Here is a 53,015-nt window from a genome sequence, read left to right as displayed (position 1 = left end):
ATAATCACTGATTTATTTCTATTAGGGAATTATTTATGTCCATTTTTGGAGCATCTGCCCTGCAGAATAAGAGACACATCCTAAGTTTTAAATAGATGTGAGTCATGTCTGAATTTCTCTAATCTATAGTATATCTAATCTATAATCTAACGAGCCCACAGCAGAAATTCTAAAATACTCTAATTACATAAAGCAATCATAAGGTTTCTAGAGATAAATGTTTAAATTTGAAATATTAGACAGTCCTTATGGAGATAAATGTAAATTATGGGCTTTGATTATATATTTTAACCAAATATTTTTCCAGAGTGAAATGATTATACAAAATGAAACTTTATTTTAATAGTATTAACTTATTTTGAAATGTTTTTCCTCTATAAAAAGTTAAAATTGATTTTAACTCAAATAAAATTATGATGCTGATGATAATGAGTTATTCCTTGATAACCTGAGGAAACTAACAATAAAGCTCTATATTTAACCTTTATTATCGTAATTTTTTGGGGTAAATTGTGAATTTAATAAAAGCATCAAGGTAAAAAAAAACCTCAAGTCACAGGTCATTAGAGTTCAAATCAAAGTTAAATCTCAGGTCTTTTCAAATATAAACATCTGTAATTAGGATCAAGTCATCAAGCCAAAGTCCAATTACTTCTAAGGTACAGCTGTAAATCTATAGATATATTTTTAAAAGATCCTTGAGGATTTGCTCTATAAAGTCATTATTCTGGAAAAAAAAAAAAAGTTTCATATGAATCAGTTCATGCTCTGAACCAATCAGAGCTTCACACCAATGATCAGTTCTTACATGTTTGACTCTAAATCATGTTTTAACATCGACTTTCATGTCAGAAGGGGAGGATTTAGGCAGCTGCAAACAAACACTGTAATCATACTTTCCAATTCTCCATAAAGTAAAGTTTGCAGCGCAGCTTTTCCTTTTAACGTTTTTATAATGACTGAACATCAATGGCTGCAAACATAACAGCCTCCCTTAAATTCTGACCTATTTTTCTTTTTAAGTATTTCAGTCTGATTCCTTGATTACAAAGACCAACTGTCCTCAAATGTAAAATGACATTTTTCTGTGCTTCACCCTCAATTAGCTCTCTGCAGGAGGAGCTCTCAGTCATCTAAATGTACCTTGGCTCTGATTTAGTCTGTGTTTGCCTAAAAACACTGAGCGTATGATTACAGCTGAGAGAACATGGGGAAAGCGGCTGACCAGTCATTCGGTTTGGCTGAAATCCGTCAGTCATTCAGAGGATCTGTCCTCCCTTCACCGACTGCATCTTCAAGATTAAAGGAGATTTAAAATCATTCAAGAAATTGATTCTGACATTATTGAAATATAAATCTGTTTATAAAAACTTTTATTCTTTTTTCATCACTTCGATTCTGTCATCAAATCAGGTTTTATAAGATGTAAAAAGCTGAACCAGTTGAGTATTTGAAGGTTTGTGCAAATATAAAATTATTTGGTTAATTATAAATAATAAATCATGTTTAAAACTGCTACAGATCAGCAAATCTCTGAGTTCAAACAGTGTTTATGCTGTTTATTTCCTTACTTTACATGACTGAACACCAGATAACACCAAGCTTCAAAGCCAGCTTAGAAACCACCTCGTCTGCAGAAAACAGCATCAACTGAGCTCTGTTCTCTACAGGTGTGTGTTTCAGTGTGGGGTACCTCCACCACTCAGTACCCCGGCGGTTCGCTGGTGCCAAGTGACTTCAAACACCGCTCAGTTATTCGGTGCACAGCAATAACATTCAGCTGGTGAAAAGTGACATTTTTGAAGAAATTAAGAGGAATTTGACCCCAGGCATAAAGGTGTCTTTCTACAGAGCTCAGCCTCACATACCACAGCTGGGGGGGTGGAGGGAGGAGCAGGGAGGAACACCGAGCCAGGAGGGCTGAGCAGATACCCAGGAAGGACTGTCAGGTTGGCAGGAGGAAGAGGAGGATGCAATATGGATTCAAAAAAATAAGATTGTAACGACAAACAGGAAAACTAACAATCTAAAACTGTGAACTATAAATGTTTTGATTTTAAGCTCCTAACTTTAAAGCTGAAAATCTAGTAAATCTGTGCTTAATACATTTTACTTAATATAGAAACATTAGGTGGAAATTATCTTCAAAAATGTCTTATGTTTATCTTTCGTCTTAACCTGTAGGTCTCTAGGTTAGAGGCTGATGCTGCTTTTCTAAATCTGCTGCTGCTGACTTGGCTGAAATAGTCTGCTGGTCCTGAACAGAGAGGTCATTGTGCTTCCTCCATCTGCTGGCAGGAGTTGGTACTGCAGGAGAAAAAAAACCCACTGAGGCAGTTTGGAGCAAAAACCTGCTACCTGGATAAATAATAAATATATAGTTCTCCTCGTCTACTTATTTTAACCAGAAAATTGATGATTAGCTCATGATTTATAGTGCACATACTCTGACTGCAAAAAAAAACTTAAATGTAATTTAAACTAAGCATCGTTTAATGGTGCAACAATAATGTGTAGTTGTGGTTAATAGTATGTTAAGTGTGTCTGGTTTTACTGTTGGTAATGATAAGGTGGACATGGAAATGAATAGTTGCTGAACATAATAGAGAACAGATTCATCCTCATAACTCTGTTGTGTTTTATCAGGGTTTCAGCAGAGGGAACAGAGGCAGCATTGTTGGGGGAAGTTTTCTCTGCTCTAATCTCAGCTGTGCTGCATCCTTTTAGGTGGAGTTCAGCCAAACAGGTGTGGAAGGAACATGGAAAAAAGTTGCTGCTAAGGAGAAATTACAGAGGAGGAGATAAGAGGAGGTGGAGAGAAGTTGGCAGCTCATTGATGCTGGAAGCTTATTAGGATGAAAGCTCAGCACTCCCTCTAGAGGCTAATAGGTGGAAGTGCAGGGGCAGTGGTCAGCTGGGGCCCTGGGGTCCTGCTGGACTGAGGAGGGGATCAGGTTTCCAGGAAACTGTAGAAGAAAACTTCAAATCTGATCACTGCTTGTGTTTAAAGTGGATCCTGAAACAATTCAAGCCTATTATTAGTTATTTTCTAATAATAGAAGGACTGGTCTCTAATGTGGCTGCAAACATCAGATTATTTTTTCCTTTTAATAACAAATGAGAAACTCTTCAAATACAGTATTAAAACTTTTACTCAGACATGATACAACAAACAGAAACAAGATTCAGAATTAATGACTGAAAAAAAACCAAACGATATTATTCTTTTTTTTTCTTCTTTCAATCCCCAAAAAAAGTCAATTAGCTCCACCAGTAAAACGGAGTAAAATACAAACGGGACCAGAAAAACAGACACAAGAGAAACAGACGAATCAAACAGAAGAGTGATAGAGTCAGGTCGGGTTTTTTTTTCTTTTCAGTTCTTGCATTTGTTTTAATACTCGTAGTAAAGAAACGGTGGATAGCATAGGTTGAATTTATGGAGACGAGAAACAACACAAAGAAACACTGTGAAAGTTTTTTTAAGATGAAGAGTAAACCATTAAGGAAGATCCTAGATCTACTGGAAAATATTTTTTTTTCAGTTTTTCCTCTTGATCAATAACTGAACACCTGATCCATCTTGTTTAACTTCTTACCTCCCTCTGTGTCTCAGCAGACCTTTACGTAGCCAAAAACCATAAACACCGCCGTCCCTCAAGAGGGCGGCCATTTTGAATCAGTCCTTTCTATCGGGTTCCTTCACTGTAGCCACGTCTTGGTCTGGGTTTCTTCTCTGCTCTTCCTCTAAAGCTACAACCACAGTTTCTACAGCTCCCAACTACGCTCACACTCCAACCAGAGAAGATCAGGTCCAGGGTTAGTCTGGCTCTATCTAATCACTCCTTATTTGCATTTCTCTCATATATTTGTTATCAGGTCGTGGGACCCTATAAAGCACCAAATGATCAGCTTGAGCACCCAGAGGGGTCCTCGCCCAGGACAGGCCCTCTCCACACAAGCTGCCATTTCCATTCCTATTAGGGCCCCTGTTCAGAAACTACTGATGCTAGCGTTAGAGCACTGTCTTCACCGTGCTGCACAAGAATCACGATTTACACAAACGAAGAGGGCAGAGTGGCCCAAGAATAAAGATGGCTGCAGACAGCTTGGCAGTGATTGAGAACTGTGAGGGTGACGGTCTGAAGGCTGCATAGCTCACTCTGAATCTCTACGGTTGAACCAGCCTCGGCTCTGAGGGGGTACAACGGCGCCGCCCTGTCTGATCGGGTCACCCAGTCTATTAAAAAATAAGATAAAAATCCTTTCGATTAAATCTCTACTCATAAAACACAAGAAAATGTAACAAAGATGGCGACGGCAATACTGCTACGCAGTCAACAGGTGGCAGCATGCGCCTGCCTTGAGTGCACACTCGCAATGACGAAAATTTGTGGGAGGGGCGGTGCGATGCGGCGGTGATCGCGAATCATCGCAGCTCTGCCGTCAAGTAAAGTAAGCAAACAGGAAACTGCTAGCTTTCAGCTACGGCAACTGAGATGGGTCAGAACAATGCCAGGAGGCGATTTTATTTTTAATAAAGCTTCGGCTCAACATCCCGGCTGATTTTCTCTTGACGACCCCCAGCGTGTCACAGCCAGAGTTACAGTTTCTGCCAGTTAAAACATGAAGCTGCAGATTAATGAAAACATGCATAAAAACATGGCCACACAGCGAGTAAACGCCTGCTAAACGCCTGCCTGCTCAGTGGCCTAGCTTAAAAACCTGCACCGCTCCATAGCTTTTATCACTGTGTTTATAATCATCCGAAGCTAAGCTGTCAGCTAAATAATGAAAACAATATAGAAACTTAAAGCAAAAACAAACATGACTGCTGAATGGAGGGATGTAGAACACTTTACTGCTAATTAACACCAAATAACAGATCAATAAACACGATGCGCGTGTTACAAGATAACTGTTCTCATCCTCATCCCTGGTTATGAACACGTTAAATTATTCACGACAGGAAGCTCCAACAGAAGAGAGGAAAAACTTTATGCTAGCAGGTTTCCAACAGTTGGCTTCAGGACTCAAAGCTGCATCGGCTCGTTTTCCCGCATCCTAAAGCACTGAGACCCTCATGAGGGTGGAGGTTATGAACACGCCTCCATCTTTCTTTACTGTCGTCAGAAGCCGACTTTTCTGCAAACAAAGGAAACAGCAAAAATTAAACCAAACATCTAACAGATGGAAGCAAAACTAAAGCCAGGCAGCGCTCTAAGGTCAACTTTCCTAAATTATTAAGAGTAAATCTTACAGGTCAGCTGCAATCCTCACATCACAGCAATAAGTCGGCCGAACGTTCAAAGAATCAGAATCTGATCCTCTCATCATCTTCAGATTGTGAACCTGATAGCTTCCAAACCTTAGGATCTCCCTAAAGATGAGTCTGAGCGTAAGAAAAAACGTCATTCTCTACCAGAATGAGGCCGGTGAACATTTTATACTTAAAGACAACAAAGCTGATGGAGAACAGGCTAGATCTACGTCTGATTTGTCTGAGTTCTTGCATACTGTATTTGCATTGATGTGAATGTGCAGGTCATTAAAGACCAGGTTAATGATTTAGCACCTGGAAGAGGACAGCTGGACCTCTTCACGAGAAGGAAAACTGCAAAAAATGTTCTGGTTTCTATCAAATCTGTTGGCGAAGGAGGCAGCTGAATACTTTAGATTATCGACACTCTGCCGGAGGGGGAGCGGAGGCCTGTGCTCCCCGGTGCTGCTCACATTTTGAGGGCGTGTGGAGGGTTTTCTTCTCAACGCTTCGTAGCTGCATTTGACTTTTTTTTTTCTTCACAATTTTTTTTTCTTTAAATCACAGTAAACATCAAGTGCTATAATGTCGAGAAGAATCCAGCCAATCGGGTTACTGGGAAGGACAGGAAACGTTGGCAGACGCTGGTGCAAAAAGCAGCAATGAGGTGTGGTTTTGGCCCTGGTCAGTTTCAGGTTTTTTGTGATTTCAAGAGATAAAAACGTCACGTTTTAATTGAAAAAAAAAAAAAAAAAAAAGCAGAAAATAGAAGTTTAAATTTTTCGAAGCCACATGTTTTACTCCAAGTGTGAGCAGGCCTTTGTTTCTGCACAACATCTTTTTTTTGGTATTATTTACAGCTATTGTACAAAAGATTCAAGCCAACACACAGAAAAGTCCAAATCCACAGGTAGTAGGTGTAGGATTTTCATCACACGGTGGAGCAGATTACAGCTCAAGATGTAATCCAAACATCGGTTCATAGTTTATCCATCTACAGCCGACCGGTTCTGTGAAACATCTGCAGTTTCACCGAGGTCCATACCGTCAACGGGGGGGATTAAAATATACTTTTCCTGACTTTCTCATTAATTCTGTTTCCATTTCCAGCTCTGCTCCCGATTCTTTACGAAAAACAAGCGCTCAGCTCCTGGTTAAGCAAACGGAGCAGAGCGGAGTCACGTCAGTTAAACATCCAAAGCATTCGGTCCAAGGACACTTTAAAGGTCAAAGGTCAGGCGATCTGACCACACACTCTGTCTGATTATATACATGATTACTTAGACGGATCAGAAAAAAATTTCCTCTCTCGCTGGATCAGAGCTGGTTTGGTCGTTAGGGCAGATTCTCATCAACAACCAGGAAAGTTGCTAGTTCCAATTCCCAGGCGTGGCTTAAATCTGCCCAGGAAAAAACAATCATTCATGGGACGTAATGAGGAAGCCCTACACTTAGTACCTTCAAGTTCATCTCAGGTGTTCAGGGGGGGGCAGGTGGTCATTTTTAGGGGAGAGGTACATTTACACAGTTACAACTCACAAAAGTGCATCAATGACCACCAGGCGGGGGAGGTGGGGGATAAAACAGGAACAAATACTTTTTTTTTTCAACTTTCCATGAAGCTTTACTTCCTGTAAGCTTCAAGCGTCTTAAAATGCCAAACATCCTCAAAGTTGGAGATAAAATCTAAACTTAGAAATAAAATAAAAACAAAATAATTCAAGTCATTCTTCCTTTCTAACGAAGCCCGCTGTGCGCATCAGGGTTGGAGGGACTCTGTTCCGTAAACAGAGCGCTCCCAGCCCTCTTTTCCTGGATTTCAATGCCTTAAAAAGCGCTCATTTTATGAGTACAGTACTTCAAAAATAGAAACTCGAGCAAGTGTCAGCATATCAAGAAAAAAACAAAAACAATACTATGTTTACCTGATTGAATAAATTCGCTCTGATGATGTGTTTGCATGTTCTTTAAAGAAGATTTAGTTTGGATGGTGGATTCAAATGCTACGCATCTGATCTCCAGCTAAAATCATCAACTAATAACTAACCAGCTCGTTCTGACAGACAGAGCAGCTAGAAGAGGCTGTAAGGAACCAAAGGAAGAAGAAAAACACCAGTTATACAGAAGCAAAAATCCCACTGTGAGATGAAAGGTGTGAAAACTGAAGTCTAACTTAGATTAAGACATTTCCTGGATGTGTGGGATCCTTCCCGGAGTCGACGCCATCGGAGAAGAAAGCCGATTATGGAAAACAAGTGAAAATCCATGCGTGTGTGTTAGCATTAGCAAATATTAACTTCAAGCCTTTTCTGTGGGGGTTGTTAGATCGTTCAGTTCGTGTGTCCAGTTTCATGAATGTCTGAACGGATAATTAAGCGTGGTGACAGGAAATGTGTGCGTGTGTGTGTCTGTGTGTAAAAGCTGGTACATTAAAACCAGCAGGTGCTGCAGTTAAGCAAGGCCCAACAGGAGGAGCCGGCGAGCAGACGCTGGAGGTCATGGGGGGGTCATCCTGGTGTGCGTCGGATCCTGACCGGTCTGTACGCGGCTCCCTTAAGTCAGCTGGTGAGGCGCCTCCAGCATCTCCATCAGGAAGGTGTCGATGGGCGTGTCGCCGATCAGTTTAAAGAAGAACAGATGCTCCAGGCACTTCAGACCGATGGAGCGCAGTGCTGGGAGTCGGAGGAGGAGCTTAGCAAACCTGGATGGAGCAGAAACGGGTCAGACGGGTAAACAGCAGCAGAAACGTTAAGAAAAATCATAAATCCAGACATTGAAGGAGATAATAAACATCTTCTAAAAGTTCCTTCCATGTTCTACTGTACCTGCCCTGCTGATCCGGGTACTTCTGTTTGCAATAAGCTTCAAGAGACGCATACACTCTCTCTCTGAGGAGCTCCACCTCACTGGGGTTGGATAAACCCTTGGCATCTGTCAGAGGAAAATAAAGCATCAGTATAGAAATCCAAACCCAATTCACTGGTTTCCCATCAGAACATGACCAGAACCTCTGCATTCGATGCAGCAGCAGCGTGTACCTGGGTTAAAGAGAATGATAGCGCGGAGGCAGCCCAGCTCTGTCTTGTCCATCTGCATGTCTCTCATTTTGCTAACAAGCTCTGTCAGAACCCTGAAGAGAGAAGAGATACGCAGTAGGATGGTGCATCAGAGAGGGGGGGTGGAGGTCATTAAAAGTTAAGAACCAGGAGAGAGAAAAAGAGCAAAGCATTAAGAAAAGAGAGAAGATGAGTCCATGGGCCCACATGGTCGAACAGAAAACTGCTTCTCAATGCTTTTTCACAGGAAGTATGGTTTGGCTGAACTGCTGGTTCTGAACTGCTGGTTCTGAATTAGGAGGAAAAATAAAAACTGTTTAAACCCAAAGTGGTTTAAACAAGATGGCTGGTCTGTTTTCCAACAGATTTACTATGAGGTGCATAAATATCTTAAGTAAAAACGTCAGAAGTTCAAACTGACAACCGATGAGGAAACCGTAACAAAAAACATGTTAAATAATATTTAGATTTTCTAACCCTAAAGCGAAATATTTTTAACTCAGCCAGTTTTAAATAAACTATAGCTAATATTTGAATTGTAATAAACCTAAGACTTTATTAGAGCTGGACCAGTATAGCTTTAGTTTTTTATGTCTGCAGTTTTAGGAATTACAGCTTTTACATAACTCTTCATCTAACTGTAGTTTGCTATCAACATCAACCCCATCATCTCCACTAGTCTGACATTTTAAACCAGATCCCTGTGGTTTACTGTTAAAATATTAACATAAGAACACATATTTGCAGTCATTTTATTATGCAAGCCTTAAAAAAGGAAATAAACCAAACTGTTGCATGTTGAGTATTAGAGAATATTCATCAAGTGGAGATCCTTATTAAGAATGACTTTTTAACGAAGTTATCATCTTATTAAAGCTACAGTGTGTAATTTTCATTGACCTCTAATGGTCAGGTAACATCACTTCTCCCTCTCTGACAATACGGAGATCATCGTGGTATAAAATGGCTTCTGCATCGTCCGCATCACCTATCCTGTCAAGTGATGACGAGGTTCGTTAACATAGATAACTTTATAAGTAGTATTTCTTTGGTCTGTGGAGGATAAACAAACATATAAACAAACATGATGACGATCTCAACAGTCACTAGTTTATCAGCTCCTAGATGCCATAGAGGAAAGATGTCTGCCTCCATGTCGGATACTATTCAATTATAAATAACAATTTCTAAGGCAACATAAAGATGAAGAGATTTTCAGTTTGTAGATGATATAAATAACATAGTTATGCATAATACGTTACATTTCTGTCAGAAAATTGTTGCAATTATTACACACTGTAGCTTTAAGACACAAGTCATGAATGCTGTAATCTATAATAAATAGGCTCAGCAATGTTTCTGCAGCTCATATAAGGTCAGATTTATAAACTTAAACTGTAAATCCCCAGATGGCGTTACGTAAAAGAGAAAGAACACCATTATATCTCTGTTTTTGAACCAGATTCTCCCAAAGCTATCATCAGTAATATGCTAATATGATTTTATTCTTTTGGTCTTTTAAAAAAACGGCTTGTTTTTAGTTTAGAATATCTCAGTATCCAATTTAATTTGCTCTTTTTTAGGTGTAGGGCTGCAAATATTGGTCATTTTGCTAAATAATAAATGTGTCAATTATTTTTTTAAATAATCGATTAATAACAGAATAGCAAAAGAAGATGCATAGATTTTTTTTGTTTTACAGTATCTAAACCCACTGAATCTAAAAATGTGCCACATAAAAAGTTGTGGATAGGATCTACTGACTCACAGAAAGGTTGTTAAAGTCTCTCTATTCCAGTTAACCATTAATCTCCAATTTAAAGTGGTTAAAAATTATTTCAATACCTTCATGATCAATGTGATTAATTGGTTCATCCCTACTTAAGTTTATATTCATATAAGGCTAAATAAAATTAATTTTAGGGATTTGGGTATTTTTACTTTAAGCTGTCATTTGTTGATTCTGAAAACAGAATCAGCCATTAAAAACTAAAATGTTTATTTAGATTATTTAAATTCAGAATGAAAGCACCAAAAAAAGAAACCCTGAATGGTCTTCAAAACATTTCACTCTCGATTATCACATGTTCAAATAAAAAGGTTAGCATGCTTCGTGAGAAGATGTGTAGGAATTTTATTAACAGCGCCTCACAGAAATGTCACCTGGATTAAAAACAGGAAACCGCCGGGACAACCAAGTGATGCAAATTAGCGTCGCTTTATCTCCCGATGAATCGTCTACGATCAAATGAATATCTGTTTATGAAGTTTTGTAAACAGGCACCAACTCTATTAATAAACCACAGTGCCAAAGGAAGGTTGTTTTTTCCCCTAAAGGTGTGGATTTGTTTTGAAAGTTAGTGGATATAAAAGAATAAAACAGAAATGATGTAAACACTTCATCAACACAAGCCACTGATGTTATGAAACGGACGCTTCCGATGGAAGGTGGCGTTTAATGGTGCAGGTCAGGTCAGAACCGCTGTTATTTAATAATGATCCAAACAAACAGGTCTGCTAGAATCACTAATGCTTTGGAAACCGCAAAACTCCAATTCACACTTTATTTTTTGGTTCTTTGTCCTTAAAAGCTTTGGTTGCAGAAGATACTTCTGGTGATTAAAAAAAAGCAATAAAAGCCACAAACAAAATGGTGTCAAACAAATGTTATGACAAGGCTGAGGTTTTTTTCTGTTTACATTTTTAATTTTATACCAAAAAAATCAGAAAAATGGTGCTACAATCCAATAAAAGCTGTGAAGCTTCCCTGTTGATTTTCACACCTAGTCAAAGAGGAGGGGTTCAGGAAAGGTGTTTGTGTAGTGGCGTAATTACCTGTCAAATAGGGCCCCAACCTCAGCATTGTTCGCCCTGTGTATTCAATCACAATGTGTTATTACAATGTCATTACACAGATGGACAGTACAGCATCCTGTCTGTGAGCTGATCTCTACATGTAGGCCATGCTTAGATATGATCCTCAGATCAACACTGCGCTCAGCTCCATCTGAAATGAGTCCTTTTGTTGCTTCCTTTACATTTCATCCGAACCAGAACACTGTTAGGGGTTAAAAGCTTAAATTGGAGCTCTGCTAAACATTACAGGGAGCTTTATAAAATCTTTAAAACACCATCATTTTACTGTTCTTCAGCAAGCAGAAGATGTCAGAATTTAAATGTATATTTGAAAACAATAACCTATGGATCCACTGATTAGTGAAAAATCCCTCCATGTCTGATGGGGTCTCAGTGCTGCTGCCTTAGAGAGGAAAACCTTTAAATAGTTATTAAGCTGTGGCTCCTTTGCTGTGCTAAAATAAAGGGTCTAAGCAGTGATACAGGATTAACTTTAGAATCCTGGAGTTCATCTAAAGCTAACTGATCTTATCCGTCTACTAATAACTAATTAATAAGCAGCCATTTTGTTCAAACTGGAGTTTTCACTTGAGGGTCTTTCATGGAGGGCTAACTTTAGCAAAACCTGTTGATTGTTTTTGTTTTTAAAGTAGCAGATTGATTAATTGATATGTGAAAATTTTCTTACAAATCAGATTTTCTCTTGTATCAAAAGGATCCTTTCATAATGTGAAAGGCTAATTTTTTATTTACAATATGAGGAATTTAAAAAAAGGGTGCATAATTACATTTGACCTATTTATTGTGCAATCTATATTAAATACTGACCGAATAAACAAACAATATAATTTCTTACATATTATTCAGTCAGTTTGATTTTTAAAATAAAACAAAATGGGGACCTTATAGGTTACTAAATTAAAAAGTGATAAACTATGTTAAACTTTTACATTTCCACTAAACTAACATGAAAAACTATATTTAAGATACAGGGTGTTTCGCTCTGACACGATGTCAGACTATCTACCTCTTTGTTTTAATGGAGGGGACGGACGCTCTTTATTTTCAGTTCAATGCAGCAATCTGGATTGGTTCAATCCGCTGCTGGGAGAGACATTTTTCTGTAACTGTCGGTTTTAACATCTGGTTCCATTAGCTTTCAGGGGAATGCTTAAAACTTGGCTCCATGGAAGCCATTAAAACAAAAAAGCCTTTTTTTCCCTCTACCATGTCTTCTTCATGTTACGAATATTTTGCAGATCTGTCTATTCTCAAATCCTCACCTTCCAAGCAGAACAGAGGAAACGGTGCTGCTTCACCATGCAGCACAGCTAAAAGCACTTATTTAGGGGATAACGCCTAGAGTTTATGGAGTGTTTATATTTACTAACAGAACCAAATTAAGCAAATTCCACATCTTTGGTGCAATTAAAAAGGGTAAATAATCCTTACTGGACTCTGGATTGATTCATGTTTCTGCTCTAGCATGCCTCTGCTCCGTCATTACTTTTTTTTTTTCAAATATCAGTGATGCGCCTCTTAATAAAGAACTGTGGCGCCCTCTGCTGGATGGTGATAACACTAAACCACTGAAGGAAATTGCTTCTACCCAAATGTTACCTGTTGATGTAACCTTTAACCTTATAAACCATCATTTGATATTTAAACATGTTGATTATTTGTTCACTCCCCTAACTTGAACACCTGAATCAAAAGCGGACCTTAACCACCAGGTGTTGTTGAGCAGAAAACATCTTAACAGTTTAGTCTGCACTAATTAAAGTAAAGAAAACAAATCCAATTGTTATATTTTTAATTAGTTCTTTGATCTAACAGAGGTTGAATTTAAAGGGACAATAAACTTGAGCTTCAATGAAATTATCAAGAGAAAAAAAGGATTATGAAGTGATCCCAACTAGAGTTGCAACTAACGATTATTTTGCAAATCGATTAATCCGTCAATAATTTTTTCGATGAATCAATTAATAATCATATGGCCAAAGGTTTTTTTCTTTTCTTACAAAAGTAAACCAGGTGAAACTAAAACTTTTCCACTTTAGGAATTCTGCATAGAGCATGTGTATCTTAAATGCAAAATGTTTATACATTTCCTTTACAATTTTTATATAATTTCTGCTCTAACTGGGCCTCTCTGTCAGCTAAAGGCATATTTTACAGCCTTTATACTCCAGTTAACGATTAATCGATTACTAAATTATTTGACGATTATTTCAACAATAGATTCATCTGATTAATTTTTTCAGCCCTAATCCCAACCAACTTTCCTTTAAACCAAATTAAATCTAAAATTGGCTACTTATAATAACATAATTACGGTGTAAGTGACAGTGAATTAACACGTTGTGATGAGACTTTGATTTTAAATCCTAATCAAGGCAGATAGGAATGTAATACATGGATGAATTAATATTTGCGGAAGCAGATAAATTATATAAAAGACAGTCAGACTTTGCCTAAACCCTTTTTCAGAGCAATCATCTTAATCTTATGTAAACCATAAAATCCCATAGTTTATACATTAATGTTTAACCAAAATAGCAAAAATCTATCATTTAAGAAAAAACAAAAAAGAAATAAAAAACATGGACATGCTCTATAACATTCACAATAACCAGATGCACATTTATAACTGAAATTAAAAATATCTTAAGGAAACTGATCTGATGTAGTCATTTGTTAGTATATTTTCCTCCTCCAGCCATTGTCATTGCATTCTTAAACACTACGCTGGATGCTAAGCCAGGTCGCTAAGTCAGGGTGGGCGTGCATGCATGTTCATGGGTAAGCATTAATCACCAGCCTCCCTCGCCTTTCATGCACTAACGTCTGACAGCCAGAACATAAAAAGCAGCATCTTTCAGCCAATAACAGCCAATGCAGAACGCAGCAGTTGCAGCCAACCAAATATGAGAAGATACTACCCTAAACATTTAGCCCCGGTCATTAATTAATCAGCTTGATAAGTATTTATTACTAAATAAAAGCATAAAACCATTGAGACAAATGATTATATGGTACAATTAGACTTTATCTCATAGTATAAGAAATCAATACAGTAGCCCGCAGAGGTTGATTTTTTTTCAAGTTCCGATCTCTAATGAAGTTCTGTAAATACAGCAAAATGTTTTTATGATCACGTAATAAACTATTAAATGTCGTATAACTTTCTCATCTGTACATCAACATGTGAATCACCTGTCAAAGATGGCTCCGACCCCGGCGCTGTGGGCACTGTTCCTGTGGACATGAAGGCCGGTGGCCAGTAAAATGCCGTCCTTCACAGAGATGGAGCGATGGGAGAACGATGCAATCAGGAGCTCATTCCAGCCTGTTGGACGGTTACAGTCTCAGTGTTTAACAAAAAACTTTCTCCAGCAATTTAACCATATTAGGATCTACTAATATCACAGGGATCCAAATTTAGAGATCAGACCTATGGATCATTTTAATATTATAAAAAACAAAATCCAACATATTCATTTCAGGTTATAATAAGAAAAAAAGTTGTTCTACCATAATCTAAATTAAACTGAAAATGCTAAAAACCTTCTTTCCAGGAAAGCAGAGAACTGCCTAGTCTTCCCAACCAAGGATACAGAACCGGGCTTTAATATGGACCTCAGGCAGGAGAATAAGATAAAATTGATCAATGAAAGTCAGACTTTTTCCAACCTTTTTGCTGTTTAACCTCTTGAAAATCTCATGATTAACCCAGATAAACTGGAGGAGGTTTATTCTATACTTTCAAGTGACTCTCTGTGTTTGAAAGGGTTTATAGTTTAACCACCTCTAAAGCTTAACTTGTTAAACTAATTTTAAAATGGTTATGAGCTCTAATTCCAGACTGAATTTGTTCTTTTATGATACCAGAACAAGTAAAGATCTCTGAGTGACTGTCAGGATGGTACAATAAAAACATCTAGGTAACAAATAAAGATGGAAGTTTAAGCTATAAATGATAAAATGCACATGATACAAAGTTATAGGACTGTAGTGTCAGAAACGCAGATAGAAGCAGCGACAAACCTGCACGGAGCAGGATGACCTGATCATCCAGAGGAAGCTCAGAGAAGTGAGGGATCCTCTTGGCCCATTCCACCAGTGTGAAGAGCTGCTTGTCTGCTGCCTGACAGATGTTGGTAACTGGATCATTGGGCTGCAATGTGTAGAAACAGAGCATTAGGAGGGGTTCATGTTTTTACCATAGAATCAGCTTATCAATATATAGATAAAAAGAAAAAATTCATAATACTTTAATATCTGAATAATTAAAAAATCATTCCGATAAACTGCTAGAGACTCACAGAGCTGCCGCCTGAACTTCCATCTGCATGAAGCTCCGTTTTCTGCTCCACAGCCATCTCTGCCTCCAGAATCTTCTCCACCGGCATCTCCTCGTTCACCGCGCTGGTGGACTCCACCTCGCCTTCGCGCTCCTTGTTCCGTTGCCGCTCCTCCTGGACAGCTGCAGAACCAGGAAACGGAGCAGGAAAGGAGTATGGAGAGATATTTGTGCCATCGGTTTGAGCGCGCAGGAACCAATCCGAGCGCGCAGTGAGACAACGCGCGCGCACGCAAAACCGGTCTGGCGCGCGCTCAACTCTGAAAAACCCTATCAAACACACTGTTCTCGCGCTCAGTTTCATCTCTGCGCGTGCTCGAATCCGTCTCTTCTCGCGCTCGCTCGACCTACTCTCTCTCCGCGCTCAACACCAGCTGTGCGCTCGGCTGTTTCTCCGCTCGCTCGACTCTCTGCGCTCGCAACTTCAGCAATGTATGTAAATGAACCATACCATCAGCCAATCACACCCAGCTTCTTTTCATCCAATGAAAGCATTCCTTCCTTCTTCTTCTTCTTTTCTATCATGGTGGATCGCAAGCAACTTTAAGGTGCATACCGCCACCTACTGTTCATGAGTGTGTAGCAACATTGTTTTACATCTATTAAATTCTATTTTTTAATTTTGCATTCTGAAGATAACTAAATAATGCTTTCCTTAATCTATAAATATCCTTTATATTTCCTTTATTTCCCAATAATCCTTTAAGACTCCATTCTTGGCCTGTCATTTCAACTACTCTTCTCAATTTTTCCCTTTCAGGTTCATATGTTTTACAGTTCATTAATATGTAAGCATTCGTTCCAAATACTACATCCGGTTAAATGAAAAAAAAAAATAAATAAATAAATAAAAACACAATCAGGAAAATCAAAAACTCTTACAGTTATTTTGTCAACAGTCCTAAGATAGTACTATAAAATATCTTGAATTATCTCAAATAAACTTCAGTAAAACAGTTATTAGATCATTGCCTCATCCATCTCTTTTACCTGCTATTGACATGGATTTAAATTTGCTGTTTTAAAAGAAAAATAAGGAGGATATTTCAGGTTCAAGTATGGTTCAACAGTATATAGATAATGTTTTGGATCATATTGGCCTTACTCTTAGCTTTTGTGGCGGGTGTTTCTTCTTTTTGTTGTTTTTGTATGGAGGTTGGCAAACAACAATTACCGCCACCAACTGAAAAATCCTGTTTATCAAATTATTCTTTTTAATATATATAATAAAGAATAACCCTCTTATTTAGAGTCCATCTGTAAAAGGTCTTCTAAATAATAATTGTTAAATTTCAGATCAGGTCTGCTGTCTGAATAATTGCGTTTAAATTAATATAACGGTCACTGATCTAAAATCAGAGCAAACTAAACTTCTTAATGGAACGATTTCTTCAATCCATTGTAAGGCCAATATGATCCAAAACATTTCTCCTTTGTAGGCTGAATTCCATCACTGATTCTTTTACCCGATTTAAAAATAAATTCTGAAACTAAAACAAAACACCATTCCTAATATTGGAATATTTTTGAAGCATCCATAAAAAATTTAACATACCCATAATATTTTTTATCTATATATTGTTGAACCATACTGGAACCTGAAATATCCTCCTTATTTTTCTTTTAAAACATCAAATTTAAATCCATGTCAATAGCAGGTAAAAGAGATGGATGAGGCAATGATCTAATAACTGTTTTACTGAAGTTTATTTGAGATAATTCAAGATATTTTATAGTAATATCTTCTGTCCATCAAATGGTTAGGAAACTGTAAGAGTTGTTTGATTTTCCTGATTGTGTTTTTATTTATTTTATTTTATTTTTTTCATTTAACCGGATGTAGTATTTGGAACGAATGCTTACATATTAATGAACTGTAAAACATATGAACCTGAAAGGGAAAAATTGAGAAGAGTAGTTGAAATGACAGGCCAAGAATGGAGTCTTAAAGGATTATTGGGAAATAAAGGAAATATAAAGGATGTTTATAGATTAAGGAAAGCATTATTTAGTTATCTTCAGAATGCAAAATTAAAAAATAGAATTTAATAGATGTAAAACAATGTTGCTACACACTCATGAACAGTAGGTGGCGGTATGCACCTTAAAGTTGCTTGCGAACCGCCATGATAGAAAAGAAGAAGAAGAAGGAAGGAATGCTTTCATTGGATGAAAAGAAGCTGGGTGTGATTGGCTGATGGTATGGTTCATTTACATACATTGCTGAAGTTGCGAGCGCAGAGAGTCGAGCGAGCGGAGAAACAGCCGAGCGCACAGCTGGTGTTGAGCGCGGAGAGAGAGCAGGTCGAGCGAGCGCGAGCAGAGACGGATTCGAGCACGCGCAGAGATGAAACTGAGCGCGAGAACAGTGTGTTGAGAGGGTTTTTCAGAGTTGAGCGCGCGCCAGACCGGTTTTGCGCGCGCGCGTGTTGTCTCACTGCGCGCTCGGATTGGTTCCTGCGCGCTCAAACCGATGGCACAAATATCTCTCCATAAAGGAGAAGCACAGGATAAACATTGGTGGAGAAAAAGGGGAGAAAGAGTGATGAAGCAAGAATCCGGTATGATAATAAATGATGCGAAAGGAAAAAATATTTGAACGCATTGAAAAAAAGAGGTGCGTTCAAAGCAACAGATGAAGATAAAATAAACATTAAAGGTGGAAAATGTGAAAAACATAAGGGGAAGAAAGGAGTGTCGATCAGCAATAGAAAATATTTGAGCACAGAGAGAAAAGCAGATAAATAATGCAGAAGAAAACAACATGAAATATGGAAAAGTCATGAGTTTATATTTCCAATCAACAATAATGAGCTGGATTCTAGATCTGAATAAGAAAGTGACCTGAAATCTGAGCTCTTCAGACTAAAATAAAAAAAACGGTCATTCTTTAAATGTTCTCATAGCGAGATTTCGTTCACAAATTCACCAAATCATGACGAATCTGAAGCGACCTGATGACGGAGTTTCCCAAGCACAACTTATTTGGCTGTAATAAAACACTTGGAAATGAATCTTCCTGCTCTCCACCCAAACTGAAACTCAGGCTTTGAAACCCTCGCTGTTGCTACACAGAAGATATTTTCAGTTTTCCCTGCCATGTATTTTAACCTTTAGATTTCTTTTTACTTTTTTTAACCAGGTAGGTTAGTTTAAAAGGAATTTTTATTCACAATGATAACCTCAACCAAAGGCAGAACACAGTGTAGACCTTATCTGCATGTTTTTGTCCCAAAGCAAGAGCAGCTTTAACCAAATATGGAAGCAGTTATTAAAGCTCAGTGGGCTGGGCAATATGGCCAAAAAGTTATGATAAGCTTTTCATATTATTTAGTATCGTTAATTATTGATTTGATTTTTAACTTTTTAAAATAAGGACAAGCAGAAAAAAAAATCCTGATTTAAATTGTGATCATTTAAAGGTGACTTAAATCCTTAAACACCTCAGCCTTTCCACCATCTTTGCTTATTTTGTCCATGAGACGTTGAAGAGCAAAATATTTTCCTCTGTCTACAGCCCCCACAATGCTGTGCTGTTCTGAATCAAGAGTTCTCTAATATTACAAATGGTTCTATTAGATGCGTTTTCTTTTGAAATAATCAGGTGTCTACTGAAATACATTTTAGCATAGTTTGATTTTCACACTCTAGATGTATGCATTTTTCTGTCATAATTTTTAAACTCTATGGACACACAAGTGTTTAGATTTCTTGCAAATCAAAGTTTCACCTGGACTTCTGATAATTTAATGCTTTTATTTTAACTTAAAAACAGTTTGTTAGGCATTAAAGCCCTTTGCCCAGTAGAGCTCTCTAGCACTGCCACACCAGAAATCACGGGTTTAACCACCACCATCAGATTAGATAACTTTTTATTTGTTGTTGCTTTAATGTAAATAAACTCTTTTTACTCAGGCAAGTGCTTTAATAACAGTTTAATTCATTAATGTGCAGTGACCCGCTAATGAGCAGTAGATGCTAAAATGTGGAACTAAGCCACAAAGATAATTAATAAGAATTTAATAAAAATGTGTGCATGAAATTAAGCATCCATAATTCTAGATCCGTGAATAATAAAGACTCGGATCCGTGAATAATAAAGACTCTGAGGTTGATGGCTACAAATCTCCTATTTCAGGGATGTACGGTTGGCTTTTTCACCAGGAGCACTAGTGCTCCCAAATGAACAAATATAAGAGCACAGAAAAAAATTAGGGGCACTATGAACTTTCCTACATTGGACCTTTTTTTTTTTGTAAATAGACCCAGGTAATAATTACTATTTTATGAAGCTCTCCTTTTTCAAATGGGGGTTTTCGGTAACAAACGCAGGGAAATCTGCCTGCTTCTACCCTATATAATATAGGTTGTCCTCAAACTCAAGTCAAACGACGAGTTTGATCCAATCTGTTTTAAACTTATAAACATGGTTAGCAGTGTTGCTAAAAATCATCAAAATACTAAATTCTGTTTGCTGACATTTCCAATTAGAAATGAAAATAAAGAGCCCTTAAATCTGTGTAAATAATAATGTATGAAGGTTTTAACTAATGCCATATGGCATTTATTGCACTTTTTTCTGTAAGAGCAGTCACTACAATGATGCCTTATTAATCGGTGTTCTAAGATTATTAATGGGTGTTCTAACATTTGTGATTTCCTCTGACAAAAAATATGCATATCAGAATAAATTATGTTAAAAAAGATAATGTTTAGACTTCATAGGTCCATGCCTCGTGCTGACAGTGTTACACCTCAGTCAGCCAGAGGTGAACTGCTGCTCAAGGATAGACCGTCACAAATCAGTTTGTCACTTCCAGCCTTAATTAATTCTGAGGTCTTCGAAGGACCCAGCCTTTGTGGCAGAGTTTTCACCAGGATGTTTTATGAGCGCAGCAGAGCGGGTAATGAAGTAATCACATAGACTGTGATTACAAATTCTCCAAATAAATGTTAAGCTCAAGATTAACTTTATTTTACAAATTCTAGTGTTCCTGAACTGAAACTAAATCAATTTTATGTTATCAAATTGAGACAGTAGTTACATAGTGGCTGAGGTATGAATTAATTGCAGGGAGGATCTATTTAGTGCAACAGGTTCAAAGGAAGAGGGAGAAACGGGTTGCAGCTGCAGTTTGTTGGAGGAGGGATGGGCTCGCTCACTCATTACATGCTGAGGACACCAAACTCAGAGCTATTGGTCACTAAGGTCTTCAAGAAGAGAGGAAGTAGTCGCTAGATGATGTTGCTAGTCATAAAAAAAAAAAAAAGAAAAAGTCTGAAATCCGCTAAATATAGCAAGGGGTTCACCTTTTCACAGCACTTCTCTTATATTTGCCATTAAGGAGGAAAAAGTGTTTTAAGACACTGTTATAAAGTGTTGGCGCTCATCAAAAGTCAGAGTGTCCACAGATTTCCATTGTAGTTCCAAAGGTTTACATATAACCAACATCAAGGAGGGATCTTGTTTTATTTTCCCCCAAAGCTTGCTCTCTGCTGTCGGGGCTGCAGCGTGTTCACCTGCCGGTCAGCTGATTGGAGTCTTAACGGCACTGGGTTCACGTTTTCACCACGCTTCTCTAATGTTTAAGTGTGAATAAGGAGGTAAATGTGTGCACACTGTTTTGCCGCATTAGTGGTCGCTGCCGGATATCTGTGAGGCAGCAGTGACGTCTCATAACCTCTATATATAAATATATACATTTAGCATTTAACTTTTCAGAAATGTATTCTTTCTTGTTTTTTATGTTTGTTTTATTTTATAAAAGACAAACAGATATCTTACCTAATCTAGCCTGAATTATTTTAGAAGTACAATGTGAATAAACGGTGAGAAATCTGTTCTCGCAAGTCTGGGCCTATTTGTGTTTCCAACTTGCACACATCTATTTTTAGGCTCAAATGCGGGTGAAACTTTCACAACATAATTAAGATAAAATAGCTTATCAAAGACTAGGGATTTTTTCCTAACTGCCCGTTCTTACAGGATAGAAACAGCTGAGGAAGTGAGTGAGGGTTTCCTCTGCTCTGCCTCAGGATTTAAAATGAGGAAATCGTTTTAAATGAGCTCCTCCTAAGTGACAGCAAATGTAACATGTCTCTATGCAGCGATGGCTCATACAGACAGCCACACCCCCCTCCCTCTCTTCTCCTTACATCTGTTGTTCATCTTGGCCACTACAGGAGGGAGGGGGGGAGAGAACGAGAGGAAACAAAAAGAGGAAGAGAGAGGGCAAGGGGTTAGTGTTTACAAGACTCATCCACCCCACATCCCTCTCTACAACTCTTCTCTCGTTCTTTCCATCCTCACTCCCCCGATTATCAACTACTTTTGTACGTAACACCGCCTCAGCAGAGTCAACGTTCAGTTTAGCTCCGACCGAAGAGCACATCAACTTCCAGATTATGCAAGAGGTCTCCTTCTACACTACCAGATTATTCTGTAATCTGTGAGAACTCAGAGGAGCTCTGTACTCACAGACCAATCAGTGTTTATCACAAGGCGACATCAGATTACACCAGGCTGGTCAATAATTACTCAGATGATGTGACAGGGAGGATAATTGAAGCAAAAACCAGCTGATCCCCTAAACACGGTCTGTAGGCTTTAAAAAGCGCAGAACAAATTTTGATTTTGAAACATTTAATGAAATGAAAACTAATTTTTCTTGTTTGATTTCATGATAGTAGGTGTGGTTATGGAGTTCAATCTTAGATTAGATTATTGAGGTTTTAACAAATGTATAAATTAACTACATTTTATAAACAAAAACTGCAAAAAATAGAGGATGAAACTGAACTTATGAAGTGTTTGATGCTTTATAACCAGAAAAACAGCTTCTGATTCTCTAAGGAAAAAAAATATTTCTTTCTTTATCTTAAAATCTTCGCTTACAGGAGATATGAAAACTTTTCAGTTTTATTTAACATCAAAATAGGATAGAATATATTTTTGTTATGAAAGGCTTTTGGGTGGAGGTTTTGTTCTACTACTGCTCTGTAAGTCACAGCAAACAAACCAAAAAGGATCTGACAGAACGCCCCAGCCCCACTGTGTTTAACCCCCCCTCCCCCATTCCTTTTTAAATCTTAAATCTTTCTGTGAATTGAATAAAATATTCTGCCTCTTTCTGATGCCTCCTCACCTTCTCTCTTCATGCCCATGGCGAGGCATTTCTGGTAGCGGCAGTACTGGCAGCGGTTCCTCTGCCTCTTATCCACCGTGCAGTCTTTATTGTCCCGGCAGGTGTAGGTCAGGTCTTTTCGCACCGTTCTTTTGAAGAAGCCTTTGCAGCCCTCACAGCTGTGGACGCCGTAGTGCTTCCCTAAAAAGCAAAACATTGTAAAGACAGCAGAAGTCAGTAGAAACAATGCACATGTCTTCAGACGTTTTAGACAGGCTGCATTTAAAAATGCTGTTCTGAGGTGGTTTACCGACCAGAGGATCTATCTCCGCAGATGGAACAAAGGCGTTTCTGGGAAAGCATGGGGCCTGGGCTGTGGGAAGAGAGCTGCTTCAAGCCAAGAGGAGGTTTCACATCATCGGAGCTGCTCACTGCATGGAGCCCTGACATGGTCACTGTTGAGTTGATCTAAAACAACAACCACAAAAAAATGAAAATTGTAAATCCAGAATCAACAGCTTAAACAAAGAAACATCAGACCCTTCAACCAAAATAACAATGGTAGCTAAAGGTCAAGCAGTTAAATGACCAGATACTGAGTAAATTTTAGTTCATCATTTACTGATAAAGGTTCACCTCTAACAAAATGGACAATAAACAAAAAGAAAATGTTTAAAATTAAAATCTACATTTTGTTTAACAGCAGATTTAGGGGAAAATAGTGCAGTTAGAATAATCTACTGGATGTAAATTCAACACTCAAAGATACAGAAATATTATTTTCATATTTCTAGGGCAAAGTATTCTGAGGAGTCTTCAACCAAACATTTTAATTTTCTAATGTATTTCCAAGATGTTAGGATCTGATGCTCACCTGGGGGCTGCTAATCGGGCCGTATCCCACAGACGGTGTGCCGGGGAGGCAGGGCGAGTCCAGTGATGAGCTAATAACAGAAAAAGGTGAGCCAATGCTGCTGATGGGGCTGTTTACCCCGGTGGTGGTGATGGGTGGCAGTGAAGTCATGGAAGCTGCTGAGGGAACCAGCGGTGGGGAGCGCTGGCCCGACGGAGGGGAAGACATGGACGAGCTGTCCGGACTGCGAGAATCTGACAGGAAGCCAGCAGAGAGAAAGAGAGGATGTCGGAAAAAGACTAACATGTCTGCAGCAGTAACTTTAGGTTTTCTTTAAATATGAGAATGTGGGGAGTTTCCCCTCTACGTTAAGAGTTTGACATTTTTATAATGTGAAAATTACTTTCTTACCAAAACAATAACTGAAGCTATGTGGATATTTTGTTTTGTTCCTTGAATTTGGATTTATTAAGCTGTTCCATAAAACATTGACCAACAATTTCAGGTTTTACTGTTTTAGAAAAAAAAAAGTTTTGATGACAAATAAAACCCAAAAGTGTTCTGCTATGAAACAAATATGCATTTATTAAAGATAAACTACATAGCAGTTAATGGAAAGCTTTGGTGACCAGGCGGATTGGAGTGGACAAAAAAATCTACATAAAACCATGTATTTTATTTCAATAATCCGGATTTACTTTGGTTTATTTCATTGTGCAAAGGTCAGGTGGACTTTGAAGGGTCAGCTCTTTTACTGCCAGTCCATTTTTATCTGTATAGCACAGTTGATTAAAGTGCAACACAACAAGTAACAAACAAGATAAAGATAACAAGAATTCAAAAAATTATAAAACATTACAAATGCACAGTAAAATTAGTCTAAATTGTATTTTTATTGTCAAACTCAAAATGTGCTAAAAGTTAAAGAATAATAGTGTTTGTAAAGATTTAAAAACCTTATCTGTGTTAAAGTAAGCAGAGATGGGATGTAATTAACAAGAATATTTTGAAATCCATGCTTTGATCTTTAATTTCCATGTTTTAGGTCAGTTTTATGGAAACAAACCCTGAAAGACTTGACTGTGATAAATGAGCCGTGTTGTTATGATCACTCTGAAAAGTTGGCACCCTCATCTACTGCTGTCTGGGCTTTCTCAGCTTTATGTTGCTTTTTGCCTGATCTCTTCATTTTCTTTTGAAAATAGAGATCAGCTGAAAACTCATATGATACTGAAGGAACTGATATACAAGCAAAACTATGTGATGTTTTAAGAAAGATAAATAAATCCCAAAAATTCAGTACTGTACTGTACTGTAACATTCTGTCATTTTATTCTCAGAATACAAACAAACATTCGCAGCGATGTGTGCCGATGTAAGTTTAAAAAAGCACCAATTTTAAACTTTCCATAACTTTAGTTAAAAAGAAGTGTTCAAAAATAGAGTAAGGTGTTGAAAAAAAAATCAGTAAACTTCATCAAAAACTGGGGAGTGTTGGCCTAGTAGATAGAGCAGTGTGTTTGTGCTCTAAAAAGGTTGCAAGTAGCCGGTTTGATCCCCGCAGCCTGCACTCTGGGTCCCTGAGCAAGACCCTTAACCCCTGATTGCTCCCCTGGCGCCGCACAATGGCAGCCCACCGCTCCCCAAAAGGATAGATTTAATGCAGAGAGTGAATTTCTCCAATGTGAGATCAACAGAGTTAAAATATTATTAATTATAAATTATTTAAAAAGATTTTAGAATGCTTTGTGACATTAAAATATGATGTCTAGGTTACTAAAATAACCTGATGAATCAGAGACAATTTTCACAACTAAAATTAAAACATGTTAAAACCCTCTTTTGCTATTTATGGGGTGATAATTGGCAGATCTACAACAACAGGTGTTAGCAGTGTTTCAATGTTTTACTTAATGCTGTTTTTTTAGGTGTAAAAGTTTAGCTAGAATTAACATAAAACCATCAAACCATTTAACTTCCAGTATAAATATAGCGTCATGTAAACAGACCATTAGAGGTAAATAGATGTGTGCCGCTTTAAGGCTCACCTCTGCTGTCTCCCATGATGATGGCTGGTTGGCAGCGATCAGCCGCGGTGCCTTCCTCTTTAACAGCCCGCTATCAAACTCGAGACCGCGGACTGAGGCCCGGGCCGGAGTTGGTTTGGGAAACCAAAAACGGGTCTGAGATTCCAACACAAGGGAGAGCCCACAAAAAAAAAGAAAAGGGAAAAAAAAAGGAAAGAAAAATTACCGTGTGTTGAACTTTTATTAAAACAAACAAGAACCAAACATCAGTTTCAAACATTTATCTCCCTTTAACCGCTAATATTAAAACGCATACGTGTAAATTCTTTTTTTTTTTTTTTTGGCATTTAGTGTAACGTTAGTTAGATTTGAAAGCCAGCCAGCAGCCCAGCTGATGCCAAGAACGTCTTGTCCAGATATATTACAAAGCTATAACGAATTAATATTAAGCTAACAACGTGTTAGTGATCTAACTCGATGCGTTTATCGCATCGATTATAACATCAAACAACAGCATAAACACAGACGGAGACCTGACAGATGGCAACAAACCACCGCTGCTATGAGGCAGCCATGCTAGTAGCATTAAAGGCTCGTGAACTAGCCAAGCTAACGTTACTGGAAAACTTAAAATGCCCGACTCTCCACAATATGTAAGTTTATTTAGTTATGTTTTAATATTAAATCATACTCACGACACTCAATGCACGATATAAATAACGTTGATATTCATTGTCACGTTTATAAAACATAAATGAGTGTCTGGTTGAAGTTGGCAAGGTAAGCTAGCTATATTTAGCCACCTAGCCCAGCAAGCTAACTGGAGCTAAAGTGGAGCAGAGGAGAACTGGACGGACCAGAAGAAAACAGATTATCACAGCCCGTTCCGCCTGTCTTAATCCCTCCCCTATTCTAGCTGAAATGAACAAGTTTATATCTAAAAAAATATATATAAAAAAAGATATGACGGTTTAACGGCGCAGCTTCTTCTCATGAAAAGATGTGGCGACTAGGCCCGGTGCCTCTCTATCTCTCCCCCCACTTCGCCTCGCAGTCAGGCCTCCCTCCCTTCCTACCCTTCCTCCCCCTGCGCCGATGAAAACATGATGATGATGGTGGAGGATTTGGCTTAGAGCTCCTGTACAGTTGAACATTGGCCCCGAAAAGTCACTGCAACAACAACAGAGCAGCGTGGCTCCTGAGGGGCTGTGTGGCCATGATGCGCCTCACATGTCTGACAGGGAGACGCATCCAGAGCAGGTCAGGAGGTCAAGACAAGTTCAGCTTTGCATTTCAGTCGCTCCAAAGGTTATTGTCGGACAAGGCTTGAGGTAATGGGTGTATTAGGTGTGTGTACTCTTATGCAACATTTTCAGTTTTACAGCACCATTAAACTCAGAATCACTGCTGAGATGAACACATACTCCACCTGAATTACTCCCTCCTTACTGCTTTTGTTTTGAGTCTTATACATTTAAATATTTTATATGTCAGATTTAGTTGTTTTTTTTAATCAAATATTGATTCGACCAAAGCTGATCAAAAAGCATACTTTGAAAGGCTCTTAGATTATTGTTTTGAGTTACCTGTTTTAGCACCAATAACCACCCTCATACCTGCATTCTTCTTTTAAGTGACATGTTTTTGTTTTTATAAGGGTTGCAGTTATACTGTTTTGACCGCTTTCTAACACTTGATATTTTTAAGCGTAATGCCGAAAAAATACCTTGACTTTCTTTAAAAAAATGTTTTCCAAAAGCTGCAACATGATTCGACAATTTGTTACTAAGACTTAGACAGATTTATTTTGTCATTTTGTATACACAAGTGTAAACAAAAATAAATTTTTCGAACTCTCTAGACAATTTCCTTTTTTTAAAGTGCAGCCTTGAAAACAGTAAAAAAAAAGACATAAAGACAGTAATATAAACATATGACTGTATATTTACAGTTCTAACATTTCAGCTTTTTTTTTCTTTCAATTTAATAAATATAAATATACATAATTCAGCTTTAGTCATTGTAATTTTGATTATTTAGAAAATGGAATTCAATATTAAGAGACTTTATGTAAGTTATTTTATTTTTAAATTAATATTTTTTTTTTAAATATACAAAACATTGGTTAAGACTAAGATTGTGAATTCATTAAAGTTGGGTTAGGTTACAAAAATACATATTTTGATCAGAATGAATAGTATGATTTAATCATGTCACTGTCAGATTTGTTCTTTTATTTCAAGAATTGCTTGAACTCACTAAATGACTTAATATTTTAAACAGTTATTGCTGTAGCATTATTATCAATTATATGAGCTATATTTTAATTTTAGTTTTCCCCCCTTATAACACATTGTTCTTTGGCAGGATCTCTCCACTTCTTGTTGATATCAATTGATAGTTCAAGGATTTAAAGACACAAGCGCACCCAAGGGGACTATTGTTGTATTGCAGTTACATACATTAGATTGATTCTTGGTACCAAAGAAAACTAATAGAAAGTTTAAGAAAAGTCAAACTTTCAAAAATCTTTTTTTTTTTTAAGTTGCATTTTATTCATTAAAATTGCCTGTGTTCTGACTATGAAAATAGTAGAATTACTATTTACTACATTTCTAGAATAAATATGGAAGAGCATTATTAGAATATAAAGTTTTACATAAACTATTTCAAGACCACAAAACAAATTCTGTAATAATACTAAATTAAATTAATTAAATGTCTTCCCTAGAAATAACAGCATATTATCAGATAAGCAAAATAAGTCCTTAAAAGGTTAAATTACATTTATATTTAATATTGTTCTCAGCTGCTTTATAAGGAATAAACAGAGTGTGAATAAAAAAGGAGACTGTGGTTATTACTCATTATTATCTCTTATTTTTCCCCATGAATTCAATTAAGACTTGAGATATTTGTGTTTTGTTTTCAGTCCACAGAGAAAGAAAGACAATAAAAAAGCAGAACAGATTTAATGATTTCACTTTTTTTTTATTGCTTACATTTAGAAAACATGTTAACAAAACTACAAAGGCATCAGAATTAAACACATCATATGAAATAAGTTGTCACAGGAAATAAAAGGAACTGAAGTTTAAATATAAGGAATAAAGAAAGTTTTATCTTAATCTTTTACAGCATTGATATATGTTGTAGACATTATACCACTTTACACCCCTGTTATCTTGATTTTAACAGATGATGGTGTTTCAGCATCTTTGCCAGTTTAAAAGAATTACTTTTGTTTTGTTTTGTTAGAAACAGTTTTTTGCTGTCTAAAGTTTGCAAACCTCTTGATGCTCCTCTGGATTGTTTTTGTCTCTCTGTGGTTTAATTTGCATTACATTCTTCCTGCAACAAATAAACCCTTAATATTTGTGATTAGTAATCAGACAGAAGCAATCAGTTGTTCCTCTACCTTCTGACCTGAAATCCTCCTGCTGTCACTAAGTTTCTACTTAATTTAAAAAACCTAAACCCAAACCTGATCGTTTCAGGGATATCCAACAGGGACACTAATTAATGCTGAAGATGTCACTATCTAAATATGTGCTCCTCTCCCGTGTGTGTCAGTGCCGCTTTAGGGATTAGCCTCAGTGTGTGTCCACCAGTGATTAGCCTGGTCAGTGGGCCTGTTGTGCATTCACTCAAGACATTAGCATATTAATGCAGCCTCGCTCTTGATCCCCCCCTCTGCCCTCCAACTAGGCCGCTCTGTCCCTCTCTTGCATTTTCTCTTTCTCTATACATATTTCCCAGCCTGCAAAGATGCTTCCTGCAGGTTCAATCTATAAATCTGACCAATTTACGCTCCTCTTGCTGTGAAGCTGCACACAGTCTGGCCACACAAACTTCAAGCTTCCCGGTCCTCCATTTCCCTCCAAAAATCCCCCCTCCTTCTACACCACATTCAAATCCTCCACTTGCTCTCATTTTCCCTTTTCTTTCCTCAGATACCCCCCATCGCCCCCTCCTCCCGAACTTTGTCAAACACAGGAAAACACACAGAAGCAAATTCACAGAGGGTGAGCATACCCACCCACCCACTCACACCCACAATCCCCCAATCCCCATTCACTCTCCTTTTCTGTTACTTCACCCTTTCCAGTGCAAATTCAGCCAGACCTGCTGTAGACTTCAGTGTTGAAGTGTAGACCGGAAACCTTCAACCATTCAGCTTTTTAATTGCACCTTAGACAGACTTTAACCTTCTTTCCAAAATGGGGACGCTCTTCATCTGCAGAGTAAAATGTGTAGAAATAATTAGACCTTGCTCCTATATGAAGGAAACAATTGAAATGAGCAGAAATTTAATTAAAATGAACTAATTTCCACTCTTTACTTGTGCAAGCTGGAGAATTTCTACATTAAAAATGGAAAAACAAATATCATTTTGTGGAACCATAATTCGGAAATAGATCAGAAGGTGTTATTTAAGTTGCCTTGAGATTTAGCAAATGAGGTGACTTCCTATTTATTTCCTGCTGCTGTTGCCAGGAAGGAAATATTAACTTTTCTCTACACTTTCACCCAAATATGCCGGAATCTATCAAGGCTGAATAAAATGTACCTAAAAAAAGCATTCTAAAAAACAGCAAATCCTAAAACTGCTTTAGTCTTATCAATAAGACTGTTGGACTGTCTTGCAAAAATTGAGGTGAGTTTCTTGGAGGCTTCAGATTTGCATAAACTCAAACTCTGCCTGGTTCAATAGCCTTCTGTTTGTCTTTCTGTGTCTCAGTCTTCCACCCACAGAGACACAGACTGATCCCATCCATGGTGGTCTGTCCCTCGCAGATGTTTAGAGGTCAGGGGCGTGATGTCCATCCACAACTCCTGGTTTCACAAAGGCAGACGCAAGAATTGCGTTTGGACAATCAACTCCAGACCTCCGTGTCTCTTTCTAGTCATTAGTGGCTCACATTCTTGGAGAGGCAGGTGCATCCTCTGGTTGTGCGGCAGTTGATGTGGAGCTGATTTACTGATTCAAGTTTCAAGCCACGCAAGCCTGTGAAGGGATCCAAACTATCAGTTTCTCCACTCGCTGAGAGAAAGGTTCAAGGCAGTGTTTGTCGGCAGACTTCAGGTCAGTGCGTGAGGATGAAAGGAAAGAAAGACCCAAGGAAAAAGAATGAGGAATAAGCCTATGAAAGAGAAAGGAGAAAAGCGCTAACTCATGGTTGTATTCTGCGCCGGTGACACCATGATAAACGAAGGGGTCACCACCCGAGGGTGGGCCCATCTTAAAGGAGCCTCTGACCTTGTACAAAAGAAGGAGCGGGTCCCCCAACGGTCACATGGATCAAAGAAGACAAAAGCCTGAGATGATAACTCAGCACACCACCTGATTATCAAGCACGTAACCAAGAGCAGTGAAACATTTCCCCAAGTTAGAGTGGGAGAAATAAAAGTTGAGGCTGTGACTCGCTCTAATCTGATTCGCCGAACCCTACATTTGCTCTCCATCTGATTCGCTCTGTTAGGCGTTCTCTCTTTCTGTGGGACTCTGTCTTTATCCAAATGATGCAGTCTTTGGTGAGGCCTGGCCTATTCATCTGAACCCCATGTGCCGGTTGCCCACCATTGAGGTGCAGAGTAGCATGGTCACAAAGGATGCCAGCGATTCATGGAGCCTGCTCCTTAAAGTCTTAAGCCTGCGTTCAGAATGAAGTCAGCAGTTAAACAATAATGGTAAAAAATCTTTCATTTAGTTCAAGAATTTAAATCCTGCAGTAAGCGGATAGAATATTTTTGTCATATAAAAAAAAAAAAAGAGTTTTCTTTTGCTTATTGGGTAAATGAGTCCATAAGGCCCAATGGCCCAAAGTTTTTACCAGTAGCAGAAGCCTTTCAGTAAATCCCATCCTTAACCTATGCACCAGCAGAAAAGATTAGTTTTCTTTTCTAAACATTTCATATATTAAAAAACCCTACAAAACTCTTTGCTCCATTTTCCTGACAAGTTCTAATCATGCCTGAATTAAAAATCCTAAACTTTTCTGCCTCACATTGTCTCCAGGTATGAATCCTCCTCGGCGCCCTGTTTAAAAGTGACCAGAAAGATGGATTACCTAAAGGAAAGGAGGCCTATAGTGCCAGGTATTGAGACCCTTTGGGACCTGAAATCTGGATCAAGAATTTCTGCAAAAAGCCCGCCATAAAGTCCCTCTCAACCAGCGCTCATTCATCCTTACATATGCGACCGTCATCCTCTCCTCGGTTCCATCCTCCCTCCATTCTGGGTCGAGTATTAGCCGCATCGCTGTCGACGTCTGAACGCACTTGTCCTACTTCTCCATCTTTCACTCAGTCTGCTGTTGCCTCTTCTGATCCTGCATCCTTCTCTCTCTCCTTCTTCAACCCTTTCTGTCCGGCCCACCCTCCGCCTTTACATTTCCTCCTGGTTTCCCCGCCCTCTTTCTCCTCTCTCTCCCTCTCCTTTCACTTATTCCTTGTCTCTCGCTCTCTCTCTACCCTCATTTCATGCAGCGCTGGGGTTACCTAAGAGACTGGGCCTCAATGGAGAAAATCTCCTTTGGTACAATGAGTTGGGCGAGAGGCAGAGGGGAGGGAGAGGAATGGGGGTGCAGGGTAAAATCGGGGGGTGCTGGACACAGGAAGGGAGGTGGGGAAAGTAGAGGGAAAAGATAGTGGGATGCAGATGCTTTCACTGATGGAAGGGGGATAGGAAAAATTGAATAATTGGCTTTGCTTGTGATTTGCCTCAGTGGTCAGTCTTTTGATGGTTACTTATAGTCCCCCCCTCACAATGGGGAGTCAGTGGCTCCCACTAATTAAGAATGAACCCATTTGATGAATTCAGTAAAACTTTGAAGGAAATATAATCATTAAGAAACCAAAATGTCATCTTGATACATTTCTGGGATGTTGTCAGATTGGGTCATAGTTCTGTTCGCATGAGAGAAGCGACATCTGTGCTGTTTAGTTTGTTTAACGTTTGTTTGTTCTATTGGCTGGAAGTCCAAGATGGCACCCAAAGGAGTATAGTTCTTTTTTTACGATGAGCAAAAGTAATTTAACTGCATGAACCTCCGTCATTTAGGACAAGTAATTACACAACACCTCTTTAATCTTTTCCCCGACTTGGCTTGGAAGATTGGAAGATGTTGTCCTAAAAAAGAATAAAAAAAGAAAGAAATGGAGGGCTGACAAACTCAGTCTTGTTTGGAGGTTAGTTACAGATTAGCGCAGAAGTGTTGCAGTTCATTTTCTTGCTGCACCTTATTGAGCTCCTCAGCTATTCTATTAACTTCCTCATTTGTCTCTGAGTTGGCAAACAGATCCCCTGCTGCTCAGTTTTGTCTCTTTACAACTCATCTCCCCTTCACAAGCCCCTCATCACACTGGAGGATGTAAGAAAACAATGAGGCCAATAAAAGAAGCAGGGAGATAATTAAAGCACGGCTAAGACGTTGGCCTGCGCCCTAAACCATCAAAACCAGGGATGTGAATCTGGATATGGGGGTGACGGCGGGGCTTCTTTAGAAGAAATGAAACTTATCCTTATTTTCCATGTAGGTCCGTGTAAATGCCGGGATGAATCTAGGACCTCAGTGTTAATGACTCTATCAGGGCCTGAAATCCAGAGGCTCCTGCTGAGGGAAGAGATCCAAAGGGATCAGGGTGTTTTGAGTGTGGAGCAGGAGGTGTCAAAGCTGGGGCTCTCCGAGTGTGTGTTTAAAACTGGGGGCCGAAGGAGGGGGGGACGGAGAGGGCAGATTGTCCGCGGTTCTCTCCCTTCTGCTGAATGAAGTTATTTCCAGGCCCCTGTCCATCTGTTACCGTGGCAGCAGCGGTGACCAAGGTGTTGCCATGGTGAGGTGGACACAAAAAGGTGTGGCGTGGGAACGGGTCCAGGGGTCAGGAGTGAGGGTCAGGAGGGTCAGGGGGGTCACAGCCAGCTGGACAACACACAAGAGGAGACGGGGTGAGAAAAGAAGGAGGGAAAGTTCCTTTTTTTCTCCTTTTCTTCTCCTGGTTTTTCTGCTCTGGAGGGAGACGTTAGAAGAGTGGACACCACTGGACATTAACATTGAACTGGGGCGGTGAGATGAAAAAGAGGGGGGGTGGCGTGGAAGAAGGTCCCTGGGTTCCACAGAAACGGGCCCCCATAATGTCCAGCCTCTGCAAGTAGGGGGGCTTCTCCTACCTTACTGATGTCTAATCGCCCAAAGCATTTGACAGGCAATTGACTCTGGTCAATGTACGTCCAAATGTGACAACTGAGAAGATGTGGAGGACTGTGGGTGCCTGTCTGTGTGGTCATAGTGTGTCCAATACCCAAACCGAACAAAGCCTTTTGGACAACATTTCAGTTTGGTCAATTTATGCGCTAAAACTTTCTTAGACAATGGGTCAAACTGAAGGGGTAATGAACCAAAATCATTTGCTGAAGGTGGGAAAGAGGCACCATCATGGACAAAGTCTCTAAAACTTTCATAAAACAGTTAAAAAGTTGAATCTTGGCCTTAAAAAAAAAAAAAAAATATATATATATATGTATATATATCTCACAATTTGGTATTTTGGAGGCTTCATGGGTTCAGTACAGAAAAGTGTTGATAATGTCTTATAGGAGTCCTGGTTCGAACCCCAGCCTAGAATCTTTCTGCATGCATGAAGTTTGCATGTTCTTTATGTGGATGCGTGTGCTCTCTACGGAAACAGGACACCTGTCCAGAGTGTCCCGTCTCTTCTACCATAGACTGCTGGAGATAGATCCAGCCCCCCTAATCCAACAGACAAGCGATAGCAGATGGATATTTATATCTAAACACATTTTTTTTTTACCCTCAACAAAGTCCTGGTATAATTCTGGCTGTATATTTAGTTATTCTCATTAGAAATGGAAATGCTCATTTACATTTAGACTGGTTTGTTTTATTGTTCAGACCACACTCTTAACTATAAACTACAAATGATTAGGTTTTATTTTAAGGTAATATATTTTACATTAGGAGAGTTCCACAAGCTCAATGTTAGCCTGCTTCATCTGTGCAGAATCCAGTTATCATTTGTACTTTTTAATTATTCTTATGTTGGAATGACCAACATAAGGTTTGGTTTTACTCAACTGAGCTGAGTTGTCCGCCGAAGGGGATGGAAAGTCCATCAGGATCTTTGGGAACAATTCAGGAAATGCTAAAGTTTGATCACAAACTGTCGATGTTGGAAATATTACTTTCAACAGGAAGGTGAGTATATCATCAATATGGTCTGAAATGACGGCACCACTGAAGAAGCGCCTGCATCAAATATGGCAGCTATGAGCTTGACAGAAATTCTGTGTTTGTCTGCATTGATAAACAGAGGTTCCTTGGCAAGTTTAGGAAAACACAGATTAGAAGTAGTCACTTAGAAACGGAAGCTCAGAGAAGATTGGACTTTTGCCGTTACAGCTCCCAAAATATTGGAAATTTTGATGCTTTAAAGCAATGATTCCCAACCGGGGGTATGCTTATCCCAAGTGGTCCGCGAGTGCACTGCAAGGGGTACATGAAAATATTTGATTTCTTAGGTAGTGAAATAAAATAGGGCTGGGATCTGTTTTTCTTTGTGAGGAACCATTCAAAAATGAAACAAGCTTTTATCCACGAAAGAAAGTTTTTCTTATATGATTGAGTTCACCAAAATGAGGCAGAGGAGCAGACTGGACGTAGAGAACAGGGATCAGCTGTTTTTCACACTGAGCTATTGGACCTCATCAAAGCAGCTCAGGTGTCTTGATGAAAACAAGTAAAACTAATTAAATCAGACTGACTATTATAGTTGTTCTATATTTTTTCCCAATTCCTCAAATTTAAATGTGATTAAAAGGCAGTTACTCAGAGCAGCTACAGTTTTTTGTATTTATTTCGATTTCAATGTTTTTTTCAATTTGAGATGGAAAGAATAAAATGCCTAAGACCTAAATGCTCAGGTTAAAAAAATAAATAAAATAGTTTTTATTTCATAATCAGTAATTGTAAGTTCCACTTTTGGATAATCATCAATGCTTTTGACTGAGGGGTACTTATGGTAAGACAAAGGTACACAATTTAAAAAAGGATTATGCTTTATAGATATGCCTGTTGAGTAGACTCACCTCATTTCTTCCACTTTCATACCAGTATGAGGTGTAAATCAGCTTTTTATTTTGTTCTCAAAGATAGTTTTTATGTTGCTGGATAAATTTTTTATTTACTGTTGTAATTCTTATTTTTTTTGTTCTATATCGTTCTATTTTTATGTATTTTAATCAATCATCATAGTGCCTGCTGTTTCTAAAGTAAAAATGCTGTACCAACCATGTGGTATATTAAGGGCATAATTTAGTGGTGAATTTAAACCTATCTGTGGTTTAAATTGAACAAAGAGAATTTGTGTTAAAATTTCAATTCTTTAAAAAAAAACAGTTTTATTCCATAACTAAACTCTATCATTTATAATGGAAGTTGTTGATGGGAGCAGCTCAGAAGTTCCTCCCCTCAGGATGGCGTCTCAGCTAAACAGAATCAGGCCAGATGAAGCTACTATGACAAGAAAAAGTTAAACGTTGAACTTTGAACTTACAAATACTGTAGAATGGGAGAACAAAGATAGAATATAGCACAATAATAAATTAATAATTAACTGAATTCAAATAAAGTTTGTGCCAATATTGTGTTTATATACATTTTATCTAAACAACTTCCTGTGCAAACCTGATACTTTTTATTTGAAAACATTCTTACTTGTATTTAAAAGCTTGCGAACCTTTTATTTGGGGATGTTTGTTGATATTCTCACCAGAAAAACAGGGAAAAGCTGATCAATGGAGCTGACCTGGTTCTCTGGTCCAACTGGACACAAGTTCATCATCTGCAGACAGCATTCATAGATTCAGATTTTGTGACCTTTTTATTGTCCTGTCCTAAACATTAGTTCATCTGGTTTTATTGTCTGTTTGATTTTGGTGTTTGAAATAATTATATTTTAAACCCTGAAACTGATTTAAACCTTTTAAGTCAGCAACTGCAAAAGTACTGAAACCATAGTTTGCTTTAAAACCACACCAAAAACCTGTTTGTTTAGAGTGGCCTTTAACCATGCCATATAAACATTAGTAGTTTTAGATTGAAGTTCAACTTTCTTCCATTTTATTGTCAATCATTTATTCAAGGTTTCAATGATCTTTATACACACACAATTGACATTTGCATGTTTGTGGTACGACATTTGGAATCAGTTCCCAGTTAACATTCAAGTTATAATAATCTTTATCATTTCAATTATTGTATTATCTTAATTACTTATGCTCCTTAATTATATTTATGAATGCAATATACTCTTTTGTGTGTGTCTTCCTGTTATGTTTCTCTTTGTCACATGCAGCACTTTGAATTGTCTTGCTGCAAAATGAGCAATATAAATAAACTTGCCTTGTCAGCAGATTCTAAACTTTAAAAAATAATGACTATTTATTGATATTCCATTAAAGTGACTACTTGCATTATCTTAACTAGGTTCTAGATTATGTTAAGGGAACTTATGTGCAGTCCAAACCCTGATTTATTGATCTTGTGAAATAAGATCTTCCCATGTTTGGTTCAGTGAATAAAACTATACAAATACTTAAAATGTTGACTTTAGAAAATCTAATTTAATTCCAGGAGAAACAATTTTGTTACTTTTCACAGTGTTTTCTTTGCTTTGTTTAACTTTTCAATTTGCAAAGTTAAATTAAATTTGTGAGGATACAACAATCATGATGATATAAAACTGAATGAGTATTTGATCTGATGGAGACTGAAAATGCAATGCTTTAGTTTCTATCCTCTACAGCATGTCCCGCAAAAATACTTTATGAGCAAGTTTGGCTTTTTTACAGATTAAGCTTTGGTGACATAGATGCAATTTTATGCTTATATATTTTAATTTTTGAAACAAAGAATTTAGAACAGAGGACTTGCCATAGGGATGTCTTTTCAGTAGAAAAAAAGAGTTTTAGAACAATTCTAAAAACAAATTTAGAAATGTGAAAAGCAAAATGACAAGTGATAAGATATGGCTGTGATTAACCTAAAACCAAGCTTTTAAAGGCTTTCTCATATTTTAGCTTCCCTTCATTGGATTGCTATTAAATCTAGGATATGATTTCATATCATCTCTTTGAGGTATAAAACCTTAAATGGTTAATGATTTTACTAATGGTTCCTTGAATTTCTACAAGTAGAATTGGAGGCAGACCTTTTATGCCCATTTCCCACTTTCCAAAAAACCTGTTTAAACCCAGGAACAATCAGCTTTTAGTTGCAGTGGGAAAAGCTCACTAAAGTGTGTCTACCTAGGTCAAACAACTCGGCAAGCAACCTGTGTTAAAATCGCCTCGGCTCTGATCGGCATGCTGTGGGAACAGCGCTGCACTGCACCGATGCAGACTCGCTGTTTAAAGTCTGAACGGTCAACTCATCCTGTGTCATACTGCAGGCCTGGTGTCTCTCTCTCTCTCTTCTCTGAAGGGCGTGATGGGCAGGTGCGGTTCATCTCTGTTAATTTGGAGCCTACTTAAGGACCTTGGACCAGGAGGAGGGCGTCAGTTCTTTCTCGCTACCACCTTGGTATATGACCTACCAGCTTGCTTCTAGATTTCTCTTAAAGCCAGGTCTAATTCCTTGTCTCAGTCTTTTCCCTCCTAGTACCCAACCAAGCCAAATGAACCTCCAAGCCTGGACCATCCTCATCTGTTGGATCTCTCAGGTCACAGTCTGCTGCAGTTCTCCTTCAGGAGCCTGCATGTCTGTCCACCCTCCTACAAAACATCACCAGAAAGGGTGTCTCAATTTGCACCTGGACCCAGGACACCATCCTTCCAATCCAAAAACAAACTCAAACCTTGTGAGTTCAGCATTCTCCGTCTTCCCACCTCCTCTGACAAGTTATTCACCATCACTCTAACTTTTCCCCAAGCAGAACCCAGGAAGATCCTGCCAGACTCTATTTCCTGTTCTTTATTAAATAAAGCTTTTTCCTTAACCAAACAAACTGTCTCCGTGGTTTCCCTGATTCAGAGTCGTTCTTCTCTAAATATGACACCCTCCCCACTAAGTGGTTTGGGACAACCCTAAATATGCTGGACGCTCTGTGGGAATGGGTAAATGGAGGGTTAGAGCTTAGGGTTAGTGTCTAAGGGCTAGTTTAGGTTTGGGCCATAGCTAAGGGCTCAGCTTTTACTGTGACTAACTCTACGTGCTTTCTTTCATCCATCACATTAAAACCCAACTCCCTGTTCATGTTAATTAACTGTTTCTTTCCTAGACAGACCTATCTTAGCTGGAGCTAGTTCACTGTTACCTTTTCTTACATAAAAAGTATTTATGGATCACTGCTTCTATGTTCCACTTGTACGTCTGCTTCAGTTTCCTTCAACCTCCAGTCAGCCTCAGTAGATGGCCTTTACCACTGAGCCTGGGTTTGTGGGAGTTTTCTTCCTGTTCAAAGGGAGTTTTCTCTCAAATGTCGTTGTATGCATGAGGAATTGCAAGTGAATATCTACCCAGTCTACATGCTCATCCAGGAGGAGCGAATCCTGCAAAGTCAATGACTGGATGCCATTAGCTGGTTTTCCTTAGATAGAAATTCAACCAATCTGAATTACACAGAGTCCAGCTCCTTTGTTTTCCTAAACATCCTAATGAAGATTAAGATAATGAGAAGGTGGATGTCTTGGTAAATTTATAGATGTTTTTGTGGAAAGGACGGTAGAAAGTAATGTATAGGATGGAAGAGGTGCATCATAGTTGATGCAATGCATTGTTATCGAATAACCAAGGAGGTATAATTAATTATAGTTTAAGAGTCTTAAAAGATGTAAACTAAACTGTTCATCTTTAAATTTTATCTTTTAGAGCCTTTAGAGCTGATGGATCGGAGGAAAAACCACTTAAAGAACTTATCAGAAGAGGATATATTACCATATAAGGCAGCAGATTGAAATGTCCAGCAGCCCCATGGCAAAAGGAAGAGATGGCAAATCTTTAATGCATCAGTGGATAACACATTATGACAACGTGGATAAGAAGGCGCTTACAATGCAATTACATACACACACACCCTGAGTCACACACATTGCACCGATTAAACATGTTGGTCCCCTTTAGACCCTAATGGTTTCAGGGATGAAGGGAGTTCAGGATCCATACCCCTGCATGGGCCATATTAATAGGATTAGGAGTGGCCTCAGAGGACATGGCGGTCTGAGTCCAACGCTCCGTTTGACACCTTTTGTCCACGCGCTCTGAGACGCAGCTCCCAGCAATAGGATGAGGGACAAAGGCTTTTGAACATTGTGTTGTAGCTACAAATATATCCCGATGGGGGAACGCTGAGCCTCAAGTTCCAGCAGATAAAATGAACAGACAGATATTCTGACAACTCAATCAGTTTGTGAGATAAATCAGATCAAACCTACATTTTCCTATGTTCATATGTACAATTTGACTTTTACAAACAAGTAATGATAACATTCTTATACAAGAATAAAAAATATGGATTTAGAAACTTCACAGATCATTTATTAAATTAGTTGTTATACATTTCTTGGTTTGAGTTTCTTTAATAACGTCACAAAGTTTTTTAATGACAACCTTTACTGTTTGAACTAGAGACAGACACCAGACAACTACTGGAATGAGAGGATGCAAGCTGATATAAGCAAGAGATACATGGATAGAAAGTCAACTCTGCAACTTATAGAAAAAGAAAAATGTCTGCTTTTATCAACCTTCACATCAGCAGCAAACCTCTGAGATGTACCAGCTCCAAAAATATGTCAGATAAGAGGCACTCAGAATTCTTCTTTTAATGCAGACTCATAAACACAGTGAAATTAAGGAAGGACCTTCATCTCATCTCATCACAGAGATAAAATAATCCTTCACTATCAGGTGACACTCTTTAGAATGACCAGATTTGAACTCTTTAACTGAAGGTCTGATGCCTGTGATAACAGCAGGAAGTCATCTTGCAATCCTTGAAATATGGGTTTGATTCCAGCTTCCTAATGTCACAATTCAATGAGCCTTTGGGCAAGGCACCACAACCCATATTTCTAACTAATCTGCATGTTGACATATGGATGTGTGCATGCTCTTCACATGGCTCTGGTGTAAAGCTATTTGAATGTCAAGTATGACCAAATAATTGCATATAATAAATTCCAATTACCATTTATAAGACATTGGGTCCTGATATTGGGAAAGAGATGAAACCCAAATCTAATTACCTTGTTTTAACATTTGTTTCTGTTCTGTTTGTTTACTTCCAGCAGTCTTTAGCCCAGACTAAAGAAATGTTCAGAGTCCCAGACTGCTGAGCCAAGAAATTAGGCATTCAGAACCGCTAGACAAAGGAACTGATCTGCTTCTATGACATGAAAACTACTTCCATGGATAAGAGTAAAGTATAAGTATGATCCATTTAAAGCTGTTTTTATGCAGCAGGGCTTGGTGGATCTAAAATAATTCCTCTGTTAAATTCCTGCTTTATTAAATTAAATATTCTCCTGCAAATTCATACCTAGTCAAAGCAAAAGGCCGTCCACCGAAAAATTGTGTGTGTTCATTTTTTTTGTGGTGGTGACTTTTTTTGGCCAGTTAGTGTACCACAGTCTGTATGATATACTTCTAGCTTCCATCTGTTTGCTGTCATTTCTTTTCATCTGACCTTACTTATCTAAATCTTTAATGTTAAAGAAAATGGTTTAGATCTTACTGATTAGTGATTTGCAGCAAACTTTTTTTTTTCCATCTCAACTACTGAAAGTATCAGAACCATCAATGGGTCTTGGTTCTGTGTTTGTTCCTCTGTGACATTTAATCCAAACATAAGAAGTGGATAAATAATGGACACATTACCTTTTATTGACATTTTGATTTTATAAATGATCTGAATGTTAAATTTCACCCTCCTGGTGTCAAAGTTTTACCTGTTTTGATCTTTCCCAGCCTACCCTGAATGCACCATTTACTTTCTGCCTGATTATTTCCATGTCTTCCACCTGTTCAGCTGTCTGTTAAGTTCTCAGATTCCCTCCAGCCTCCTGTTAGATCATCTAAAGGTCTGACTCACCTTTAATGCCACCGTGATTCTTTTTCCTTTCTTAAACCTGCACTGTTTCTGACCCTGCCAAAGCCGTAGCCCTCTTGGAGTTTTTCAGTTGTGTGCTTATTTGGATCACCTGTATGACCCCTGTTCTCTCTCTGCATAGACTTTAGATTCTGGATTTTGGACTTGGATTCTAGAGTTTGTGCCTGGATTGCATTCTGAGTTTTTTATGGACCAAGTGACCTTTGAGTTTGCACCCTGTTCTGTTTCCTCCCCTTCACTCGGGATTCATCTTGGTTATTTTAAGAAAATCAACTTGTTTGAATCTTCTTTGTGTCCATTTGGTCATGGTAACAGACGCCACACCTGGTCCTGGTATTCAGGATGTCGTAATGAACTGGCATCACATCAAGCTCAGTTTGAGTGATTATTGACATTCTCAGTGATCGCCTCACATCCTGTGCCATCAGAGTGACACAGAGACTCTCTGTCCTCTCCTAACCAGAGAAGTCTGGGACCACGACCAAAAGCCGTTTTATGACCAGGAGCTGCTGACACTCACTCCCTGCAAAGAATGAGAAAGACCAAGAACAAAGTCATCAGAAGCACATATGAACAGACCAGCCTTAAAGAAGACTTCTATGTTTTAAAGGGGGTGAACTTTTATTCTGCTGGACTTAAATTTTGGGATTATTCTCTTAACATCATAATATCCAATCCTGGAGTATTAAAGATTTTAATTTGAAGATAAATTAGAAACACTACTAATAAGGTAAAACATTAGAGAAATAATTGTTTTACTTTGTCTTTAAATGTTTTTTTTTTTTGTTAAACATTGGAAAGATTAGAGGAAGCTCAGAGTATGATAGACAACATATCCCCAAATGTTTTCAGATTTATTATGTAAATGTGGAGTAAAACTGCTTTAGGTAAAAGATAACGTTCCCAGAAGACAAATGTTGATGTTTGCCTCAAGTCCAAGAGGTTGTTTATTTCGCTTTTATGTAGGCTACAGGTCTTCATTTTAAACATTCTTCCTAGTTAGGTTTATAATTGTTCAAATATGCCCTCAAAGCTTTGTAAATGAGTCCTTATTTGAGACAAATGTGGAAAAACTGTGAGGACTGTGCATTATAGAAAAGGGAATTTTAATCCTAAAATCAATCAGTGATTGTTTTTGGGAGACTGATGCTTAAACAGCTAGAAGGAACAGATCTGAGAGGGAAAAACATGGACTTTGCCTCACAGATGAAGGTGAAAAAGGTGAATCATGGAGGAGGATCTGTGTGGGCCTCTTATGGGACATGGTGGGATGTCAAGGCAGGTTTGGCTATAGAGGTTCAAGCAGAAAGGCTTGAGGCTCTGATAATTTCACCTGGAGGTTGGTTCCAAGATAAGTTTATAATTAACATGAGACAACTAAGAGTAAAATACTTTGAGAGATTTATCGCTTCTGTTCTGGGTCAAATTAGCTGCTCAGAATTCGTTACCCCATTATGTCTAAATTTGTCCCTTCCTTACCCATGTAAATAAACAGGTAAGAGTTTATTTCTCTTTGTAGTTAAATATGATGATTTATGGACACAATTGTTTTAACAAATACTTTACAAAAAAATCAAATACAACTGAATATGTAAGAACTTGTTTTAAGTTTTAAAATCTCGCAGAAACACTGGTTGAAAACTAACCAGACATGTGTTTGCAGGTGAATTTATCAGTTTCCTTGGGTCTGTTAACCTAATTTCATTATGACTTCATGTTATTTCCATCTTATCTGTTTGTGTCTGCTCTGTTCTCTTCGTAGTGTCTTGTTTAATGTTCATTGTTTTTACCTGCCTTGGGACAGTAGATGCAAATTAGCTGTTGTTCTAAATCTGGCATATTTACATTGATGTTTTAAGCTGACATGTGCATTGTCTTAATTCAAATAAATAAATAAATAAATGAAATGGAAAAAAAAACTTAGATTTTACTCTTAAACAACTATTAATAGGAGCCCTGATGAAAATGTTATTAGTGTCCACTGTCATTTGAAGCTTAATGGGTGGGGTTATGTAGCCATTTATCCTGATGATATTTTATTTGTAGAATACCAATAAAAATTCGACAAAATTCTGGAAAGTAGCTCATGTTCTCCTAAATTCCCATCTTTTTTTTTTTTTTTTTTTTTAGCTTTGAATGAAACTACATTTATCTAATCTGGTGCTGTCTATTTTCAGGAATGTTCCTTCAAGTTTCTGATTGTCTTATAACAGATTGAGCTCATTCTATCATTCTGCTCCCATTTCCACTTCCAACTGGAGATGTTCTATCCAAAGCTCCAACACATCTGAGAAGGAAGTGTTCCACACCCCATTATATTCATCACTATCACTTTATCACTTTATCTGGATTTATAGTTATACATATATATGCATATATACACACATACGGTATGTATATATATATATAGAAGAGTTATATGTGTATATATTTATATTGATATTATCTTGTGTGGTTTGTTGTGTGTATATATACATATAAAAATGTTTATATCTGGGGCATGTAACAAAAGTAATTTTCCTCTGGGATTATTAAAGTATTTTCTGATTCTGATTAGACAATAAGATGGCTTGTGGAACACTTTGCCAGGTAACTAAAATCATCATGCCTTCCAGAAGAACTAAAATAAAGTTTATCTGTAATAGTGTGAAAGAGAAAAATACAGCCACAAAATGGTTGCTTTTAGGATTGTTTAAAGCAGAGATGGGAAATTGTTGCAGACAAACTGCCTCTGACACCTTAACATGACACAGTTAATGACTCAGTGGAGGAGCTTCACTGCCTGAAATATGTAGCATTTATAATTAGTGTGTAAAACATCTTTATAAAGGACGTCAGAGTGCTTAAATAAATAAAACATGAGAATAGTATGTTCTGTTTCTCAGCTCACCTGACCAAGACTCCGGTCGTTTGCCCTGCTGGAAGTAAACGTATGAATAACAAGGTTCAGGTGACTCACAGATTAGTAGTACTTGTATTGTGGGCCTTCAAGTGCAAGGACCCAAAGCTCTTTGACTATATGCAGTCATTCATTCACACACTGATGGTGGTGAGCTGTATAGTAGCCACACTGACAGATGCGAGGCTACTATACACAGGCGCCATCAGGCCCTCTGAACACCATCAGTAGGCGATGAGGGTGGAGATCCTCAGCGGAGGATACAACGACTGACACGGTTGAGGCTGGAACGCGGCCCTGCGGTTGCAAGACGAACTCGAGGATCCTACACCAATATCACCCCAACATAAATGATTACATCATATTACAACAACCTGAATAAACACTAACAATGTTTAACGTATTGATATAACTGCTATCTGTCTGTCTGTCCTTTTTCTCAGAATAAGTAATCAAAGCTGACTTGTGCTGTTTTGCTCTCCATGGTCTTCCTCAGAGGAGCTCAGCTTCATGTTCATAATTCAGCTTTGCAGCCAGACTGTTGATGACTTAAACTGATTTACTGTTTGGATCTCTGTTTGTTTAAGATACTATTGTTACTTGAGAAAAATAATGAAAAATAAACATTTGTCAAATTGATACACAGCTGTTTAGCCTGATGCAGACAGAAACTCTAATCTGATCTGAAGTTTTGGCTACCTATAAATAGGGACTGAATATTACAATAAATACAACAGCTCAGACACATCTATTGCAATATTTGAATCCATCCATCCATTTTCCGTCAAGCTTATCCCAAGCAGGGATAAGGGACTGCTGGTGCTGTTTTCCAGCTGTCTACAGGTGAGAGACAGGGTACACCCTGGACAGGTCATCAGTCCATCGCAGGGCAACACAGAGACAAACAACCATTCACACACACACTCACACCTCAGGGGAATTTAGAGAAGCCAGTTAACCTAACATTCATGTATTTGGAGTTTGGAAGGAAGCTGGAGTACCCGGAGAGAACCCACGCATGCTCAGGGAGAACATGCAAACTCCATGCAAAAAGAAGTCAGACCAGGATTCAAACCCAGAACCTCCTTGTTGCAAGGCAGCTGTGCTACCCACTGCACCACTGAGCACTGAGAAAGTCAGCTGCAAAATATCTAAATCCATGGTTCATTCTGTAGATGGAAAAAGGAGGACTGCTGCATCCATTTCAGAAATCAGCCTTTGGTTTAACAAAGAGAATAAATAAAATATATTATTTTCTAATAAATGCTAAAAGGTTGGGTGTATGGGACTGTTCTGTTGAACAGAAAGCAAAGCTAAAGGACAACATTCTCAATTTGTGTAGTCCCGTTTCTCTGACTGTGAATGGCTGGATGTGCTCTCTTCATCCTCTGACATGGGAGCTGGATTGGAGCTTGTCTACCTGGCTGTGTGTTTCCTGGACCGGGCCTCAGCAGATGGCCGCTCACACTGAGCCTTGTTCTGTTGGAGGTTTCTTCCTGTTGAAAGGGAGTTTTTCCTCTCCACTGTCGCTACAAGCATGCTAAGTGTGAGGGATTGCCTTCGAGTCAATGAGTCGATGCAATCAACTGGTTTTCCTTAGATAGAAAACTTTGAATCAACTTGACTGTATGATCTGGTGAACTGTAGAGTGCCTTGAGATGACGTGTTGTGAATTGGCGCTATCAAAATAAACTGAATTGAATTTACAAATCCATCTAAATTACAACTTCCACCTATGAGATCTGGATAAATAAAATCTGATACTGATAGAATCTTCCTCCATAGGATTCTAATAATCCCAATCTATAACGGGCGATTGATGGATGCACAGATAAACTTATAAAGCAAATAAGATGTGAGCAGATCAGTTTGTTCTTATTCACCCTGTTAGCCATTCTAATGTTTTCTGTCATGGCTAAAGAAGACAACATGGTAACTACAAATATGTTGCTGAACTTTTTTCCATCATTTAATGTTGATAATTGTATTTATTTCCCACCAGATGTGGAAACAGGTAGTTTTTGTTACTGCTGCTCAAAAACTGATAGGGAAATAAATCGAAACCAAGATGCTTATAAAACACATGAGCCACATCAAGGGTTATTTTACAAGATAAAAAAGGGCCCATTAGCTTTAGTGCATCACTTCTGCCTCCATGTCGGTCGCTGATATTTGAACCAATGAGGACATTATCTTTCTAACTAGCTCAGACTGATTTGGTTGCTGGGAGATCCCTGAAGCACCTGCAAAACTTCGACCAGCTCAGGTAGCTTATAGGAGAGGAACCACTGGCAGCATTATTTTCCTATGTCTGTTCTCACATAGAGCTGAATGCTTGGCTTTTGTGGCAACATTGTCCCTCAATCTACCTTAAAAACTCACAGAATTATATGATGATTCATCTATGATTTAAACAATTAGAAAGTAACAGAACCAGAACTTTAATCCATATTTGGGCTGTATAAAGAAACTTCACTTTAGTTTACTGTTGGATGTTATTTGGTTTAATGATGCCTGATTCCGGTTGTATCTGGTGTTGCTAAAGATATTTTAAACTTCTTGACTTGCTGTCATGTTTTCCAATTGCTGAAAGCAAACCAGATGAATCAATAAAAGGGATGAAAAACGGAGGGAAATAGTCTGAGTGGCTGAGATTTCTGAATAGGGGCTGCTTACAATGGAACCCAAAAAAGGAAAACCTTCATTTTGAAGGCAGGTCATTAGGATGAGTCTTTTTTAAAGAAGTTGCTTGAAAAAACAACAAAAAAAACATTTTGAGCATCTGTCTGTTTGGGTGGAAAAGAGCGGTGCATGTGATTACCGGACAGGGGCCGATCAGTGCCCCGCAGACGGCTGCAGAGAGAGGGACATTTACCTTGAACTCCACTCGTCTCGTCTCTGGGGCGGGGTCAGGTATTGTAGCCGGGCCTGACAGGGTCAGGAGGGGATGAGAGGGAGAGAGGGAGGGTGATGGGTTTGGAACAGGGACAGGGGGCTGCCCTCGGGGTCACGGGGTGCTTACCCCACTGGGGCCCAGCGGGGGGATGGAGAGGCTGATATTGGCAGATTTTTGTTGTGTGCAGATGCTCAATATGCAGATGTCTAATCGAATTGTGCAACGATGAATTGGTTCCCCCTCCTTATTAGCATGAGGACAATCCCAGGCTGTGGCTCAGGGGTCAGCACAGTTCCCCTGGACAAAATGAGCAGCCGGCTGCAGACGCCCCGGAGAACGTGTGAACTTGAAGGAGACTTTACTTAATGACAAGGATATTGATTGATTCAAATGTCTGTCTGTCTGGGAGTGCGTCTGACATCTGTCTTTCCTATCGGACTTTTGTTTTTGGGTCTATAGAAAAAAAGGAACATTTATTGCTTTTCAGGTTTTGGACTAAAGTTAAACTGAAGTTCTATAGATTTTAATTAAACAGAAGGATTACATAATAAAGCACCGATCGGTGATAAAATAATTTGAATTTCTGTTTTTTTTAAACTGCAGCCTTAATAAAAACAATGTTTTTTCTCAATAAGCCAGGAAGCCAAATATGCTTCCATACTAATGGGGCAGAGATTTGAAATATAAAAGACAAGGGATTGTTTTTAACACACTATATTCTTAAAGTGTGAAGTCATCTAGTCCCCTTCTTTTTAAAAGAACATTGGTGATCTATAAAGAGCGAGGAACTCAACAGACTGGTCACAAAAAATAGAAAGGATGGCAAAACTGCAAACCTGCCAAGACATGGCTGTCCAGAGACACAGAACCAGGCAAAAGATTCCTGTTAAATTAAAGGAGATTCAGAAATCTACAGCTCAGTTTAAAGACACTGAGGAAAGAACCATTAATAGTGAGCTGTGAGCTACCTCTGCAGCAGATTTTCAGCAGATTCAGGTTTGTAGATTCTGACATTTTTCATGCAATTAGACTATGGCCTAGTGGTTAGATCATTGCGCTTGGGTCTTGGAAGTTCTGAGATCAAGTCCCACACACTCCTACGAACTGTCTGTGTCCCTGAGCCAGACCCTTAACCCCAGACTGCTCCCCAAGGGGGTGGGCTAATTGTAGAGAGTGAATTTCCCCATTGTTGGACAATAAACAAGGCACTTTTTTTTTTTATATATATTCATGAGTGTTAAAATGAACATTAAATATGTTCTTAGTAACAACAAAGTTGTTTTTAGTCTCCGAAGGGACAATTAGACTATGCAATTATGATGTTTTGAATTGCACTATAACAGGCACTGTTAATAACTCAACCCTGCCACAGCTGGAGAGGGGTTAGAACTACCTGTGTAGATAAGCCAAGGTTATGCCACTGATTGTGGAACTCTACAGTAGCCCTTAAAGTATTGCCAAGTAAATGAAGATAAAAAAGATGTTCATCTGTGGAATACAGTATTCCTTTCTTTTCCATGATGCTGAAGAGGTTGCTGAAGTAATATGACTCATTGACTATGTGAGGCAATCCCTCACACTAAACATGCTTGTTACAACAGTGGAGAGGAAAAACTCCCTTTTAACAGGAAGAAACCTCCAACAGAACCAGGCTTAGCCGAGGCTGACTGGGGTTCAAGGAGACAGAAGCAGACATACAGAAAGAACCAGAGTTTCAAAAGGCTGTCAACCAGTCCACAGGCATCCCCGTCCAGGAAACACATAGCAAGGCAGAAAAGCTCCAAGCCGGCTCCCATGTCAGAGGATGAAGAGAGCACATCCAGTTAGTCACAGTCAGAGAAACAGGACTACACTGAAAAACAGGCCAAGCACGGACATCTATAAACGAAGGTGTTGATTCCAGCAGCACAGCTGTTACTTCTATCCAGCATGGAGTCACAGCCAAACAGGAACAGACCAGATGAAGCTACTATGAGAAAAAGAGAGCAGAACGTTAGAGATTGAACTAACAGATTCTGCAGAGTGGGAGAATAGAAGTAGAATGAAGCAGAATGATGGAAAAGGGGTCCTTATGTCCTCCAGCAGTCTAAGCCTATAGCAGCATAACTATAGAGATAGCTCAGGATAACCTGAGCCACTCTAACTATACTTTCCTTTTTGATATACTTTATCAAAAAGGAAAGTTTCAAGCCTACCCATAAAAGCAGATAGGGTGTCTCCATCGCAAACTGGTTAGTTGGTTCTGCAGGAGAGGAGTCTGGTAAGAAGTTCTGCCTCCCATTCTACTTTTGGAAATTCTAGAAACCACTAGTAAACCTGCAGATTGAGAGTGAAGTGCTCTTTGATCTGTACTCTTTCAAAGATAATTAAATATTTATAGGAGAGGATTCTACAACTGAGTTGACAGCGCTTGTTTTTGCTTTGTTTAATATGAGCAAGATTTCGATCATTTTTATTAATTTATTTTTACAGTACATGAAAAACTAATGAAATCATTTTCAGATTACAATTTTTTAAATGTATTTATTCAATGGGGGGTATTTAGATTGAATCAAAATAAGAGAGTATATAGTTAAAGGAAGAGACTTAGGTTTTGAGATTTGAATAGGAAATGGCAGAGAGTTTGAGAGGAAATGCAAGAGATTAATAGTGTATGTAGAGTCTGAGCATTTGCAAGTATGTGTAAGAGTTAAATAGTATGTAAGAAAGTCTGATAGTTAACAGAAGAGAGTTTGATAGTAAATGTTAAAGAGAGTTTAACAGTATATGTGCAGTTGGATGGTTAGAAAGAATGTATCAGAGAATTAAACACCATATGTAAGAGAGTGAAAGTGAAAGAGTGAGTCTCTGAAACTGATGAACCAGGGAAATGTTGGACAGATTCTGACCCGCCTAAAGCTCACATAAAAGGCATAGCCAGAAACACTGAGAGCAAACCCAGAACCTCCAAGGAAGCTCACTTAACTATAAACTCTCTTCCTTACATCTAAAATCTCTTCTATGTACTTCAAACTCTTCCTTTTATTCAATCTCTTCCTTTTCCCATCAACCATTATATATATATACCATCTAAATTTCTCGCATGTAGTATCAACACTCTTATATATACTATCAAACTCTCTTCCTTTTACTATAAAAACCATCTTCCATTTATTCACTCTCTCATATTTACTATCAAACTCTCTTATATGTACCATCTAAATCTCTCCCATTTAGTATAAACTCTCTTATATATACTATCAAACCCTCTAATATATAATTTACATATACTATCAAACTATCATATGTGCTATCAAAATCTCTTTCATTTACTATCATACTCTTTTATTTATACTATAAGTCTTCTGTTTGTGTCACAGCCTGTTCCATTTATTCTTGTGTATACTATAAAACTCTCCTCCATTCACTATCAAACTTTCTTCTGTTTACTATCAAATTCCTTTATATAAACTTTGAAACTGTTTTCCGTTTACCATCAAACTGTCATATATATAATTATCTGTAATACTAAACATTTCCCTTTCATTTAATATTAAACTCTTCTGTTTACTATCAAACTTTCTTTTGTATATGCAAGTATAGTATATACTATACTTGCATATACTATCAATCTCTACACATACCACTAATCTCTTATATATACTATTACAAACTTCTATTTACTACACAGTAGTACACAGATTCTAGCAGAAGATTTTTGGCCAAATTGTATGAGCCAATAAAAGCAAAGCCTGTCCAGATCATTTAACAGTATCTATGCAGCCTTTTTAAAAATCTAATTGTGGGATACTTACATGTGTCTGGATTGAATACATAACTGCTTTGTAATCGTTAGTGATTAGAAAAATATTTTCTAAATAAAAATATTTTTATCACTGCCAAATTTAATTTATTTTTAAATGGGGAATTTCGAAAAACGTTTTCAGGAGGTTTTGGTTAGGTGAGAAGTATTTTGAAATGAGCAGCAACGGACCCACCTAGCCATAAAAAAACATCTTATGTACTCCAGCTAATCTAAATCATTAGATTCTGATTAAATTTTTATACTTTGTAGAGAGTAAGGTGAACATTTATCAATTAATTAGTTTTATTTCTTTTTATCTGCCTTAAAGAGGAATTACTAATTGGTTTATGTGCTGTATTTCTTTCATATTAAGCAGAAGATGTGATCAACAGAAAAGATTAAACTCTTTCATATTTCCTAAATTTCCTCAAGTGTAATTGTCTGTTTGTGGATAATGTATATCGATTACTAAGATGCAAAAAAAAATCTGGGTTTCTCATCAAAGAGATGCCCTTATAGGCTATAAGTCCACCAATTAATTTGATATAATAAAATGACAAGATGCAGTAGTTTAAAAAAGACTGCCATCTAGTGGTTAAACATACAACACACCCTTTCAGGCCGTGTCTAAAATGAAATTGAAAAGCGGGAAAAATGCCTCTAGTAGGTGAAGGTTAACGTAGTATTTTAAATATTATTCTTGCAATATTACTGTCAAGTCCCTATAATGTAGCATATCTCTGGGGAATACTCCCCTCTTGGTTACAATTACAAGAAACATTCAAACACAAATTGATAGAATTAAAACATTCTGTCTAAAAGGAATTTCAAGCTAATAGAATTAAACCAGCAGGGGGCAGTAAATCCTCAAAAGTCAAATTTCAAGCAATTTAAATGCTCTATTTAACTATAAACTTTAATCCATGGGGTTACAAATATTTAGGTTAAGGTTTACTGATGTCTGTTTAATGGGAAATTCTCCTGGAATATTTTTCAAATTATTTTGCCAAATAAAATTTGAGAAGAAAGTTGAATTAACAATGTAGAACTGTTGAAGTTTGGTTAATATGTCTGTGGTGCACTTCAGATAACAGGAGTGCCTTTTGCAGTGTTTGTCAGTGTTTTTTATTTGGACCTCATTCAAAGATTTATAATTTGTATTGCTTTGAAAAAAACAAAACAAAACAACCAAAGCAAGCTTGCTTTTGAATTTTGTGAAAGCATTTTTTTTTTCTATTGTTTTGTTTTTGTAAAGAGAAAGACCATAGAGTGTTTCTATTTTGCTGACTATTCTATTCACAGTTAACAGGAATCTATTGCTAATTGGGCCATAAACCAAAAAGGGAACATTTGAGATGCCTGAGAGTTTAAGCTTCAGTTTTAATATAATATTATAGTTACAACAGAAAATAAAATCTTTGATAACAACTGGAGAATGTAAATAAACATTCAAGCACTTATGGAAAACATTGGATTCGGATCCAGTTTTTATTCTTTGTGGAGAGCAAGGTCAATATTTATCAATGGATTTGTTTTATTTCTCTTTAGCCTGAAAGAGGGATTATTCATTCGTACATGTGCTTTGTTTCTTTGGTGTTAAATTGAAGATGTGATGAATAAAAAAAATGAAATAATGTCATATAATCTGAACATAATTAATTAACTGTATGGTTTTCTATAGCTCAGTGACTGACAAAAATCTGTGTTAACAAAAGTGTTAAAGATAAGTAAAACAACAAAACGACCCCCCACCACCACCTTTAAAGGTGCAA

The 53,015-nt window shown here is 38.0% G+C and overlaps 2 protein-coding genes and 1 long non-coding RNA gene across 6 annotated transcripts in view; 1 reads left to right on the top strand and 2 right to left on the bottom strand.

Annotated features, from left to right (window-relative positions):
* Window positions 1–3,134: 3,134 nt before the first annotated feature.
* On the bottom strand, window positions 3,135–26,799 carry rxrba (retinoid x receptor, beta a). Of its 4 annotated transcripts, XM_038302824.1 has the most exons (13): window positions 26,508–26,799; window positions 25,561–25,695; window positions 23,534–23,766; window positions 22,974–23,127; window positions 22,681–22,860; window positions 21,692–21,712; window positions 15,498–15,658; window positions 15,220–15,349; window positions 14,389–14,521; window positions 11,152–11,187; window positions 8,299–8,390; window positions 8,086–8,191; window positions 3,135–7,961 (listed from the first exon to the last, which is right to left on the bottom strand). In XM_038302824.1, exons 2-13 carry the CDS (start codon window positions 25,574–25,576, stop codon window positions 7,814–7,816), a joined length of 1,410 nt encoding a protein of 469 aa, XP_038158752.1. In that variant the 5' UTR covers window positions 25,577–25,695; window positions 26,508–26,799; the 3' UTR covers window positions 3,135–7,813. The 4 variants fall into 4 exon arrangements, with proteins under 4 accessions (XP_038158752.1, XP_038158754.1, XP_038158753.1 ...); XM_038302826.1 differs by lacking the exon at window positions 11,152–11,187 and having other exon boundaries at window positions 26,508–26,798; XM_038302825.1 differs by lacking the exon at window positions 21,692–21,712 and having other exon boundaries at window positions 26,508–26,795.
* A 1,929-nt stretch (window positions 26,800–28,728) lies between these two features.
* Window positions 28,729–31,919, bottom strand: LOC119795020. Its single transcript, XR_005282278.1, has 2 exons — window positions 31,734–31,919; window positions 28,729–29,776 (listed from the first exon to the last, which is right to left on the bottom strand). It is a non-coding gene; the product is annotated as an uncharacterized LOC119795020 (long non-coding RNA).
* A 10,933-nt stretch (window positions 31,920–42,852) lies between these two features.
* The window catches only part of LOC119795104 (major histocompatibility complex class I-related gene protein-like), a 21,544-nt gene continuing 11,381 nt past the window's right edge, over window positions 42,853–53,015 (top strand). The window contains exon 1 of the mRNA XM_038302928.1: window positions 42,853–43,003. Coding sequence (XP_038158856.1) covers window positions 42,853–43,003 — 151 coding nt within the window. The remainder of the gene's footprint in view (window positions 43,004–53,015) is intronic.

The sequence above is a fragment of the Cyprinodon tularosa genome, unplaced genomic scaffold, assembly GCF_016077235.1.
Source record: "Cyprinodon tularosa strain WSP-4 unplaced genomic scaffold, ASM1607723v1 ctg5, whole genome shotgun sequence".
Taxonomy (NCBI): domain Eukaryota; kingdom Metazoa; phylum Chordata; class Actinopteri; order Cyprinodontiformes; family Cyprinodontidae; genus Cyprinodon; species Cyprinodon tularosa.
This window is presented reverse-complemented; position numbering and strand designations above follow the sequence as displayed.

Excerpts from the sequence above, each read along its gene's own strand:
- rxrba (XM_038302824.1), bottom strand. Across the intron at positions 15,350-15,497 it reads GAAGTTCAGGCGGCAGCTCT|CCCAATGATCCAGTTACCAA; the intron begins GTGAGTCTCTAG and ends TACACATTGCAG. Across the intron at positions 11,188-14,388 it reads GTCGGAGCCATCTTTGACAG|GGCGAACAATGCTGAGGTTG; the intron begins GTGATTCACATG and ends TTGAATACACAG.